Source organism: Neoarius graeffei, chromosome 7 (assembly GCF_027579695.1).
Source record: "Neoarius graeffei isolate fNeoGra1 chromosome 7, fNeoGra1.pri, whole genome shotgun sequence".
Lineage (NCBI taxonomy): Eukaryota > Metazoa > Chordata > Actinopteri > Siluriformes > Ariidae > Neoarius > Neoarius graeffei.
The window spans coordinates 71,918,604-71,990,692 of NC_083575.1; the positions used below are offsets into that span (position 1 = coordinate 71,918,604).

Sequence of the window (72,089 nt, forward strand, 5' to 3'; positions counted from 1 at the left end):
TGGACAATAAGAATGTCGTTGTGGACAATAAGAATGTTGTGGCTATCTGAAATGAAAATTGTGGAGAGTAAGAATGTTTTTGTGGACAGTAAGAATGTTGTTGTGGACTGTAAGAATGTCGTTGTGGACAATAAGAATGTCGTTGTGGATATCTGAAATCAAAATTGTGAACAATAAGAATGTTGTTGTGGACTGTAAGAATGTTGTTGTGGACAATAAGAATGTCGTTGTGGATATCTGAAATGAAAATTGTGAACAATAAGAATGTCGTTGTGGACTGTAAGAATGTCGTTGTGGACACTAAGAATGTCGTTGTGGCTATCTGAAATGAAAACTGTGAACAATAAGAATGTTGTTGTGGACAGTAAGAATATCATTGTGGACTGTAAGAATGCAGTTGTGGACAATAAGAATGTCATTGTGGATATCTGAAATGAAAACTGTGAACAATAAGAATGTTGTTGTGGACTGTAAGAATGTCGTTGTGGATATCTGAAATGAAAATTGTGGACAGTAAGAATGTTGTTGTGGACTGTAAGAATGTCGTTGTGGATATCTGAAATGAAAATTGTGGACAGTAAGAATGTTGTTGTGGACAGTAAGAATATCATTGTGGACTGTAAGAATGTCGTTGTGGACAATAAGAATGTCGTTGTGGATATCTGAAATCAAAATTGTGAACAATAAGAATGTCGTTGTGGACTGTAAGAATGTCATTGTGGACTGTAAGAATGTTTTTGTGGACAATAAGAATGTCGTTGTGGATATCTGAAATGAAAACTGTGAACAATAAGAATGTTGTTGTGGACAGTAAGAATATCATTGTGGACTGTAAGAATGTCGTTGTGGACAATAAGAATGCAGTTGTGGACAATAAGAATGTCGTTGTGGATATCTGAAATGAAAATTGTGAACAATAAGAATGTTGTTGTGGACAGTAAGAATATCATTGTGGACTGTAAGAATGTCGTTGTGGATATCTGAAATGAAAATTGTGGACAGTAAGAATGTTGTTGTGGGCAGTAAGAATATCATTGTGGACAATAAGAATGTCGTTGTGGACAATAAGAATGTCATGGCTATCTGAAATGAAAATTGTGGACAGTAAGAAAGTTTTTGTGGACAGTAAGAATGTCGTTGTGGACAATAAGAATGTCGTTGTGGCTATCTGAAATGAAAACTGTGAACAATAAGAATGTTGTTGTGGACAGTAAGAATATCATTGTGGACTGTAAGAATGTCGTTGTGGACAATAAGAATGCAGTTGTGGACAATAAGAATGTCGTTGTGGATATCTGAAATGAAAACTGTGAACAATAAGAATGTTGTTGTGGACTGTAAGAATGTCGTTGTGGATATCTGAAATGAAAATTGTGGACAGTAAGAATATTGTTGTGGACAGTAAGAATATCATTGTGGACAATAAGAATGTCGTTGTGGACAATAAGAATGTCGTTGTGGACAATAAGAATGTTGTGGCTATCTGAAATGAAAATTGTGGAGAGTAAGAATGTTTTTGTGGACAGTAAGAATGTTGTTGTGGACTGTAAGAATGTCGTTGTGGACAATAAGAATGTCGTTGTGGATATCTGAAATCAAAATTGTGAACAATAAGAATGTTGTTGTGGACTGTAAGAATGTTGTTGTGGACAATAAGAATGTCGTTGTGGATATCTGAAATGAAAATTGTGAACAATAAGAATGTCGTTGTGGACTGTAAGAATGTCGTTGTGGACACTAAGAATGTCGTTGTGGCTATCTGAAATGAAAACTGTGAACAATAAGAATGTTGTTGTGGACAGTAAGAATATCATTGTGGACTGTAAGAATGCAGTTGTGGACAATAAGAATGTCATTGTGGATATCTGAAATGAAAACTGTGAACAATAAGAATGTTGTTGTGGACTGTAAGAATGTCGTTGTGGATATCTGAAATGAAAATTGTGGACAGTAAGAATGTTGTTGTGGACTGTAAGAATGTCGTTGTGGATATCTGAAATGAAAACTGTGAACAATAAGAATGTTGTTGTGGACAGTAAGAATATCATTGTGGACTGTAAGAATGCAGTTGTGGACAATAAGAATGTCGTTGTGGATATCTGAAATGAAAACTGTGAACAATAAGAATGTTGTTGTGGACTGTAAGAATGTCGTTGTGGATATCTGAAATGAAAATTGTGGACAGTAAGAATGTTGTTGTGGACTGTAAGAATGTCGTTGTGGATATCTGAAATGAAAATTGTGGACAGTAAGAATGTTGTTGTGGACAGTAAGAATATCATTGTGGACAATAAGAATGTCGTTGTGGACAATAAGAATGTCGTTGTGGACAATAAGAATGTTGTGGCTATCTGAAATGAAAATTGTGGAGAGTAAGAATGTTTTTGTGGACAGTAAGAATGTTGTTGTGGACTGTAAGAATGTCGTTGTGGACAATAAGAATGTCGTTGTGGATATCTGAAATCAAAATTGTGAACAATAAGAATGTCGTTGTGGACTGTAAGAATGTTGTTGTGGACTGTAAGAATGTCGTTGTGGACAATAAGAATGTCGTTGTGGATATCTGAAATCAAAATTGTGAACAATAAGAATGTTGTTGTGGACTGTAAGAATGTTGTTGTGGACAATAAGAATGCAGTTGTGGACAATTAGAATGCAGTTGTGGACAATAAGAATGTCGTTGTGGATATCTGAAATGAAAACTGTGAACAATAAGAATGCAGTTGTGGACAATAAGAATGTCGTTGTGGATATCTGAAATGAAAATTGTGGACAGTAAGAATGTTGTTGTGGACAGTAAGAATATCATTGTGGACAATAAGAATGTCACTGTGGACAATAAGAATGTCGTTGTGGACAATAAGAATGTTGTGGCTATCTGAAATGAAAATTGTGGACAGTAAGAATGTTTTTGTGGACAGTAAGAATGTTGTTGTGGACTGTAAGAATGTCGTTGTGGACAATAAGAATTTCGTTGTGGATATCTGAAATCAAAATTGTGAACAATAAGAATGTTGTTGTGGACTGTAAGAATGTTGTTGTGGACAATAAGAATGTCGTTGTGGATATCTGAAATGAAAATTGTGGACAGTAAGAATATTGTTGTGGACTGTAAGAATGTCGTTGTGGACAATAAGAATGTCGTTGTGGATATCTGAAATCAAAATTGTGAACAATAAGAATGTCGTTGTGGACAATAAGAATGTTGTTGTGGATATCTGAAATGAAAATTGTGGACAGTAAGAATGTTGTTGTGGACAATAAGAATGTCGTTGTGGACAATAAGAATGTTGTTGTGGACTGTAAGAATGTCGTTGTGGATATCTGAAATGAAAATTGTGGACAGTAAGAATGTTGTTGTGGACAATAAGAATGTCGTTGTGGACAATAAGAATGTCGTTGTGGATATCTGAAATGAAAATTGTGGACAGTAAGAATGTTGTTGTGGACAATAAGAATGTCTTTGTGGACAATAAGAATGTCTTTATGGATATCTGAAATGTCCTTTTTGACTAGGAAGAAGTGAATTACAGATATCTGTAAGACAGTAGCATAGCTCTTAAATGGTAAATGGCTTTCTTTAAATAATATGCAGATATAACACACACAGGCACATTCAAACATTAACAGTGCTTAATCAAGCAAAACACAGACATTAAACCCCGAAATCACGCGCACACCGCGGGGGCTGCTGGGGAGCAAACTCGCGCTCTTCAGGTCTTTTCCATGAGTTATGCAAGGCTGACACTTGCACGACTTTTGGCCACGATTTTGTCGTGGCAAGTCGTGCCATTTTGGGGCACGAACTGGGAGGCTCCCGCACTGTTCACGACTAGTTCACGCATAGTTCACGACGAATTCACGAATGCGTGCCCGTCCACATTCACGAACTGGCACGACGAGTTCACGCATAGTTTGCGCATAGTTTACGCACTTCCCGCATTGGCACGACGAGTTTGCACAATTTGGACGGTATCGTGCCGACTTGGGCACACCATATAAAAAGGGGGCCTCCCCAACCCCTGGTCATTTTTGAATTGGCTGTGGAAGAGCCAACATGCTGAATACCAGAGACACAATCATTGCAGAGAAGAGAAGATGCCTATACCTGGCAGCTGCTCTAGCCATTGTTGAAGAGTAGCAGAAAAGGCTGGAAGAGGCAGAAGAGCAAGAAAAGGCAACCCCACCTCGAAGAAAGACACATGTTGTCTCTGTGATATAAGTTGTCTCCTCGCTGGTGATCTCTGGAATGGCGAGAAGTGTCCGGGAAGCCCTATATATATACACCCCCGCACCGACGCGAGCGCCACTGTCGCGCAGTAGTCGTGAACTGCTCGTGCCATGCGCAAACTGTTCGTGAAGTGCGTAAACTAGTCGTGAACTGCTCGTGCCATCAATGCGTGACCGTGTCAGTGGGAAGGCACGGCCACGCTGCGACGCGCACCAATGTCGTGAACTCGACGTGAGCTGTTTGTGAACTATTCGTGGCAGTTTGTGACAGTCGTGGCATGGCGCGCACTTCCACGCATCCTCCCGACGAGTTCACGACGAGATCACTTACAGTTTGCGCATAGTTCACGACCCGGTCGCGAAATTTTGTCGTGACCAAAATTTTGAACATTTCAAAATTCTCGTCCCGACATGGCACGCAGTCACGACGGGTTTACGCACACTTCACGCCAGTTTACGACTAGTTTGCGCACTGGCACGACTGCCAATGCGTGCCACGGAATCGTGCAAGTGTCAGCCTTGCATTAGTGTTCAGGTTCCAGCGTTTCACCTTTCAGCTTTACTACAGCAGCGAACAGGGCTCTTCCGTGTCTTGTGTATTTTTCAAACGAACATGTTCCTTTCGCTATTAAAGGCCCAAGTTCCTCTTTAAGACCACAAGGAGAAGAACAATGTCGGTAGTGTGTGCGGAACTGCAACAGCAGCGCTGCAGATTAAACGATAAAGCCACTGTTATGAAAGAACACGTCCTTACAGACTAGTCCTCTAACAGGTGATTAAACACAACATATAACATAAACATGTAAAAGCGTTTGACAGAAAGAAACAGCTTCAGGGTTCGGTCTGTACAGGGTTGAGCTTCCGTACGATTTTATTCAAACACTTGTCTCAATGCGGAAGTGATATTTTATCGCAGACCTGCTCAGCTTTGCAGATCTCTACGTCATGACTTCCGGAAGTTGGTTTGCATGTATGAGGTGTAGATCAGTGGATGTGCGTGTCTTGAATGCACCCCCCCCCCGGCTGTCACGCTGATGTGTCAGTTGTAAACCTCGTCCTGTTTGGAAAAGGGAAACCAGTTCGTTAGTGTCAAAAGTTAGTTCTAGATGCACCATGATGGATGAGTGTGTTGGGTTTGAAGCCCAGTTCACGTCTGTTATGCAAAACGTGCTGAGGACAACAGTTGGTGAGGCGACGAAACTTTTCGAGCAGACTTTGCAGCGACTGAAGGCAGAGCTGCTGCACCTGAGGCAGGAGAACGTCGATTTAAAGAGCGGCATTTTCCCTCCTCACTCCAAGCCAAAAGAAGGAGGAGATGGATGTCCAAGAGCTCACCATGCCAAACGAGATGTTGGTGTGCAGTGTGGTGAGTTTTACAGCTATAAACGCGCTTATGAAATACAGCACGCATCAAACACTTCCTGTAACTCTATAAAGTGAGTCGTAAGGGCGCACAAATAGCCAGTCCATTACACACAGCGTGCTGTGGGGATTTCCTGCTTCTGCACAACACAGCTGTCATTTTACAGACCAAATGACCACCACAGGAATCACGTCTAGTGACTTAATTTACCCCCAAGTTACAGTTCTGTAACAACTGTATTCACAAACCAAAGTTCAACCTTATTGTCATACAGCATCCACAGAAGACATACACTCTCATGAAAGTACTTTTAGAGTGCATTTAATTTGGAGCTGTTGTGCTGGCCCTTTCCATGTTAGTGGCATGGTGGTGTAGTGGTTAGCGCTGTCACCTCACAGCAAGAAGGTCCGGGTTCGAGCCCCGTGGCCGGCGAGGGCCTTTCTGTACGGAGTTTGCATGTTCTCTCCGTGTCCGCGTGGGTTTCCTCCGGGTGCTCCGGTTTCCCCCACAGCCCAAAGACATGCAGGTTAGGTTAACTGGTGACTCTAAATTGACCGTAGGTGTGAATGTGAGTGTGAATGGTTGTCTGTGTCTATATGTCAGCCCTGTGATGACCTGGCGACTTGTCCAGGGTGTACCCCGCCTTTCGCCCGTAGTCAGCTGGGATAGGCTGCAGCTTGCCTGCGACCCTGTAGAACAGGATAAAGCGGCTAGAGATGACAATACCAGTCAAAAGTTTGGAAAGACCTTCAAATTCGATGTTTTTATTTTTTTTCTCTACAATGTAGGGGAAAAAAAATAAAAACATCGAATTTGAAGGTCTTTCCAAACTTTCGACTGGAATTAGATGGTAAACAAAAAAAGTGTTTAAAAAAACAACGTTTCATCTTTTAGATTCTTCAAAGTCGTCAGTATTTACCTTGATAACAGCTTTGCATACTTGGCATTACGCTGTTCGACAACTGTAGTAATCCGTATTATGTCAAGAACCACTCAACTAAGTAAAGAGAAATAACAGTCAGTCATCACTTTAAGACACAAAGTGTCTTTTAGTTAATTAAAATAAAGAAAAAAAAAACATCGAATTTCAAGGTGTTTCCAAACTTTTGACTGGTACTGTATATGCTATGGATAAAGTTATGAAAAAAAGGAAAAAGTTTTTTTTTTTTTAAATCATGTGCAATGCGATTGCAAAGTGGCACATTTCAAAGACAGACAGGTTCAGAGGAAAGCGCTGTCTGCCCTCTTCTGCATACATGAGCTCACAGATGCACATGATTGGCTAGTGTCACCAACAGGAGACAGCAAGCGTATCATCAGAGGCTCCAACTTGGGAAATTGCAAAGAGAGAGATTCTCCCTGTTCTACAGGGTCGCAGGCAAGCTGGAGCCTATCCCAGCTGACTACGGGCGAAAGGCGGGGTACACCCTGGACAAGTCGCCAGGTCATCACAGGGCTGACACATAGACACAGACAACCATTCACACTCACATTCACACCTACGGTCAATTTAGAGTCACCAGTTAACCTAACCTGCATGTCTTTGGACTGTGGGGGAAACCGGAGCACCCGGAGGAAACCCACACGGACACGGGGAGAACATGCAAACTCCACACAGAAAGGCCCTCGTCGGCCACGGGAACCCGGACCTTCTTGCTGTGAGGTGACAGCGCTAACCACTACACCACCGTGCCGCCGGCGAGTTATATATTCTATATATATAATGTGTGTGTGTGTGTGTGTGTGTATATATATGAATAATTCACCACATTTCATGTCAATTAAATCTTATTAATAGTAACAGATCTAGATAAATCCAGTGACTATAGACCAAACTTTAATATGCCTAAAGTCAATGTTAATGTCAATAATGACTATTATAAATTGCCAACGGTAGACCCTCTGATGATAATGTTCTTCTAATAATATTCTATTTCTAAGTCTAAGTTAGTGAAAGTCAGACAAAAAAAGTCAGACAAGTTCATTAGAATCTAATATGTGGTCTGGTGATCTAGCCTTATCAGATATAGGGTCGTCTTGCTGCCGTCCAAAATAGTCTGCCATTCGTCCCTGGCGACCATCGCAACGGGCGATCCGAACTTTATCTTGGTGATTTTCTGATATTTTTTCTTCGTAGTTTGGCTTTCGCCATTTCCACCAATGGAACTTCGTTTCATTATCTCATTCAAGAGAACATAAAGTTAAAGACGAGCAGGCGAGAAATGCAGACGCAAAAAAACAAACAAAATGGTTGAGTGTCGTGGGTTTTCTCGTTCTCTCACGCGTATCATTAATAGCGCCATCTGTATGCTTTATCAGTAACTGCTAAGACATTGCGTGGGCTCAAGTGTGTACCCTGCAGCATACCGAATTCCGCTCGATTCATATGCGCGCTTGATCTGCGCGCATGCTTCCCGCATTCACTCCAATCCCCCTGTTACGCCGATCGGTGTACTGACCGGGGAATCGGCATATACCGCGGGGTCCACGCTTGAGTCCACTCATACAATGTCAGACACACGAAAAGCGGAAAGTCAACTATTAATTTTCGTCAACATAAACGTATCAAGTTATATATTTTTTTAACTCATCATGTGTAGTAAGGGTGGGCGGGAGATTTTTATGTTGTCAGCGGGAGGTCGGGAGGATTTTCTAAATGTTCCCTAAAGCGGGAGATCTCCCGCCCACGGCGGGAGAGTTGGAGCCTCTGTATCATTAAGAATTATTCCACGAAATCGACTCGTACAGGAGCAGACATCGCTATAAGCCGTGTACGACGAGATTGAATGGAATAACTGTTTTATTTTATCCACATTCACTGGATTTTAAGAAACAGAACATCTATCCATCCATCCATTATTTGTAGCCACTTATCCTGTTCTACAGGGTCGCAGGCAAGCTGGAGTCTATCCCAGCTGACTATTGGCGAGAGGCAGGGTAACCCCTGGACAAGTCGCCAGGTCATCGCAGGGCCGACACACGGACACAGACAACCATTCACACTCGCATTAGAAACAGAGCATTTTTATTTTTTGCAACTTCGATAAATATAAACTTTATACAAAACGTCCAATAAAATAATTTCCGCTTAGGCAGACTTCTTAAAAACCTATCGATGGCTGCATGAATTGACTTTCATAATGATTTTTTTTAAAAATATTTTTTTGTAAAAAGTGCTGTCTTGCTGTCGTGCCGAGGTATAGAATAGCTTTAGACATTGATTTAATTCTTGCTTGGACATTTCAGTTAAGCCTAGGTCACAACCGGATGTATGATTTTTTGGCCGTGCGATTTTTGGCGTTTCCCAAATCGTTGCGTTTTTTTTTGTTTGTGGAGAAAGACGCACGTTGGCCGTAAGTTTGTCTTGCAACCTGAAAAAAACGTAAGTGCCCGTAGAGTTTGTCTGACATGACAAAGAACCTCTGCGGCCAGTCTACGGCTCGAAAATCAGCACGTCACACGCGCGCCCTCTGTGCTCCGTAGGAGCACGTACGGCCGGTTGTGACCGAGGCTTTATATCATTTTCAAACTTCTTTGAGCTTTTGAACCTAAAAAAAATTGTAATGCTTAAAGATGAACAATGTAAACAAACGGGCGAAATGCGATCATGATAATTCTCAAAAAAAAAAGATATGTTCTTACCATCAAATACTTTCATTCCATATTTTGTTGAGGTTTTTTTTTGTATTTTTGGGGGTTTTGTTTTCGAGTAGTTTTTATTTCGTTCTCGGTTGGTTCAGCAACATGCTCTGCTATTTTGTTTTTCTCTACTCACGGTATACAAGCTGATAGCCTAGTAGTAGAGTAGCCGATCAGAGTGCGTGATTGTTCATTTCCAGTGACTGTGGATAGAATAATATCATATCATTTCCCTCCTGCCCAGAGAGCACAGCCAATTTTGTTTCCTTGATTCGCAAATCAATCACCCTGATGACAGGGTGAACACTTTTCTGCTTTCTTGCTGTGTCACAAAGTTATCTAGAAATGTTAGGGGTTCTTTGATATTTTTTTTTTCTCTGCAAGAGTCATCAAAACTTTTATATAGAGCTTTACAACAGAGGTTTTCCTTTCATACAGAGTTCCAGGTAGAACAGCTTTCAGAAGTGAATCATTAATTGTACAGAGAACACTTGAATAACCAAATTGTTTAGACACTTCTCTCTTTCTCTCTTTGGGCGGCATGGTGGGTGTAGTGGTTAACATTGTTTCCTCACAGCAAGAAGGTTCTGGGTTTGAACCTCATGGCCTATGGCGGCCTTTCTGCGTGGAGTTTGCATGTTCTCCGTGTCTGCACGGGTTTCCTCCTGGTGCTCTGGTTTCTCCCACAATTCAAAGATGTGCAAATTAGGTACAATGGGGCCACTGTAGTGGTTGCCCAGTATTATGTACCATATGTGCATATAGATCTCGCTATGGCAAAGCTAAATAAATGTAATCTCTCTGATTGAATGCTTAATGTTTTACGGTAGCCTTTGCGCTCTACCCAAACAAACCCCTTTCCTGTTTTTTTTGTCACAGTTCCGAGCAGAGCCTTTAACTTTAGTAAGTCAAGGACCCTTAACTTCTGAAAGAAACCTTGAGAAACCCTTTGTTTCTAACCCACTGTTAGAAATGAAAGGTCAAAACAAGAATCAGTTTGTGTTTCTGGTTGAACCCTTAAAGTTTTTATGCAGAACAGCACAACAAAGGATTTCCTTCTCAGCGAGTAGCAAAACCATTTAAAAAGCAGCTCTTCACTATCCACAAACCGTAGAAGAACTGTTTGCTCATGACGTGTAACTGTGCAAAAACACATCACACCTTAGCCTCATGTCACACCCCATTCTTCAGCTGAACGTGTTCACCAAGTGTTCATTTGTTTCTAGAAAAGCCCACCATGGTTGAAAGATGCTGCAGCCCAGCACCAATTGGTGACCGTCTAAATCTGCGACACGTTACGAGTGAACGTCTTGAAGATCTCTGTTCCAGCAGTTCAGAAGATGGAAACAGGCAGCTTGCTTTGCTTCTCATTAAAAAAGAGGTCAGATATTAGATTTTTTTTTTTAAATTGTGGTTTTATTGAATAAATGTACATTGACATGTCAAGCTCTATGCAAGTTGCTATGTCTGATTTGTAACTGTGTAATTAAATGCACTCAGTGGCCATTAGATACACCTACCTTGTAGTGATGCAGACTATTATCACTTTCGCCTTCTACACAGGTTCCCTGCTTTTTTTTCCCTCTTTTTTATTTATTTATTTATTTATTTATTTGACTTTGCCAAGTACATAATACACAGAAAAATATGCAAAAAAATGTAAAAACAAAATAATAAATAACAAAAATATAATAGGCAGGACAGCCACAACAGCAAATGCCAATTACTGTGGCTCCTAACATGAAAAGGACAGTAGACAATTAAAAAAAACGTAAACATTACACAAAATTAGAAACAACAAGTTATTGGTCCAGCTAGACCTTGGGCATTGTTGCATACTGGGCAAATGGATCGCCATGTCCTTTGGTTTTCGGGATCAAAGGAATCTAAGGCCTGTTCATAATAGAGTTTAAGGTTAACTTTAAAATCAGCTAGAGTAATTGTGCTTAGTCTAAGATAATCCGGGAGAGTGTTCCAAATTCTAGTAATTCTACTTATGTACGATCTTTGAAAGGTTACAGTTTTACATTTACTAGGCCTGAAAATAAGTACATTAGGATTACTTGTAGATCTGGTTACACGAGTAGGTACAATAGGCTTAGGGAGAATGTCCGGATTTATATCTACAAGTCCATTAAGTGCTTTTGAAAAAGAAAACTAAGTCCAGATATTCATGCCAGTAACATAGAGGGAGACCCCCTATGTTCTCTCCCCTATGTTTGTCCACTTCAACTCAGGAAGGCTGTTATTTAGCTGATTAGTCGAATCAGATGTGTTAAATCAAGGAAAACACTGCAGAACAGGGAATCCTCCAGGACCAAGGTTGGGAACCTGTGATCATGTGACCCCATAGCAACAGTAACTACGCCGTCACGACAGGGGGCAGGCTTATAGTGCTTTATTCAGCCGAATTAGTTGTTATTGATCATTATGGGAAGGTTTTGCTGTGTTTTCGGATGTGCAAATAATTTTGAACGAAACAAAGGCATCAGATTTTTTTATTTACCAAAAGTAATTCATCATCGGGGAAAAAACGAGAGAGATTTCTAAATGTAGAAGGGAAAAATGGAAAAAAAAAATTCAGCAGGACTCGGGGGTCAAACGGAGAGGTCAAAAACCCTGTGGTGCTCCCTTCATTTCCACAAAGGTAAGAATTCAAAAAAAAAAATTTTAATTTCACAACTGGAGCAAAGTGCTCATTCTTATCCAGTGAAGTGAACATGAGCAACACAGCGGCTTGGCATCGCCTAACCTTCACCGAGACTTAAAGTGCATTTACATTCAGGGATCCTTCGGAGCGTGTTGTGTGCGTGCTTGGGACCCAGTCATTATGGGAAACACCTGATGCTGATTTGAGCGCAATCAGCATGTGCATGTAAGGACACAAAGGCTTTGTGAAGTATTATCAGGATCACGGTAGAGGTCTGCGCGGGTCGGATTTTTCAGTCCCGCTCCCGCCCGCGCCCGCATTGTGCAGTCCCACTCCCGCCCGCGCCCGCAAAGAATTATGATTTTCAGTCCCGCTCCCGCCTGCCATATTTTGTCCCGCTCCCGCCCGCAAATCCCGCATGATGCAGACGTTCGCGTTATTTCTCAGGAAAGTTCTTGTCTTGACACAGCGTGATGGTGCCCCGCCCCCTACTTTGAGTGGATTTCAGCATAAATATCTACAGCTCACGTTGTTATTATTTACCTTGTTTCGGAATTCAGCATGTACTCTCTCTAATAATAATAATTAGTACTGTCAAACCATAAAAATATTTAATCACAAATCACACATTTTTATCATATGAGAAACCATTGTAATTTTCTGATCAGCATAAAAAAGTGAATGGGCTTGTTTTGTACCAATAGTGGTGTTTTTTTTCTTTCTTTTTTTTTAATTGCAAAGCAGAGCTAGTAAGAGAAGTGAATTAATTTACTGCTTGAGTTAGTCTACAACTTTAGTCAGAGAGACATGTTACACAGGGACGGTAGGCTTGACTCAATACTATCCCAGAAATCCTTCCTGTAATATGCAAATTTGGCCGCCTCTGATTGGACAGCCAAATTTGCATATTACAGGAAGGATTTCTGGGATAGCATTGAGTCAAGCCTACCGTCACTGTGTAACATGTCTCTCTGACTAAAGTTGTAGACTAACGCAAGTCGTAAGTCACTTCACTCATGGTTTTCTTGCTAGCTGGGTGTGAACTGCGAGTCATTAGATTGATCAAAGGATTTTCTGTTAGGGTGATCAATGGCAAATTTAAGATGCCATTCTTCTGGCAATCTAACTTTCTCTGCAAATTTAGGCATCTTGAAATGTTTTTATTAATGCCAAATAAAATATCCAGCACAGATTATATATAATAGACATAAATTAATAATTTATACATTTTATTTCAAACACATTTTTAGTTAGCGGGACTGCAGCTTATCACAGCTCCCGCCCGCGCCACATATGTGCACTCCCGCTCCCTCCCGCGCGCGCATATGTGCACTTCCGGTCCCGCCCGCGCCCGCAATGAGCTTTCAAAATTTGTCCCGCGCTGCACTGCTTTGCGGCGGGTCCCGCGGGACTCCCGCGGGAGTGCAGGGCTCTAGATCACGGTCATGTTTGTAGCAGAGGCGAGAATTTTCCATGGATTTGTGGATTTGATGTCCAAACAGGTCGTTCTTGAAATGCAAATCCAGTGAGAGAATTTTCTTTTTTTGGGGAGTTGGCAAGACCTCTCGTACATCAGGCAAGCTCACCAGCTGTGACCAGAGATTCGTGTTTGTTTACGGAAACCACAGCGAACGATTTTGTAAGGAGCATATTGATTGGCTGTCTCTCTCACTTCCGCTTGAATCAGCCAGTCACAGTACGTATATAACGAAGTTGGAATTTCCCCAGCCATATTTGTGAAGACTGGGATGATGCTTATAGGTGAGTAAAATCCACTCTTTCTAAACTTATTTGACAACATGAAAAGCGTACGATCTTATTGTTTCTGTCGCCGAGTTATTTTTCGGATGTGATGTACAGCGTTCAAGATAGATGCTATCGTATCGCAAAATGCGACCCAATTTTGAAGAATTGCTAATCAATTTCCCCAGTGTATCACACAGAAATGCGATGCAAAAAGTTGGCCAACTGCGAGCTTCCCTGGCCGAGTTAAAAGTCCGCCTGGAGCCGTGGCTCACATTAGAATGCCTGGCGAAGAGCGGAGCTCGCATGGTGGCGAATAACATCCCGAGGCGCGGTCCTAGCAGGCCGTGCCTATGCTGGTTCATAGGGGATCGTGTAGAGGGAGGTGCAGGTGGAATTTGGCTTTGCTGGGACCTCCGGTGGCCGAGTTATGAATTTTTAAAGGCTGGCTGGATCAGTGAATCATATGGAAACTTAAGGTGCGGAGGTGAGCTCGCGCCAGGGCGAATAACATTCTGGTTCCTGAGGGCACGGAGAGAGGGAGGTGCATAAAATTATTCATGAAATTTCGACGTACACCAAAACCTTTTTTTAACATTACTCAGAACTTTTTATCACAAAATTAGTTTTAAAATGAGGGCTCAAATAGATGACATTCCTAGCTGGATATAAGTAATGTGTAATGACCAAAAATGGGTCTTAAAGCTTGCTGTAGTAGTTGTACCATTACATTTGCATATTAGCACAATGATATAAAGGCTCACTGCAATAAAACGTTGTAAACTTGTCATAAGACTCATGTCTTTATTTTCTGTCACTCGCACATTTATTACTTAATATATATTGAAACAAACAAAAAAAAATGCTACACAAAATTTTGGACTTGCTACACAGAATCCGTGGTTAACATTTCGGATCATAGATGAAATAAAAAGTTTTCATAGCAGGAGTTGGTTTTCTCGGATTATAGAGATGAGCGATAGTAGGAGTTTTTCCCGAGCTCGTCCCCTGAACGAAGGTGTGCTACGTGCAAGTACTGTCCTTGCAAATTATTTAGTTGTTCATAGTTTGATATGATTTCAAGTTTGAATGCATCCCACTATGATGTCACTGATGGAGAAATATTCTCACATCCTAGGAGATTGCATGTACATCATGCCCTAATCTCATGACTTTATGATTAGGGCATGATATACATGTGATCTCTTAGGATGTGAGAATGTTTATTTGTGATGCTGGTGACCTATGTGAATATCAGTTTATTGACAAATAAACATTGTTGACATGAGAAATTGATATTAGTGGGAGTTTATTAGGGATGTGTATTCTGATGCTAAGTGATGACAGGGCTTAATGATGCTAAAAAGGACTCATTTGCAAGTAGTGGTTTGTATACATTGCACATTTAGACTGTATTACGTAGTTCTTCACTTAGTGTTAGGGTGTCCACGTGAGGCTTTACCTCTCCGTCCAAATTGAGTATTTTATATTTTAGAAATAGGGAACTGAGTGAGTCTGAAAGACAACTTGACCTGTCTGGCCAACACGATGGTTCTTGCAGACATGATCGTAAAGAGAGGGAATGCCTTGCATTAGGGATCTACCGATATGTTTTTTTCAGGGCCGATACCGATTATTATGGAATTGGGATGCCGATAACCGATATGTGCAACCGATAAATGTAAACATTATAATTCACATGAAATTAAACATAGCACACACTGACACAGACCTTCATATCCATGAAATGTATGTTTAATTGTAAAATTGAACATGAAATTTTGTGCAGGGAGATGCCAGCAGCATTTGTACAATAAAGTCAAACATTAGTTAGAATAAAATGAGAAATAAAATAATAAAATAAATATTTACCAATAAAAAAATAAATCACTCCCTACTATATTACAGCTCACCATTTTCAGTGGAAAATAAATGAAAATACACTGGATTCTTTTACACTAAGAACTAAGTAAGACTTACCAACTTCAAGTAGTTTTTAAATAACAAATCAAGTGTAGGGAGCTGCCTGCAGCATTTTTTAAAAAGTAAAATCAAACATAAAGTAGGCTATCACTCCCTATTATGTAACAACTTAAGAAGTAACCATCTACATTCTAATGCTTTTAATGCCCAAGCCTAATATTCCCAATTTAGGAGGATTATATTGTAGTGAAGGAAGCATTACATGTAGTTTCAGCGAGACAAGTTGGTTGTAGGCTAATTCAAGTGCTTCCTTCCGTAAGCTAAGTTTGCCTGGCTACACAGATGCAAATGGACAATTTTAACGAGTAGTAGATGAAGAATGTAAACATATAATGATGTTGTGCTTTTGCAACTTGTGTGTTTGTGACTTATTGCGGCAAAAGCAGCGTGTCCTTACCTTGAAGTGGGATCTGCTTCTGCCCGAGTGCCCATACGGCCGCCTTGAAACAGTTCACAGCGTTTAGCTACGCGTGTTGATTGGCTGTATCCCTTGTGCCGCTTCTGCCCGAGTGCCCGTACGGCCGTCTTGAAACAGTTCACAGCATTTAGGTACACGTGTCGATTGGCTATATCTCTTGTGCCAAACAAATCAGATGTTGTGGTGGGCGGGACCGTGTTCTTGAACTCAGAGGCGAGTGCAGGAAAGGACGTGCAGTGACAGTCGCGTTAGGAACGAAATGGCTGCAAAAAGGCATGTTATCGGCATATCGGTGGAAAGTATGGCCGATACCGATAACCCTAAAATTGCAGAATATCGGCCCGATATATCGGCCAGGCCGATTATCGGTCGACCCCTACCTTGCATACATTTTGGGGACAATACTCTCCCCCTCTTGGTGCTGATGTAGTCTGGTATTGTTTATTCTAAGCAGACAGGATTCCACTTTGATTGAAACATATAACCAGATGGTATGCTCCTGGGTGCTAGGGAACTAAATTCCAGCTCAAATGTTCAGATAGATTGCACAGATTAAAGTTGATGAGGCACAAGAGGAATTTGATGCTGACGTAGTCTTATGTACATACTAAGTAGACAGGATTACTGACAGGATTTGGGGGTATGCAGTGAGATGAAATTCACCATGCTAGATGCCAGGAAAATGCATCTTTCAGCCCTTGAAAATACAACATTTTCTCAGCTTGAAATGGGGGTGTCTCCCCAGTGGCCTCTTTAGGCCCGGTAGTAACCTTTTCCTTTTTTGGTCAGCTGCTCTTCTCAGCTCTGTTGTATAGCCATGTTTATGACTCTGCTTTCCGTTTCGTTTTTGTAAATATCACACCTGCTAATAAACACTTTTCCTGCATTTAGATCTGCCTACCGCCACATACCTGACAGAATACTTCACAAACCCTGTGTTCGAAATCGCTCCCTACTCACTATATAGGACACTATATAGTGAGGACGCCATTTTGTAGTGCTATCCGAAACCTTAGTGAGGATTATTTACACCCTATATAGTGCGCTCAAAGTATCCCACAATGCATCATGAACAGTAGTGTACAACCGATGGTCACTAACCAAATCCATATATCCCATCATGCATTGCGGTCGCGCTGAAAGAAATCAAATTAAAAGTCTCAAATTTGATTTAATAAAAGGCAGCGGCAAAGAAGAAAGTATTCAGCCTTGATTTAGAAGAACTGAAAGATGCAGGTACTTTGTATTGATTAATGTGGGAAATACGCTCAGTATAATATGTATTTATCACAAAAATACATGCATGCATTTATTATTTTGAAAACCCACCAGCTGACTGATCTGGCACGTTTTGATTGTGCGACAGTAATGAATACCAGCACGATGGAGTAGTGTCCGAAAGCGGTTTTTCATTTTACCAATGAGCTCACTATATAGTCCTCACACACACACACATCACATTATCTCTAGCCGCTTTATCCTTCTACAGGGTCGCAGGCAAGCTGGAGCCTATCCCAGCTGACTATGGGCGAAAGGCGGGGTACACCCTGGACAAGTCGCCAGGTCATCACAGGGCTGACACATAGACACAGACAACCATTCACACTCACATTCACACCTACGGTCAATTTAGAGTCACCAGTTAACCTAACCTGCATGTCTTTGGACTGTGGGGGAAACCGGAGCACCCGGAGGAAACCCACGCGGACACGGGGAGAACATGCAAACTCCGCACAGAAGGGCCCTCGCCGGCCCCGGGGCTCGAACCCAGGACCTTCTTGCTGTGAGGCGACAGCGCTAACCACTACACCACCGTGCCGCCCACTATATAGTCCTCTATATAGTAATTCCCTATGTAAGAAGTAGGGAGTAGTGAACGAGTGAGCGATTTCGGACACAGCGAAAGTCTCTGTGAAAACAGTGTACTTACACTACCGTTCAAAAGTTTGGGGTCACCCAGACAATTTTGTGTTTTCCATGAAAAGTCACACTTTTATTTACCACCATAAGTTGTAAAATGAATAGAAAATATAGTCAAGACATTTTTCTGGCCATTTTGAGCATTTAATCGACCCCACAAATGTGATGCTCCAGAAACTCAATCTGCTCAAAGGAAGGTCAGTTTTATAGCTTCTCTAAAGAGCTAAACTGTTTTCAGCTGTGCTAACATGATTGTACAAGGGTTTTCTAATCATCCATTAGCCTTCTGAGGCAACGAGCAAACACATTGTACCATTAGAACACCGGAGTGAGAGTTGCTGGAAATGGGCCTCTATACACCTATGGAGATATTGCACCAAAAACCAGACATTTAGTAGAATTTAGCTAGAATAGTCATTTACCACATTAGCAATGTATAGAGTGGATTTCTGATTAGTTTAAAGTGATCTTCATTGAAAAGAACAGTGCTTTTCTTTCAAAAATAAGGACATTTCAAAGTGACCCCAAACTTTTGAACGGTAGTGTATATGCACATGTTGATTGTGCTCAAATCAGCATCAGGTGTTTCCCATCACGACTGGGTCCCAAGCATGCGCACAACACGCTCCAAAGGATCCCTGAATGCAAATGCACTTTTTAAGTCTCAGTAAAGGTTAGGTGATGCCAAGCCGCTATGTTGCTCACGTTCATGTCACTGGATAAGAATGAGCACCTTCCTGTAGTTGTGAGCTTTTTTTTTTTGAATTCTTACCTTTGTGGAAATGAAGTGAGCATATCATAGGGTTTTTGACCTCTCCGTTTGACATCCAAAAACGCAGCAAAACCTGATCAATAACAACTAACTCGGCTGAATGAAGCACTACAAGCGTGCCCCCTGTCATGGCAGCGTAGTTACTGTTGCTATGGGGTCACGTGATGGTGCAAAGTCTCTATAGGAGCAGTTTTTCAGTTTGTAGTTACTGGCTGCTTTACAGTAACTTTCAGTTCCTCTGCTCCCTCACTCAAGGAACAGGCACCACCATAAGACCGTCACTGGCCAGATGTTATTTTACTCCAGCAGTGAATTTGACGATAGAGTGCATGGTTTTGTGTGCTTGTTCTCTTACTTGCCCCTTCACTAGACTTGCCAAGCTTGTGGTTACAGCATAGAGGTAAAGAGTTAGATGTGACCGCTTAGCTTTTTCCAGTGCACAATATGTGTGAAGAGTTCCCTGGGTCCTTCAGATCACATGAACAATGTTTTTTGGTTGGTGTACCCTTTTCTCAACCCAGCAGTCACATTGAGGTGATTAAAACTGGTCTAATTGTCTAAAAATACAGCAGTAATTAATTGCATATAACTACAAAGTGCTTTTTTGTTCAGTTTTCCTGATGAAATGACCACATCTGCGTGGATGCAGGGTTTGATGTACCTAAAAAACTGGCAGAAAGTAAAAAGAAAAATTACTTTTGCGATTTTTATTTTTTCCTTAGCCTCAGGAAATGGACTGTGATGAATATGCCCCAGGATACTTCTTACTGAAGCAAGAGGGTGCTGAGCCTATATTGGTTCGTAAAGAACCCTTTAAAAACACGATGGAAAAAGGTGGGCTAGTTCCTGTAAAACTGGACAGTGTTGCACAAGACCTTTCCTATGTCATTACCACTTCTGCTTCTGTCTTTCCCATTTCTTCCACCTAACACTGCTTTGCATTTATTTTTCTGCATGTCCACAGTTTTGATCCCCTCAGCAATGCAAACAGTGAGCAGAAGCTCAGGAACCCAAAAAGAAATATCGACCACTAACGCGTCATCACCTGAGACCACTGTTTCCTGTAATTATAGAGTGGCCTCATCAAGTAGCAGTGTTACCCAGACTGAAAGTATGTCTAGAGTTATTGGATGTTCATCTTTGCAGCATGATACAGAAAGACAAAAAAAGTCTTCATCAGCTAAAAAGTCAGACTTGTCAGGCCTGTCTGGTAATCCAACCCAGCCACTTCCTCCAGTTAGTGTATCTACCCCAGCAGTCCTGTCTAACAGACTAGGTCACATGTCAACCCATAGAGCCCAGCAAGCAGCACCATCTGTCCAAATGGACGAGTCCATTCAGGCAACCATTCAACTTAGTGTACCTCCATCCCCGCAGATTGTTCAAAATATCCAACATTCAGCTACAGTGGCACCGTTTGGCCCTAAACTGGTTACGCCCCCTCTCCCTCAAAACCAGAACCCAGTTACAGAATCTTGCCCTTCTGATCAGGTATTACAAACCCTGGTTACACTCACAGACAAAAGATTCTCAGTCAGCAAATCGGTGACATTGTTAACTGAGTCTTCCAGTCAAACCTCAAAGCCTTCAGTCTCTCACCCTCAAACTGTGATAACTCCAGCCCAGAACATGACACAGTTAGGCCATTTTCCAAGTCCTCGGCTCCAGGCTCCTTTTCCTCCAGACCAGCATACTATAGCACAAGGACAGATTCCTACTTCAGTATCTCAGATTCCACCTTCACCAAACCAGGTCCCAATTACACCCACCCAAGTCCCTGTTCAACCCATCCACCTTTCAATTCCAGCAACCCATGTACCATCTCAAGTACTTGTTCAATCAAATGACATACTTCCACCAAACTCGCAAAGTTTAAATCTACAAGGCCATCTTCCTTCTGTGTCCCATCATGATCTGACCCCATCAACCCAGCCATTTTATCCTTTGACTCATGCATCATTTGCACCACCTTTCATCCCACTTCAGTCAATGAAGCCTTCTGTTCCTCCAAGTTCGATTTCCCAGACCAATGTTCCCTCTCCACTCGAGCATTCCACATCCCACTATGACATTCTGTCTGATCCACTTTGTTCATCTTCAGACCAGTTTTTCCAGACACCTGATAACACATCAGATTTGCTTCAGCCCTTGCCTCCCATGTCTTTCCACTCACCTGTTGTATTAAACCAGCAAGAAACCACATCTATGATCCATTCCCAATCATCTGGGCAACCTTTGCAGCTTGCACCTCTTCTTACTTTGAAGGAACAGCAAGCGGCAGCCTCCAATCATGGAAATGTATCCAAGAGAGGACCTACAATGCCTGTGGAGATTCCAATGTCTACAGTTAATAACTTTGAGGAACATATGCAGAGATATCCCCCTCTTGCTACTCATGAATCCACAAATTGTGAAAGTGAATCCATCACGGTGGAAATGCAGAATGAAGGCCACACAGAGAACAGTGAATGTAGTAGGCCTGCAGTTATACCTGGACCAATACAGCATTATACGGTTCTTTCCAAGCCCGGGCCAAACTTTATAGTACCAGATTCTACAAAAGAACAACAGACGTTCAGGATGAACATGGTCAAGGATTTACAAATGGACAATGACATGAATAAGCAGAAAGAGGGATGTGATACAACCTGCCAAATGTGGGAACCATCTGATTTGTCTAATGTATTAACCCAGTCAGCGTTAAGCGCTCCTGCACAAACCATATTACAAAAACCTGCACGAAAAGTGCTGGAAAAGAAGACAGAGTGCTCTGAATGTGGCAGGATTCTCAGCAATGCGTCTTCGCTGGAGAATCACATGAGGCTTCATAGAGGTGAGAGGCCATATAACTGCTCCCAATGTGGTAAGGCCTTCCCTAGTGTGCGAGGCCTCAACCGCCATGTCAAAGTCCATGCAGAGGAGAAAGGCTATAAGTGTGAGGAGTGCGGCAGGAGTTTCGTTTACCAGTTTACCCTGACCAAACACAAACTCATCCACTCTGGAGATAGGCCCTTCCCCTGTAAGGTTTGTGGCAAGAAGTTCTTGGCCAAAGCAGACCGGGCAACTCACATGCGCATGCATACAGGGGAGAAACCATTTTTTTGTAATCAATGCGGAAAGACGTTCAAGCATAGAGTTGCATTGAACATGCACATGCAGGGACACCGGGGGGAGAAACGCTACGTTTGTCCCCATTGTGAGAAAGGCTTTGTGGATTTGGGTAATTTTAAGAGACATAAGCGTATCCACACCGGGGAGAAGCCCTTTGAATGCAAAGAGTGTGGTAAGCGTTTCACACAGTCAGCACACCTCAAGAAACACATCAACACTCAACATGTGGTCGTGAAACCAAAATAGAAAGTTCATAGTATGTACATAATAACTTGTGAGGAGAAACTATCACCAAATAGTTATATGAACACAAAGCTTATCTTGTTTTATTTGTCAAAAATTGTCATTTTTAGCATCAACTGCTGTATAATAATTTTTTTTGTCTGACTTGGTAGCATTTAACTTTTTATTGTAGTACTTTTTAAAAAAAAATCATTTTAGTAAGTTTGTGATGATTTTTGTGAAAATGTATCCGGTATCATTGTCATTTTTAATTCCAGGGGATTATAAGTGTAATGTTTCTGTGCTATTTATTTTTACTTTTTTTTTTTTAAATAATACCCATGGGCTAAACCTTTGAGGAACTCAGGTTAAACAGTTTACTGTGAAAATGAAAATAGTGCTGTTACACTGATTTATGAAGTTGATTTTGATATATGGCAACAAAACCAAATAAAATGTGAAACAGTTGATAAGTGTCATGCTTTATTTTGTAAAAGCAGCTTCTCATAAAGTTTAAACTTGCTTGACTTATTTATGTGTGCATGGGTGGCAAGGTGATGTAGTGGTTAGCACTCTCGCCTCACAGCAAGAAGGTTCTGGGTTCGAGCCCAGTGGCTAATGAAGGCCTTTCTGTGCGGAGTTTGCATGTTCTCCCCGTGTCTGCGTGGGTTTCCTCCGGGTGCTCCGGTTTCCCCCAAAGTCCAAAGACATGCAGGTTAGGCTAATCGGTGGCTCTAAATTGACTGTAGGTGTGAATGCGAATGTCTCATCTCATTATCTCAAGCCGCTTTATCCTTCTACAGGGTCGCAGGCAAGCTGGAGCCTATCCCAGCTGACTACGGGCAAAAGGCGGGGTACACCCTGGACAAGTCGCCAGGTCATCACAGGGCTGACACATAGACACAGACAACCATTCACACCTACGGTCAATTTAGAGTCACCAGTTAACCTAACCTGCATGTCTTTGGACTGTGGGGGAAACCGGAGCACCCGGAGGAAACCCACGCGGACAACATGCAAACTCCACACAGAAAGACCCTCGCCGGCCCCGGGGCTCGAACCCAGGACCTTCTTGCTGTGAGGCGACAGCGCTAACCACTACACCACCGTGCCGCCCTGAATGCGAGTGTGAATGGTTGTTTGTCTCTGTGTCAGCCCTGCAATGATTTGGCGACTTGTCCAGGGTGTACCCCGCCTCTCGCCCATAGTCAGCTGGGATAGGCTCCAGCTTGCCTGCGACCCTGTACAGGATAAGCGGTTATGGATAATGGATGGATTTTTTTTTTTTGAAAAACAACCTGTGACCTAATACTTTCGGCTCTGTGCTTTCTAGATTGAGCACTTAATTTCAGATTTAACTCGGATGCACATCGAGACTGTCAGAGTATTATTTAAATTGCTATGGAGAATGTTCTCAAAATCCACACCTCCTAAGAGCAGAAAAACAGTAAATGAGAAAAAGCCTTTATTTGTCACATGTACACAAGCACAGCAAAATTCCGCCTCTGCATTTAATCCATTTGAAGCACTGAACACAGGCATGCACACATAAGTGAGCAATGAGCACATGCACATACATACATACCCAGAGTAGTCGGTAGCTATGCTACAGCACCCGGGAAGCAGTTGGGAGTTAGGTGCCTTGTTCAAGGACACTTCAGCCATGATACAGAGGGAAGGGAAAGTGCTGTTCATTCACTCAACTCCCCTCACATTTTTCCTGCGGCAACCCTTTGGGCCCAAGGCTGCTTCCTGAACCCTTCAGACCATGGCTGCCCCCATGGGCAAACAAAAATCTCTTATGAATGAAATCTCATAAATATATTTGTAAAAAAAAAATTGTAGCTATTTCATGTCTTTGTATCCTGCTGACAGTTTCAATGTTTACATGAGCCCATTTGGCAGATGTCTTTATTCAAATTGACTTGTAAATGAGATGGTATGCAAACTCAAACTGTCTGTGAACCCAGTATCCACCAACTGGCCAAAAGCAAGTAGCAGGTGATTAGAGGAAATCGCAACTGTGTACTGGTGCACAGGAGAGCCACAAATAATATTTGCAAAGTGATACCAAAATGCGTTGCATCAAATCAGGAAACGATCATTTATTTTATATACGTAGCCTTTGACATACACTATATGGCCAAAAGTTTGTGGACAGCTGGCCATCACATGTATGTGGTTCTTCCCCAAACTTTTACCACAAAATTGGAAGCAAAGTTAAAGGCCTCCTCACTTAACATGAGTACCTGACCTCACTAATGCTCTTGGGGCTGAATGAGCACAAATCCCCACAGCCATGTTCCAAAATCTAGTGGAAAGCCTTCACAGATGAGTGCAGGTTATCACAACAGCAAAGTGAACAAGATGTTCAACACGCAAAGAAAGTCATGATGGTCGGGTGTCATCAAATTTTTTACCCTGTGATGTATGAAGCTGCTGGTGGCCTTTTACCAGGTGACCATAGAGAGCCTACTAACCTACTGCATCATGGTATGGTACGCAGGCTGCTTTGCTGCAGATAAGAAAGCGCTCCAGAGAGTGGTGAAGTCAGCAGAGAAAATAACAGGCTGCTCACGCCCTTCTCTGGAAGACATCGTCACTCCACGCTACCTCAACAACTCCATCCACCCTGGCCGTCACTGCTTTGAACTGTTACCCTCTGGCAGGCATTGTTAGGTCGGCCAAAGGACACACCTTCAGATTCAGAGGCAGTTTTTTTTCCCCCCAAAAGCAATTTGCACTTTAAATAATAACAAGCACAAATAAGTATGTAATTCATTCATGCTGCTATGTACCTGCACTTTATTTTTAAACAGATTATTTAATTCAATTTCTAGTATCACAATTCTCATTTTATGTCTTTTTTTGCCTTCAGTGTCCTGTGTTTCTATGTTTGCACCATAGAGTGGCAATTTTAATTTTGTTGTATACATTTACAATGGGGGCGGCACGGTGGTGTAGTGGTTAGCGCTGTCGCCTCACAGCAAGAAGGTCCTGGGTTCGAGCCCCGGGGCCGGCGAGGGCCTTTCTGTGCGGAGTTTGCATGTTCTCCCCGTGTCCGCGTGGGTTTCCTCCGGGTGCTCCGGTTTCCCCCACAGTCCAAAGACATGCAGGTTAGGTTAACTGGTGACTCTAAATTGACCGTAGGTGTGAATGTGAGTGTGAATGGTTGTCTGTATCTATGTGTCAGCCCTGTGATGACCTGGCGACTTGTCCAGGGTGTACCCCGCCTTTCGCCCGTAGTCAGCTGGGATAGGCTCCAGCTTGCCTGCGACCCTGTAGAAGGATAAAGCGGCTAGAGATAATGAGATGAGATGAGACATTTACAATGGGCGGCACGGTGGTGTAGTGGTTAGCGCTGTCGCCTCACAGCAAGAAGGTCCGGGTTCGAGCCCCGTGGCCAGCGAGGGCCTTTCTGTGCGGAGTTTGCATGTTCTCCCTGTGTCCATGTGGGTTTCCTCCGGGTGCTCCGGTTTCCCCCACAGCCCAAAGACATGCAGGTTAGGTTAACTGGTGACTCTAAATTGACCGTAGGTGTGAATGTGAGTGTGAATGGTTGTCTGTATCTATGTGTCAGCCCTGTGATGACCTGGCGACTTGTCCAGGGTGTACTCCGCCTTTCGCCCGTAGTCAGCTGGGATAGGCTCCAGCTTGCCTGCGACCCTGTAGAACAGGATAAAGCGGCTGGAGATAATGAGATGAGAATGAGATGAGACATTTACAATGACAATAAAGGCAATTAAATTCAATTCTATTTATGCATATTTATACACATGGAAGCAGAAGCAGAGTATAGATAAAACTCGCTAAACAGATCCTCAGTTCAAATTCATTTAATAGTTGAATAAGATATGGGTGGCTATTTACTGCTTGAGATTCTAGAATCTTCTTCTTCTTTTGGCTGCTCCCATTATGGGTCGCCACAGCGGGCCATCATGATCCACATATTTGATTTGGCATAGGTTTTTACACCGGATGCCCTTCCTGACGCAACGCTCGCCAGTCTATCCAGACTTGGGGCCAGCATTAAGTATGCAATGACTTGTGCAACCTCAGTGGCTGGGTATTTTATCGAAATCTGCATGTCTTTGCACCTGAAATTCTAGAATATTTAAAGATTTTAGTATATTGAATATCTTTGCCGGAAAAGAATCAAAAGACATTTTTATATTAATTTGAAGCTACGGTATAACTAACAAGCAAGAAAGAATAAAAACATGATCTCGGATGGATTAGAGTCCCAGGGTCTATTCCTGCCTCACACTACCAGTGCTCCCAGTAAGGGCGCTGGATCTGCCATGACCCTGACAAAGCAAGCGCAGTTATGGAGGATGAATGATAATGACAGAATGAAAAACATTTATGCAAACAGATCTCCTTTGGTATCACCAGGTTCCTCCTGGTGGCTGATGTATGTACTGTTGTGGAATGGAAGAAAGTTAACCTAAAAAGGGCTAAGAGGCAATAGGAAAAGTGATTTAAAAAAAAAACACCACACTTTTAAACACTTTTATTTCACTTTTGCGATTCTCAGGTGATAATGAACACAAGATCATGAACAGTAAGTGCCTTAATTATTTATAACTCTGTAAACAAATTTTAAACATGGTTTAACTACAAATGTATTGCAGGCAAGTTTATGAACTGTAGCTGATTTAAAATAATTTTTTAGAGGAATATGATAGTGAATTACTCACATTTAACACTAAATACTATGCTATTAGTCATTTTTATTACATCGGGGAAAATTTTCATGTGGTTGCACCAGGACTTTAATATTCCTTTATTTTTCATTACAACGGAAGCACATCACGCATTATGCTCAGGGTTGAAACCAGCAGACAGACCCATAGAGGCAGAGACAGACTGAGGGAAACCCCTCCGCTCTTCTGGACAGTGTAGGTGCATTTCCCGACATTTCCCTCCTTATCAACAGCAGTCACAGTTACATCAGGTGAGCAGCAGGAGGCTTTGTAGTAACCCATCATGACGGTTATACCCCCCTCCACCACAGTCTCGTAGGAGAAGTTGCCAGTCCCTTGTTGGGTGGAGACACGTTCAATACCAGAACCACTGCCATCGGTGATGTTGACAGATAGGGCCCAGTTTGACTGGGAGCAGTTAGAAAGACTGTGACAGTGCTGACTTACACCAACAATCTCACACTTTGGAGAAGTAAAGTCAATCACCTGTTCAGAACAAAGAAAAAAAGATGAATGAGACTGTCAATGACGGCGTCGCTCACTCCGGCCCCATGAGAAATCAAATCTTGGTAGAAGTTACAGTGCTCAGCGTAAATGAGTCCACCCCCTTTGAAAAGTAACATTTTAAACAATATCTCAATGAACACAAACAATTTCCAAAATGTTGACAAGACAAAGTTTAATATAACATCTGTTTAACATATAATGTGAAAGTAAGATCAATAATATAACTTAGATTACACATTTTTCAGTTTTACTCAAATGAGGGTGGTGCAAAAATGAGTACACCCCACAAAAAACTACTACATCTAGTACTTTGTATGGCCTCCATGATTTTTAATGACAGCACCAAGTCTTCTAGGCATGGAATGAACAAGTTGGCGACATTTTGCAGCATCAATCTTTTTCCATTCTTCAACAATGACCTCTTTTAGTGACTGGATGCTGGATGGAGAGTGATGCTCAACTTGTCTCTTCAGAATTCCCCATAGGTGTTCGATTGGGTTCAGATCAGGAGACATACTTGGCCACTGAATTACTTTCACCCTGTTCTTCTTCAGAAATCCAACAGTGGCCTTAGATGTGTGTTTAGTCATGTTGGAAAAGTGCACGACGACCAAGGGCACGGAGTGATGGTAGCATCTTCTCTTTCAGTTAGTGTTGCCACCTGTCCCGGTTTTTCCTGATTGTCCCAGATTTTCATGGTCTGTCCCGGAAAAAAAAAAAAAAAATCCGGGACACTGAATGTCCCGGTTTTTTGTACATAATGGGCAAAATGTGTATTTCAACTTGCGAGCCAGCTGAGAACCAGTTTGCTTTTCCGAGCTCGCCGTGCTAAGCGGAGCCACGTCATTACGTCGCTGTATACGTCACTTACGTCGCTGTATACGTCAGTTACGGCGCTACGTTTGCATAAACCTTGGCGCGAATATCAAAGCAAAAACAACACGGAAGAAGCAGCAGCAACAACAACAATAATAATGATGATGGCTGACTTCGCGTTTGTACAGCTGCTGCTTCTCGTCGCTTAAAAATGGCGATCTTTCGCGGCCTTGTTATTGTTGTTGGTCTTAACAACTCCGCCCCCCCCGCTGACGTAAGCGGTTCTTTCCTCTGGCCCAGCAGAGAGTTGGTGCTAGCCTGGAACCGGTTTTTCTGGCCCCAGAGCCAGTTCTTTGTCAGTGGAAACAGAAAACCCGGTTCCAAACTAAGCACTGGCCCCGAACCAGACCTGGAACTGCTTTGGTGGAAAAGGGGCAATGGAGGATGCTTGGACTGATAAAAGAAACAGACTCTCTGTTGCAATGGTGAAGGCTGAGCTTCAAGTCAGGCTAAACTTTCAGTTGTCCTGTACTGAGTTCAAGACATTCATTGAAAATCAGCCAGGACTCATAGCAGCAGCAAAGAAAAACACCAAATATAAATGGAAGATTAGGTAAGGTTTTGGTGAATTAAATGAAGTAGTGTAGTGTAGTACATACTCCTGTATGTGCCCAGTTATATCAGTTACATGTCCTCCTATGTATTTGTTTAGCCAAGAGCAGCAAGCAGCAGAGGCACCGGCAAGCACAAGCAAAGCACACACCACACTCTAAGCAACCAGGTAAGCTGTTTGACACTACACCTTACATTGTTACATTCAGGTATTCTTAGATACAATGAAAAATTAATTATTTTTATTCCACATAAGCAAACAAACAGAACTTAATTATGTATTCCCCTTTTACCTGTGCCCACTACTGCCCCCAGGTGTCCACAACCAAAAACTGTTGGAAATAAACCAAAATAATGAAGACCTGCTTTATTATGTAAAGCAATTAACTAAACAAATAACTAGCAAAAGCGTCATTTTTACTAATTAGAGCAATACAATTTCAGCGTAGAAGGGCGATTTTTTATTTATTTTTTGTCTTGGGTTAGATGTGCGAAGGGCGCCGTTGCTTACAAGCAAAAAGGTCGATTGGATGGTCGAAATGTCCAGGATTTTTGTCAGACACAGGTGGCAACCCTACTTTCAGTATAGAGCAATACATCTGTGAATTCATGATGTCATCAATGAAATGCAGCTCCTCGACACCAGCAGCACTCATGCAGCCCCACATAAGGACACTGCCACCACCATGTTTCACTGTAGGCACCATGCATCTTTCTTTGTATTCCTCACCTTTGCGACGCCATACAGTTTTGAAGCCATCGGTTCCAAAAACATTTATCTTGGTCTCATCACTCCAGAGTATAGAGTCCCAGTAGTCTTCATCTTTGTCAGCATGGGCCCTGGCAAACTCTAGGCAGGCTTTTTTGTGCCTGGGCTTTAGGAGAGGCTTCTTTCGTGGACGGCATCCATGCATGCCATTCCTTTGCAGTGTACGCCGTATTGTGTCACGGGAAATAGTCGCCCAGCTTGGTTTTCTACTTCTTTAGATAACTGCAGTGAACTTGCATGCCGATTTTCTTCAACCCTTCTCATCAGAAGACGCTCCTGTCGAGGTGTTAACTTCCGTGGACGACCTGGACGTCTCTGTGAGATGGTTGCAGTTCCATCTTTCTTACATTTTTGTACCACTTTTGCTACAGTATTCTGACTGATAAGTAAAGCTTTGCTGATCTTCTAGCCTTCACCTTTGTGGTGTGAAGAAATTCTTTTCTTTCTCAGGTCTTGTGTCATTTCTCTTCCATGTGGTGCCGTTGCTGACAGCATGAAATGGGGAGGGGTTTTCTTTAAGTAACACCCTTTTATAGTCAACTGTCTGCTGAATACCTGTGTAATGACTAATTAGACTCAACTGTGATTGTATTCTTGTTAAATTAGACATTTGTAGTCGACAATTTAGCTTCGCTCCAGAGACTTTCAGTGGGGTGTACTCATTTTTGCACCACCCTAATTTGAGTAAAACTGAAAAATGTGTAATCTAAGTTATATTATTAACCTTACTTTCACGTTGTAAGTTAAACAGATGTTATATTAAACTTGTCTTGTGTGCCTTGTCAACATTTTGGAAATTGTTTGTGTTCATTGAGATATTGTTTAAAACGTTACTTTTCAAAGGGGGTGTACTCATTTACGCTGAGCACTGTATATGCACCTTAGGTACCCCTATCTTCATGCCAGAAAGAATCAAAATCGGTGAAGAATTGAGGGAGAAGAAGCGATTTTTGTGGAAACTGCTCGTTAGGGTTTAATTACTCCATATCTTCATTATTAATTGCAATTATGCAAATTTGGGTAGAAGCCATATGTACCCCAGGCAGATCTACCTTCCTGCCAAAAAGAATAAAAATTTTTTTTTTTTTAAATCGGTGAAGAATTAAGAGAGAAGAAGCAATTTTTGTGAAATGTGGACAATGCCTGATGGATGACAGACAACACAGCCATAGCATAATCTCATCGCCTGTCAACTGGATGAGCTAATAACCAACTAAGGAATAGTGAATGCTGAGCTGTATATACCGTACATGCGTTCACTAGAAGAAGATGCAGCAGTGTGAATTTTTTTTGGAATAGAAAAAAAATGAAGATACCTCTATTTTACAGTGTTTCCAGTCCTGTGCAAAAGTCTGAGGCACATGTAAAGAAATACTGTAGACTAAAAATAACTTAAAAATAATGAAATGAAATGTTTCAACATTAAAAATATATATATAAACAGCAGTAAGCCATAATAAATAAAACAAAGTCAATATTTGGTGTGAGACAACCCTTCACTTAAAGAAAAATAGCAGCCTCAGGTACAATGAGTGCAGTTTTATAAGGAAATGAGCTGTAGGTTTTACTGAGCATCTTACAGAACCAGCCACAGTTCTTCTGGACACTTTGACTGTCACACTCGCGTCTTCATTTTGCACCAAAACCCAGCAGCATTCATTATGTTTTCTTTTTTAATCTGAAAAGTGCTCTCTTATTTTAATATGCTGCTCAGATATAAACATTTTTCCCCTGTAACATTTAATTTTGTGATGGAAAATGAATGTTTGGATTCTAAAATATTTTTGTACTGACTTGATAATGTAGAAGTCATAAAATAGAAATCTATAACAAAGTTTGTATGACAAAAATAGGGTGCCTAAGACTTTTGCATAGTACTGTATATAAAAAAATCAAATTGTAGAATTTTGAAAAATGAAGTACAGGTGTATCCTACATCAAGCCAGCAATGAAATGTGTAATTTTTCCATCAGTAATTTGCCTTCAAAATATAGCTCACATCTTGGCTTTTTTATTTTTCGTTGTTAAAGCAGTCAGTTTTTTATTCATCTCATCTCATCATCTCTAGCCGCTTTATCCTGTCCTACAGGGTCGCAGGCAAGCTGGAGCCTATCCCAGCTGACTACGGGCGAAAGGCGGGGTACACCCTGGACAAGTCGCCAGGTCATCACAGGGCTGACACATAGACACAGACAACCATTCACACTCACATTCACACCTACAGTCAATTTAGAGTCACCAGTTAACCTAACCTGCATGTCTTTGGACTGTGGGGGAAACCGTAGCACCCGGAGGAAACCCACGCGGACACGGGGAGAACATGCAAACTCCGCACAGAAAGGCCCTCGCCGGCCACGGGGCTCGAACCCGGACCTTCTTGCTGTGAGGCAACAGCGCTAACCACTACACCACCGTGCCGCCCTTTTTTATTCATAATTCAGAATATTTTTGCTAAGCTGCTATTTCTCTTCTTATTTGTAGCTCAAGTAAATATAAATTAGACATAAATAAAACATTGATAATATTAGCTTATTTAACAACATATTATGCTTCAGTAAGTTTTTTTGTTGTTGTTTTTGTAATTTTGTAGTTTTCTTTCACAAAATAAGCATGGAGTTTGGAAAAAAAAACCCTTTCATTAATGTATATCATTTACTAGAGTAATAACAGATGTCAACGAAAAAATGGGAAAAAGTTTACTGAGCAATTTGTTGTGTGAAGAACAGTTATGACACTGTCACACGTGCACCTGTTAGCACTCTAGACTCCATTTCCCAGCATTCATAGCAACCTTTAAATATGGCCATCATGGACTACAACACCCATCCTGCACTTCACTGCTCACACTCTCCTGATTACTGATTGCACACACTTGGACTCAGTCACCACAGCACACTATCTAAGCACTGTCACTGCACCATGTCTTTGTGAAGTAAAGTTGTGGTCACGCAGCAAAGCAAACACTTGACTGTCACAGCTTTGCGCCTGCTAATAAACACTCTTCCTGCACTTACATCCGTCTACCACCGCATACCTGACAGAATACTTGCAAAGTCTCTGTGAAAACAGCGTCCTTATATGCGTGTGCTGATTGCGCTCAAATCAGCATCAGGTGTTTCCCATAACGTCTGGGTCTCAAGCACACGCACAATGCACTCTGAAGGATCCCTGAATATAAATACACTTTTTAAGTCTTGGTGAAGGTTAGACTATGCCAAGCTGCTGTGTTGATGAGGCTCCTGCGAGCATTGGGGACATGGATTCGAGACAAATACACCTCAAGAGACTCGAAGAAGATTCCCCGAGCTTTGGGAAATGTTCCCAAACCCGTCTGCACGTATTTGCTGCTTAATTTGCTGACGAAAACATCGCCACCAAATTTCAGTGCATTCATTGAAAATTTTTGCAATGTTTTTGGCCACTCATGAGGCGGAGACACAACAACAAAAAAAAAAACAACTTGCGAAGCTTGGAGAACAGTCACCATGTATTGCACAATTGGTGGCAATGCTATCAATTTTTCATCACCAAGTATTCGCAAACCCATCGCGAGCTGTAGTGTGACTAGGGCCTAAACGCTTGGTATATCCTGCCTGACTTTATCAAGGTTTTTGTTTATTGCACAGGTTTGACTTTGTTTGGACTTTGAATTTTTGATATTGCCTTTGATATTCTGTTTGTGCTTTGCCTAACCTTCGCCGGTGTCTGGATTCTGATTTTTGCCTACAATTTGAATTTGTCTGCCACTTTGCCTAATAAACTCTGTTTCTGCTTGACATCTGTCTGTTGCCTACATACCTAACAGACATGACGAATGTCCAGTGCCTTGCAGTATCCTTGCAAGGTATTAGAGGATATTGAAAATTATTGAAGCAACATCATTTGGATTATATCCAATATTCATAATTTCACATCTGCCATTTATTTGCCGCTTTTCTTAATTGTAATGAAGGAACGTCTGCGAAAGCTAGCATGTTAAATGTCTTGTTGCCATAAATGATATTTTTTGTCTTCTGTATTTTATTATAAAGGGATGCAAACACTTGCATTTGTCTGTACCTCACTGGAAGATCATTCTTTATCATTAATGATTACCAATTCTTTAAAGTTCTCAAGATCTGCTTCAGGCCCCTCAAAGGTCTTAGTTACTACTGTAACAAATACAAGCAAGTTACCTCAGTGAGGACAGAAAGGCGGAGCACAGCGTAGTTAGAATCAACACCACTAGGCCCTTCCACCAGAATGGTCAGAGTGACATCAGTTCCTGATTCTGTGCTTGCAGGAGGTTTGACAGTCACTGTGCTGGAAGCATTACCTCCTGTGTTCAGAGTCAGTCTGAGACAATACAGAAATATTATGCATGTTTTTATGCAGATCTGATACCAATATTAGTCTTGCTTCTACATGTGTTAAGAGTAGAACTACAACCCCAGTTCCAAAAAAGTTGGAACACTGTGTAAAACATAAATAAAAACTGAATGTGACAAGTTGCAAATCATGGAAACCCTATATTTCACTGGAAATAGTACAAAGACAACATATCAGATGTTGAAACTAAGAAATGTTATTGTTTTTGAAAAATATATATGCTCATTTTGAATTTGATGTCAGCAACACATTTCAGAAAAGTTGGGACAGGGGCAACAAAAGACTGAATAAGTTGTGTAATGCTAAAAAAAAAAATCTAATTTGGTTAACAGGTCAGTAGCATGATTGGGACCATCCGTCTTGTTATCAGTGCACAGATCAAAAGCCAGCATCTGTGATGGTATGATGGTGCATTAGTGCACATGACATGGGTAGCTTGTACATCTGGGAAGGCAGCATTAATGCTGAATGATATATACATGTTTCAGAGCAATATACTGCCATCCAGACAAAATCTTTTTCAGGGAAGGCCTTCCTTCTTTCAGCAAGACAACGCACCAAACTGCTTTCTGCACATATTAAAACTGCATGGCTCCGTAGTAAGAGTCCGGGTGCTAAACTGGCCTGCCTGCAGTCCTGACCGGTCTCCCATTTAAAACATTTGGCGCATTATGAAGTGAAAAATATGACAAAGGAGACCCCGAACTGTTGAGCAACTGAAACTGTATATCAGGCAAGAATGGGACAACATTTCTCTTTCAAAACTACAGCAACTGGTCTCCTCAGTTCCCAAACGTTTACAGAGTGTTGTTAAAAGTAGAGGTGATGCAACACGGTGGTAAACATACCCCTGTCCCAACTTTTTTGAAACATGTTGCTGACATCAAATTCAAAGTGAGCGTATATTTTTCAAAAAACAATAAAATTTCTCAGTTTCAACATTTGATATGTTGTCTTCGTATTATTTTCAATGAAATATAGGGTTTCCATGATTTGCAAATTATCACATTCTGTTTTTATTTATGTTTTAAGATGCTGGACTGGTGGACACCATTGAATTGAGGACCCTAATGATGGATAGAGAGGAGTGGAGAGTCCGCTATTTTGCCCGACTGAGGTCTACATAGTAGTAGTAGTAGCTTACACAGTGTCCCAACTTTTTTGGAATTGGGGTTGTATGTCTCTATATGTCTATATGCTGCCTAAAATATTCAAGTATTTCAAAATAATTTCAGCTGTGAAGTCAAATGTTCCACTTGAAGTTGGACTGATTCACTGACTGATTTGATTCATCACAAAATGAGGTACTATATTTACTTCTTGTTATATGCCAACGGAAAATTTTTGTCGTTCTTAGCACTGATTGTGAAGTCTCCACCTGTTCCATCAGTCGTTACCATAAAAGGTACACTAAAGTCTTTTCCTGGCACCATCACACTGTTTACTACAGCCTACAGGGAGAGGAAAATGAAATATACAATATTAGATGAGCTCAAGGAGAAATGAAGGAATAGCCAATTCTGTGTGTATTTGAAGTATTGTGACCCATTTCTTAATGCTATGTAAAATAAAAGAAGAGTTGTACATTGACAGTGACTTGAGACTGGGACATCTGTGTTGTGGTCTGCCTTTGGAAGTTGCTTGAAGTTGTCATATCTTCTCCTTTCATCATAACCACAAATTCTCCTTCTGGAACTTGATTCACAGTCACCAGAAAGTCTCCACCACCCATTTCTGCAATGACTCCATTCGCCACTTTGGTGTTTGAAACCTCCACTAGAGTAACTTCCTGTAGCTTCAGAGCTTCAGCACCCTTCTGTCCAGTCATTGTCAGTAACAGTTTAGCAGGTAAGCCTAAAGAAGCAAAGAAATGACATGGTAATTAGAGAGATAAATATAAAATTTAGGCTTTATATATATATATATATATAATTTTATACATTCATTAAATGGATGTGTGTTTGTCCACCAAGCCCGATAATGAATATGTATAAACCAGGGGTATTCAACTAAAATTTGGTAAGGTCCAGTTATTTAAAATTGTTTGCTTACAAAGGTCAGGATGAGCAACTAACATGCCTGATTCATGAATTCAACAGTTACTTTTCAGCATGCCACCATAACTGATTAGTTTATGGCTATAAATAAGGAAATCTGAAGTTTATACGTTTTGTTTCAGTAGCATGGTGGTGTAGACTTCTCTTGTCTGCATGGGTTTCCTCCAGGTTCTCCGATTTCCCACCTCCCAAAACCATGCCAGAGAATGATTGTCTGTGCTAAACAGGTGTGAATGCATGCGTGCCATTATATTATCTCATCTCATTATCTGTAGCCGCTTTATCCTGTTCTACAGGGTCGCAGGCAAGCTGGAGCCTATCCCAGCTGACTACGGGCGAAAGGCGGGGTACACCCTGGACAAGTTGCCAGGTCATCACAGGCCATTATATTATAATACTTTTAATTCATACAATTATTGTGCACTCGCTTCTGGTCAGTTGAGAGTGTTCTGTGGCATTTAATTTTATGCTTGGCTAAGTTGGATGAAAAATAAGTGTCAAATGAAATGTAATGACTGCTCCAACCTTTCTGTGGACGGCCATCAATAATAGCAAATCCTGAGTGTGGTCCACCGAATTCCTCCACAAAGTCGTAAATAAAAGTTATTGGACTTTGACCTGAAACAAACAAACAAACAAACAAACCCCATCCTTTTAGCCAGTGTTGTTATCAGTTATTAGCTCATATGGCCGACAGGTGATGAGCTTATGCCATCATGTGTTGTCTGTTGTCCGTCCGGTGTCGTCCACATTTCACGAAAATCACTTCTTCTCTCTCAGTTCTTCACTGATTTTTATTCTTTTTGGCAGGAAGGTAAGTCTGCCTGGGGTGCATATAGGTTCTAGCCAAATTTGCATAATTGCAATTAATAATCAAGATATGGAGTAATTAAGCCCTAATGAGCAGTTTCCACACAAATCACTTCTTCTCCCTCAATTCTTCACCAATTTTGATTATTTCTGGCATGAAGGTAGGGGTAACTAGGGTGCATATAACTTCTACCCAGATTTGCTAAATTACAATTATTAATAATGAAGTTATGGACTAATGAAACCTTAATGAGCAGTTCAACAAAAATGGCTTCTTCTCGGTCAATTCCTCGCCGTTTTGGATTCTTTCTGGCAAATAGGTAGGTATTCCTAGGGTGTATATAGCCTCTATATATAGCTTGTATATAGTGTATCTTGCTTGCAACATTTATTGCACAAGGTGGCCCACTTTACATTGTTCCTTCTGGACTAGATGGGGCCGGAGTGAGCTACACTGTCATTGATGGTCTCATTTTTGTTTCTGCTCTTTGTTACATCTTAAATGAAAGGCTGGCAATATGATAAAAAAATATCATATCCTGATATTTGAAGACATTTCTGCATTATGTATGTGTGTATGTATGTCTGCTTACAATTAAATTTTTTTAAAGCTGTTATTTAAAAAGCATTAAAATGTTATTCAAAAATATTCCGATGCCATATATCTCAGAAAAGTGTGACATCATGTGACACAATTGATAATGAAATTAGATTGTCATATTGCCCAGCCCTACCTCTGTTTTAACTTGATGAAGAAATTCTCAGATTATTAACTCATTTTGTACTCCATTTCCCATAACAAATGTATGACAAAGCTCACTGGAAGTCTCACAAATCACATCTCCAGCTGGAGTGTCTTTTGCCAGTAAATATAGCCGAGAACTGCCTAATTTGACAAAAGAGGTAATTTGACTCACACTGGAGGCGACCAGCCATATGGCTGACTTTTTTCCATCACCTGCTGGCAAACATGTAGGATTATCTTGTGTGCCTGCCACTAAGTGCTTCACAGAAGACTCTTAAATCGTCTGTTATAAATTATTCTGTTATATATTACCAGAAATAATTACTGTCCCAATGTTGAAAAATGTTTTCCTGCTGGAAACCAGTACACCGAATTTTGGAGAACCAATCAGATTGTAGCCTTCAAGCTCCTGAATGTTGTCACCAGAAAAGTGTAGAAAATGATCAGACTAGCTCACCTGTCACTTTGATAGTGTAGGGCTCTGTGGATTCCATGCTGATGTGCCATTTGCCCGTTTCATTTAAATTGTCGAAGTGAATCCGCCGCAGGTTCCCCACAGTCTGAATCGTAGCGAGAGGCCCTTTATTTTCAGTGTGAGCCTGAGATGTACCTATTAAGCACCGTTTATCAATGATGTTGTTATAGTAAATTTGATTTACACTTCAGTTACTATAACATTTCAAAACTGTGTAGTAAAAAGCCAATGGTACGCTGGATTCACCTGATGGGCTACGCAGAGTGAACTTGAGGTTATTTCCTGTCAAATAGGCAGTAACATTGGACAACGACATGTCTAATAGGAAGGGGAAATTCTCCACACGACCTGGGTTCCTGGCTCGCTGCAAGATCGTGACCTGAGATAAACAAGTAACATATAGAAAATTTCCTCATTATTCTTACTCGGCCTGGCCTTGAGTTAATAATGCACATCTGCTAGCTAAACCAGACACAAAAGGCAAAGAAACTTATTTCAGACCAGACTCACAATATATGCACTATACGTGGTGTTCAGGTCACAATATGGTAAATTATCAAGTGGTAAACTGATGGGAGGTACCAGAACTGCCTCGGATATTACTAAACAAATTGTAAAGCATGTTTATTTAAAGTCCTACTCCTTCCCTACTCCTGTGATCTTACTAGGTTTGTTTCACAACTATGTATCATGTCTGCACCAGTGAGCACTCTAGACTCCACTTCCCAGCATTCACAGCGGCCTCCAAACATGATCGCCATGAATTTCACCGCTCACAGTCTCCTGTTTACTGATTACACACATGCTGACACTACGCCTATGCCTAAAGCACATAATAAAAGATTCCTTGCATACAAGAGGCCTATATATAGAGGATATTACACCGTGGTGCGAAGATATGAAGTTTATCTTCGGGTGGTGAACATATTCACAAGTAAGTGAAGCAAACGAGTGAAATATTTTTCAACATGAGAAGATAAACTTCATGTCTTTGCGCCACCATATAACGTTCTTTATATTATACGAATACATCCACACAAAAAAATTACTCAAGTTAATCAGAAGAATTTTAATTTTGAACCAGTTCACCATTTTGACAATGCGCATCAAGTCAGAGGGAAAACGTTGGGAGTGACATCATCAAAGTGAAATATCATGAATTATTATACATACAGGACACTTTTTCAATGGAATAAAAACATGTATTCTATTCCCTTCTAGTGCGTTTCATTCATTTGGTTCAATAGCATGCAATATTGTTAGCATATCGCTTATCCTACATGTATTATGTCACTCTACCCAATGGAGAATGAGTGTTGAATATGGTTTATGATATTGCATGGTTGTCAAGACAACATGACATCACACATTGGAGACATAAAACTTCAGCGCTAGCAAGTGACTGTGACAATTTGTAAACAAACATGGCCGCCAGGTTTACTTTATTAAATACAGAAGATTTTGAGAGAATTTTGAAAGAGAAAGACGCATTGAATACCCGAAAGGAAAATGTATGTATAATAATAATAATAATAATAATAATAATAATGGCTTTTTTGTAGTATATCAGATATATTCCATTCAGCTAGCATGATATTGAACTCGTATTTGACTCGTTCAATATCATGCTAGCTGAATGGATAATATCTGATATACCACTCAACGCCAGCCAATACTATTTAAATATGTCACTCAGATCCGTGATGTATTTTGTATGGAAAATGCAAGTTTTTCAACACGAGAAGATAAACTTCATATCTTCAAGCCAATGTGTGATTCTTTTTATTATATAGGCACATTCAAAAACAAAAAGTACCCAAATTTATCAAAACAGTTCATTGATTTCCTCATGGGTGACATACAGAGAAATGTGTCATGGTTTTGGTTCTCCATGTCCAGGATGTAGTTCGTATGAAAAATATAAATGGTGTCTTTCCCAGTAAAACACTCATGCCCATATAATATATACGTATACAGTACCAGTTAAAAGTTTAGACACACACTCATTTTTATGAGAGTGTCCAAACTATTTACTGGTACTTTACATATCCAGCCCCAATTCCAAAAAAGCTGGGACTCTGTAAAATGTAAATAAAAACAGAATGGAATGATTTGCAAATCCCTAAATTCTTTGCAACTGTACATTGAGATACATTGTTCTTCCAGTCATGAACCTCATCCCATCCTTGCCTGTGAAGGACTGAACCTTTGGAAAATGTCCCTTTCATACCCAATCATGATAGCATCACCTGTTACCACTGAATTTGTTTACCTGTAGAATGTTCCAAACAGGGTTTTTTAGAGCATTTTTGTTGCCCCGTCCCAATTTTTTGGAACATGTTGCAGGCATCAAATTCAGAATGAGTGTACTTACAGAAAACAAAGTTTCAGTTTAAACATGAAATATCTTGTCTTTATATTGTATTCAGTTGAATATAAGTTGAAAAGGGTTTGCAAATAATTGCATTCTGTTTTTATTTATGCTTTACACAGTGTCCCAACTTTTTTGGAATCAGGGTTGGATATACATACGTACATACATGCATATACAATATTGTAAAGCAATAGTGGGGATATTTATATTCTGAATGTTTATGAATTCCTGGTTCAACATAAATTAGATTTCTTACCAAAGCAGATGTGGAGGTATCTAAGATGATGTCAGTAGCACTGGGCAGGCTGGCTTTACTGACCGCAATAGCTTGACCTCCGGAGGCCAAAGCCAAGTCATAATACACCTGGAAACCTGAGCGTCCTTGTGTGTGCAAAGATCTTGCTGATCTGAGGTTGTTTGTCATGAAGAAAGAGACCTGAGTATAAGAGAAAAAGAGTAGAATGGCACAGGTTATAAGAGCAGTAGTAGTTATAAAGGTGTGACATCATACTGGTGGTTTGAACAATAAACATGCTTCCAATAAATACAATTTAACGCTTTATAATATTTAAACATTTTCTACAAAAATGCTTTTTTTAATTAAAAAATATTTAATCTAATGATCATGTGAACTCTAAAGACAGAGTGTTTACAGTGGACTTGGTGCTGCGGATGAGGGCCATGACGGTTCTTTCTAAGTGACTGTCTTTTGCAGTGGCGTCAGTAAAAACATAAATGTGAGAGGAGGCAGGAGCTCCAGTCAGAGCCAGCTGAGAGAAACAGAAACACAAATGCATCATTTCAAAGCTATGTAAGCTCAGTTGTCTTATAGTCTATGCAGGATTCTCAGTATCTCAGTAACTGCCTGCAGACAGGTTATACCTGCAGTCCTGACAAACACATTTCTGGGATATCGCCACCACCATTGGCACCAAGTTTTGAAATCTCAGTTTTCATCGTGTCTGGGTTTGTTGTCCTTATAAGTGGCCCAAAGCCTGAAAAGAACACAAAGTAAAACAAAGCATGCACACTTTAAAACTGTCGGTCTGTGCTTCAATTTTTGTAATCACTGCTATGCACAGGTTTGAGTGTTCCTTACTCTCCAAACACCTGACCCATCTCATGAACTAACTGAAGAAGTCACTCAGCAGTTAAAATTCTGGGCTACTGTTTGGAAGGTTGTGAATTTAATTCCCATCACTAGTAAGGTGTCACAGTTGTGTCCTTGTGCAACATTCTTAGTTTCATAATTGTAAGCTTAAAAACATCAGCCAAATTGGTTAATGTAATACTCATGAAGACCATAATTCAGGTCAATGGACCCATCCATTACCTGTAACCACTTATCCTGTGCAGGGTCATGGGCAAGCTGGAGCCTATCGCAGCTGACTATGGGTGAGATACACCCTGGACAAGTCACTAGGTTATCACAGGGCTGACACATAGAGACAAACAACCATTCACACTCACGTTCACACCTACAGTCAATTTAGAGCCACCAATTAACCTAACCTGTATGTCTTTAGACTGTGGGGGAAACCAGAGCACCCAGAGGAAACCCACGCAAACACGGGGAGAACACGAAAACTCCACACAGAAAGGCCCCTGTCGGCCACTGGGCCCAAACTCAGAACCTTCTTGCTGTGAGGTGACAGTGCTAACCACTACACCACCATGCCGCCGTCAACGGATCCAACAGAAGCAAATAAAGAACATAGTAAACTATCCACATGAGCAGTGAGGAAGGCAAGGGACAAGGCCTTGAACAAACTGTATGATGAGCTGGAAGAAAACCTAGTGGTAACCCCAATGAAAATTTACACTGCAGCTCAGGACTGACACTCAAAGCAAGAAGACAATATGGCATCTCCATTCATAAATGATGATAATGGGAGCCTCATTGTGGAAGTGGAAACAGTAAAAGCAAGATGGATGCAATACTTTTCAGTTGTATTGAATGAAGACAACCCTTTCACCGCAAAGTTGCCAGATCCACCTACTGTCAATACGCCAACAGACAATATATCACTAGAGGAAGTTAGACAAGCACTGCAGAAGATGAAGAATGGCAAGGCAGCAGGCCCAGATGAAATCACAGTAGAGATGATTGGAGCTTTGGGACCAGAAGGTGAGGAGTGGATACATAGAGTGCTCCTAGCCATTTGGAAAGAAAGGAGAATCCCTGATGAGTGGAGAGAAGCCATCCTGGTACTAATCTATAAACAAAAAGGAAACATCCATGAATGAGACTGAAAAGCAGAGTGTACAAAACAGTAGTGAGACCAACCCTACTCTATGGAGCAGAAGTATGGCCAGTGAAGAAGAACCAACTCGACAGACTGAGGTGGTGGAGATGAGGTGCCTCAGAGCTATAGAGGGGGTTACTAGGAAAGATACCGTATATTAAGAAATGAGACCATCAGAGAAAGAACAAAAGTTCAACAGTTGAGATAGAAGTTACAAGAGAGCAGACTTAGGTAGTATGGACACATAAAGAGGAAAGATCCATCAGAAATAATTAGATGGGTAGTGGAAAGAACGGAAATAGGGAAGACACCCAGAGGACGCCCAAAGAAAAGATGGGGGGATTTCATCAAAGAGGATGCTCAGCAGATTGACCTGACCCAGGTGAGTGATAGACAAAAATGGAGAGTGGCTATATGGACACCCAACCCCCCTTGAGGGGATTAAATGGGATGATGAAGAAGATAATTCAGGTCAGTGTTGGTGCAAATCCTAGTCCATTCTAGAGCTTGATAGGCTATCTGGTACTGTACACAGTTGTACATGTTCTTCCTGTTTCTGTATGGGTTTCCTTCCCCCTCCCAAAAACATGATGGTAAATGGACAGGCTAAATTGCCCCTTGTGTAAATAGAGTATATGTGTATGGATGTGGTCCAGACGCCACAAACCAAACTGATGGTCTACAACGCTGTTGTGGTCTCGACCCTCCTTTACGGGTGTGACATGGACCCTCTACTGCCAAGACCTGAAGAAGCTGGAACAGTTCCATCAGAAGACGCTCCACACCAACCTCAACATCAACTGGGAGGACTACATTACCAACATCACAGTACTCAAAAGAGCCAGGGCAACCAGCATAGAAGTGACCATCATGAAACACAGTTTTCAGTGGTTAGGTCACGTTGCCCGCATGGAGGAAACAAGACTCCCAAGGAGGATCCTCTTCGGCAAGCTGAGCACAGGGAAATGCCCCTGGGGCCGCCCCATGCTACGCTACAAAGACCAGCTGAAGCAGATCCTCAAGGAAACTAACAGATCCCAAGACCTGGGAGGAAGCAGCTAGACAGTGTACCGAGTGGCAAAACACCATCCGTACAGGGACGGAACTCTTTGAAGTGAACAGAAGAATGAAACCAAGTGACAGTGCAGAAAAAAGAAAGAGGAACAACCCCAACCACTACCGACCTTTCAGCGCTATCAATGCTCCCGAGTTTTCAGAGCTAGAATCAGGCACATCAGCCATCAACGAGCCCACCATCAGATGTGACCGGAAGGAACAAAATACTCGGATATGAGGAATTGCCAAAGACGAAGTATGGATGTCTTCCTGCCTCACCCCCAGTGCTCCCAGAATAGGCTCCAGATCCACCATGTCTGTGTTACTAAAGACGAATGAATAAATATGTTGGATCAGGTGTTCTGGGAGTAAAGAAAACTGAACTTTATTACTGCAGCTGAGAAGTGCTGTGCAAAGATCATGATTGTCATAGTGATGTGTATGAATATGGGAGAAAATACATATGTGGAAAAGAGGACTTGGGCATTTACTTACTCGGATCATTAAATGGGACCAATATGTACTCTGAAGGTTCATCCTGTGTCCCTTTCTTACTGTCAATGATTTTGTATGCAACTCTCTTAGCTTCAGCGATGTCATCAGACATGCTGCCTGTTGTGTCAATTACAAAGCATAAGACTGCAGTACGAGCAATGCCCATCATCCTGAGACAGACATGCAGGAGCAATAAAAAGATAAAGAAAGAGAACATGTTAAAAATGACAAGTTGTACAGTATATGTTGCTTACATCTAGCACCATGGTTCCCAACCTGGGATTGGAGATCACAGGGGGTGCGCAGAGCTTTGTGTGCTCTGAGGTTGTGAGGTTATCAAAATTATATTTGTGCATATTAAATTTTTAAAAATCCCAATAACACACCCAGTTAGATAATCAAAACTCTGTATAACCCAAATTAAAACATATTTTTGGTCCACATTTAAATTTATTAGGCTATTTATTACCAACACCTCTGTGACCTCTGAACTTCTCTGAACCATTACTGCATAAGCAACAGTCTTGTCAGGTCAGCTAGTGGCTATACCTGGGTAATTCATCCCTGATTGTTTTCCTGCTGTCAGCATCACTCAATGAATAAAACACCATGTCTGAGAAATGTAAGCGTGCCGGTGACTCATCTCATTATCTCTAGCCGTTTTATCCTGTTCTACAGGGTCGCAGGCAAGCTGGAGCCTATCCCAGCTGACTACGGGCGAAGGGCGGGGTACACCCTGGACAAGTCGCCAGGTCATCACAGGGCTGACACATACAGTAGACACAGACAACCATTCACACCTACGGTCAATTTAGAGTCACCAGTTAACCTAACCTGCATGTCTTTGGACTGTGGGGGAAATCGGAGCACCCAGAGGAAACCCACACGGACACGGGGAGAACATGCAAACTCCACACAGAAAGGCCCTCGCCGGCCACGGGCTCAAACCCGGACCTTCTTGCTGTAAGGCGACAGCGCTAACCACTACACCGCCGTGCTGCCCCTGGTGACTCATTGGTATCAAAAAAAGAAAACAAGGCAATATCTCGAGAGTTACCTTGATTTTGGTTTTATGGAAGGACAGGACAGTTTTCAGTCAGAATGTGTAATTTGTGGTGAGAAGCTAGCTAATGAGAGCATGAAGCCAAGCAAACTGAAAAAACACCAGGAGACTAAACACCATGAGACTATTGGTGAAAGTCGGGACTATTTTGAGAGGAAGAAGCAATTGGCACTGTCAAGAAGATCCACAGACATCAGAAAAGCTTTTGAAAGAGCAGGTAGTGATTTACACAGAGCCACAGAGGCATCATTTGAGTGTTTGCTGTTAATTGCAAAAGCTAAAAAGCCACACAATATTGGAGAACAGCTAATCAAACCCATCTATCTGAAAATTGTGGCGAGGCTGTATGGACCACAGGTGGTTGATAAAGTGAAAACTGTCCCACTCTCTGACAACACTGGCAAAGACAGAATTGATAAATAAAATGGCTGCAGATTGCCAAAACCAGCTGCATGAGAAGCTTAGGAATGTTCCCTTTGCCATTCAGCTGGATGAAACGACAACAGTGTCAGATGAGTCTATGCTCATTTATGTGCAGTATATTGATGGTGATGACTTGAAACAAGACATTCTTATGTCTAGAGTCTAGCACTCAAGCCTGTCTCCTACCGCAGAAAATCTTTATTGCCAGCGGCTCCACGAATATCTTCCAGGAGCTCAGCAGTCGCATCTGTTGCCAGTGCGACTGCAGTGTCGTGTAGGACTGCATTATGGTTACGACGCTCATCTTTGCTGATTCCACCACGAGGATTTTGGGTACTGGTGAGATCATCATTTCCACCATGACTACATTTACCTAAAGCAAATACAAAATTTAAATAAATAAATAAAATAAATACTTGGGGTTGGTTTGTCATTCAAATGATCATATGTATTTATATTTGTAGGCCTTGTCACTTTTTGTACACGAAGGTGCAGTTGTTGCTAGACCTATAACATAATATCAAAGGCATCTTAGAAACACCGATTAGTAGCATTGTCATGTAATAGATCTGAATAGTTTCATTGTTCCAGCCTTTTTCTAGGCCAGAAATGAGGTCTTCTCTGTCTGTCTGTCTGTCTCTCTCTCTCTCTCTCTCTCTCTCTCTCTGTCTGTCTCTCTCTCTCTCTCTCATTTGGAAGCAAAGAGACTTTTTGGTGTTTTAATTGCAATTCGCTTTACAGGCAACAGGGGGCACTAAAAATTCAGACCACTCTGTGAAGTGGAGAATACTTCACATGTGACTTCACACCTTTAGGTTTGTTGGGAGAAACCAGGCCCATGTACCCTGATGTGAGTTTCTTCTTTCTTAAAATGGAGGGCAGGAGGGGCTTTGAACAAGTACCGCTGGCACAATCACGGCAGGTTGGCGTGTCCACATCTACACACACACAGGTACAGTAAATGGAAAAATATTTAAAGGTGAGTGTAATGTTGGTCAGTGATTATAAAAAAGAAGTGGTAAACACAGTCAATAAAGATATATTTACAAAAATTATGAGGAAGGAAAATATAAAAGCAATCATTTCACTTTGCACCTTTAGAGTTTGTTTATTTATTTATCTATCTATCAGTACTGCCACTTTTGCACAGTTTTTATTTTCATTCATCACAATTCTTGTTTTTAGCATTATTAATGCACATTCACTTGTACAAAGCGTGCACACACACACACACACACACATATTCTTCTTCTTCTTTTGGCTGCTCCCAATTAGGGGTCACCACAGTGGATCTTTCATCTCGATTGCTCCCTTTCTTCCGCATCCTTCTCCACCACACCTGCCACTTTCATGTCCTCTCTCACCACATCCATGTACTCTTACATGATACATGTACTCTTTGGCCTTCCTTGTTTTCGTGTGCCTGGCAGCTCCATCCTCAACATTCTCCTTCCAACATGCTCTGCATCTCTTCTCAGGATGTGCCCATACCATTTCAGTCTCATCTCTCTTAGCTTAATTCCCAAGCTCTCCACATGTGCTGTCCCTCTGATGCACTCGTTCCTTATCCTGTCCAACCTTGTCACTCCCATCACAAACCTTAACATCCTCAACACCGCCACCTCCAACTTTGCTTCCTGTCTCTTCGTTAAAGGTACTGTCGCCAATCTATACATCATAGCTGGTCTCACTACTGTCTTATACATCTTACCTTTCACTTTTGTTGGGACTTTCCTGTCACAAATGACTCCTGAAATCCTTCTCCAACTGCTCCACCCTGCCTGCACTCACTTTCTCACCTCATTATCGCAGCCCCCTATTTTCCTGCACATGTATGTGTAGGGTCGCAGGCAAGCTGGAGCCTATCCCAGCTGACTACGGGCGAAAGGTGGGGTACACCCTGGACAAGTCGCCAGGTCATCACAGGGCTATATATATATAAACACGCACACACATGCATACACACACACATCCATCCATCCATCCATTAACTGTAACTGCTTATCCTGTGCAGGGTCGCAGGCAAGCTGGAGCCTATCCCAGCTGACTATGGGCGAGAGGCGGGGTACACCTTGGACAAGTCACCAGATCATCGCAGGGCTGACACATAGAGACAAACCATTCACACTCACATTCACACCTACAGTCAATTTAGAGCCACCAATTAGCCTAACCTGCATGTCTTTGGACTGTGGGGGGAAACCAGAGCACCCAGAGGAAACCCATGCACACACGGGGAGAACATGCAAACTCCACACAGAAAGACCCCCGTCGGCCACTGGGCTCAAACCCAGGACTTTCTTGCTGTGAGGCAAAAGTGCTAACCACTACACCACCATATATGTATGTGTAAAAATAGTTTAAGGTGGGTGGAGCACAGAAGCATGGCAGGTCAGAACTGAGTTCTCACAAACTCTTTTATTGCCCTTTTCAGCTTCTTCTATTTCGCTCGCCCACACACACACAAATGCACACAAGTGTCCAGGTTGGGGAAGAGCTCCCTTCCTCTGCTCTTCCTCTCCTCTTATAGGGCACGGTCACTGGGGAAGACACACAAACGCAGGTTAATTCCCATCAGGTGCAGTGATTCTGCCACTTACCTTCCCTGACTCCACCCTCCATTCACAGACCGACCCTTGACCAGTCAGGGGAGTGTAACAGTGGCCCCCCACACCTTTACCTCAGAGAAAGCCCGCTGACATTGCTCCATCCACTGGACCAGATCTGGTGCCCCCTTTTTAGTGAGATCAGTCAGCAGGCTGGTGACGTCCGAATAATTAGGTATAAACCTATAATAGTAGCCAGCCAGCCCCAGGAACTGTCTCACCCCCTTTTTGGTCTTGGGCCTCGGGCAGGTCGCAATTGCTGCTGTCTTATTGATTTGGAGATGCACCTGCCCATTGCCCAAGTGGAAGCCCAGATACCGTACTTCCACCCACCAATTGCACACTTCTTCAGGTTGGCTGTGAGACCCACTCGCCTCAGCAACCTAAGGACGGCCCTTAGGTGTTCTAAGTGCCGTGGCCAGTCATTACTATAAATAATAATATCATCCAAGTATGCGGCCATGTAGGTGGCGTGGGGGCGGAGGACCCTATCCATAAGCCGCTGAAACGTAGCGGGTGCCCCAAACAGCCCAAATGGAAGCGTGATGAACTGGTGTAAGCCAAATGGTGTGGAAAAGGCCATTTTCTCTAGGGATAGCAGAGTCAAGGGGATCTGCCAATATCCCTTTGTCAAATCCAGTGTTGAATAAAAACGAGCCGTGCCTAGCTTGCCCAATCAGTCCCCAAAATTATCGAGTGGGTAAGGTGAGGATTAACTGCCACCTTTACTCTAAATTTCTCCCCTCGAAATAGAATGTGGACCAACACTAAAGCGTAGTTGTGAACATCCCCGTGCACACACAACACCTTCACCAATTGTGCTCTCCCCAATGCCTCATCTTGCACCAGGCTTTGATGGATTGAAGTCTGATTACAGCCGGAGTCCACCAAAGCCTGACACGTATCCCCTTGGATACTCACCAGTATGCAATATGCTCCGGCCCGATCGAGGGCGGTACCTGGCGCGTCGGGGATCTAGACCACCGCGCCCACCTCCATCACCGAGCACTGATGCTGGAGGTGCCCCGGCTCCCCACAGCGCCAGCATACTGGCCCAGGCTCTCCCTCTGCACCAGTGTTCCGGAGCTCACTCACCTGAGGGGGGGAAGACACAGACATGGAAGTAGGAAACGGTAGGGCACCGCGTGTATGGCGGGCCGGCTGGGGTGGAGCCGGCCTCCAACTCCGCGGTGGGGGAATGGGGCGAGAACGAGGAACAGAAGGGGAGATAGAGAGAAGAGAGGGGAGAAGATGAGACACGCTGTCCTGCCATCGGAACAGTCGCCATATGGTCCTCCGCCAGCTCGATGGCCTGATCCAGCGATGCCGGGCAATGGCACTGGACCCACTCCGCTGTTCCTTCCGGAAGTCGGGCGATGAATTGTTCCAGCGCCACCAGGTCGATGATTCCCTTGGCATCGCGGTTGTCAGCCCTCAGCCACTGCTGGCAGGCGTCCCGGAGTTGCTGGCCAAACGCGAATGGCTGGCTGACCTCCTCCAGGCGCAGCGCGTGGAAGCACTGCTGTTGCTGCTCCGGGGTGCGCCCCACATGGTTCCAGAGAAGGCAGAGCTGGGGCCGTAGGTTCAAAAGGGAAAATTGACATTGCCCATCACTCCAGTCCCCTGTGGAGACCACCTCTCCCCGACCCAACTCACGGAGGTCGCCCAGTTGCAGACAGAATTTTCTGACATGTTCTCACCCCTGCCCGGCTGCACCCACCTCATAGAACACCACATTGAGACGCCCCCGGGGTAGTAGTGCGCAGCCGCCCTTACAGACTGCCTGAACACAAGAAAAAGGTGGTTCAGGAAGAACTCGAGGCTATGCTCGAAATGGGCATCATCAAGGAGTCCCACAGTGACTGGAGCAGCCCGGTGGTCTTGGTTCCCAAGGCCGACGGGTCGGTCCGGTTCTGTGTGGACTATAGAAAAGTCAACGCAGTGTCTAAATTTGATGCGTACCCAATGCCTCGTATTGACGAGTTGCTCGATTGACTAAGCATGGCTCATTTTTATTTGACACTGTATTTGACAAAGGGATATTGGCAGATCCCCTTGACTCCGCTATCCCAAGAGAAAACAGCCTTTTCCACACCGTTTGGCTTACACCAGTTCGTCACACTTCCTTTTGGGCTGTTTGTGGTGCCCGCTACGTTCCAGCGGCTTATGGATAGGGTCCTCTGCCCCCACACCACCTATGTGGACGCATACTTGGACAACATCATTATTTATAGTAATGACTGGCCGCTGCACCTAGAAGACCTAAGGGCCGTCCTTAGGTCGCTGAGGCGAGCGGGTCTCACAGCCAACCTGAAGAAGTGTGCGATTGACGGGTGGAAGTACAGTATCTGGGCTTCCACTTGGGCAATGGGCAGGTGCATCCCCAAATCAATAAGACAGCAGCGATTGCAGCCTGCCCGAGGCCCAAGACCAAAAAGGGGGTGAGACAGTTCCTGGGGCTGGCTGGCTACTATCGTAGGTTTATACCTAATTATTCGGACGTCACCACCCCACTGACTGATCTCACTAAAAAGGGGGGCACCAGATCCGCTCCAGTGGACGGAGCAATGCCAGCGGGCTTTCTCTAAGGTAAAGGCTGCACTGTGTGAGGGGCCACTGTTACACTTCCCTAACTTTTCTCTCCCCTTTGTTTTGCAGATGGACGCATCGGACAGAGGGCTGGGGGCTGTTCTGTCCCAGAAGGTGGAGGGGGAGGACCGTCCAGTGCTGTACATCAGCCGGAAGCTGTCGGTGCGTGAGGGCAGGTACAGCACCATAGAAAAGGAATGCCTCGCCATCAAGTGGGCGGTCCTTGCCCTCCGCTACTACCTGCTGGGGCACCCTTTCACCCTCTGGTCGGACCACGCACCCTTGCAGTGGCTCCACCGCATGAAGGTTGCCAATGCGTGGATCACCCGTTGGTATCTGGCACTCCAGCCGTTTAAGTTCGAGGTGGTCCACAGGCTGGGGGCACAGATGGTCGTGGTGGAGTTCCTCTCCCATCAAGCGAGGGGAGTCGGCTGCAGGCTGGACGGCTCCCCGGCCTGAGTCGGGTGGTGGGGGTATGTGGCAGCGGGGGTGTGGTCAAGCGTCGGTCTGTGAATGGAGGGCGGAGTCAGGGAAGGTAAGTGGCAGAATCACTGCACCTGATGGGAATTAACCTGTGTTTGTGTGTCTTTCCCAGTGACCGCGCCCTATAAGAGGAGAGGGAGAGCAGAGGAAGGGAGCTCTCTCCCCAACCAGAACGCTTGTGTATGTGCACGTGTGACTGGGAGAGTGTAAAGTAGAAGCTGAAAAGCTAAAATAAAATAGTTTATGAGAACTCAGTTCTGGCCTGCCGTGCTTCTGTGCTCCACCCACCTTAAACGATTTCTACAACCTGTCTTTGACAGCCTGAGTGTCTTGCTTGTTTTATACATGGTGAGCAGATCTGAAATGTACTTCTTGTCAAAGTTATTAAAAACCTCCAAGCCAAGTGAAAGTACTTTAAAATAAATTCTGTATTTGATTAGAAGTGGCGTGATCTATGGATCAGAGAAATATGAGAAATTAGTAACATAGAATTAGAAGAGTGAATCAAATGAAAACCTTAAAACTATAACATGAATTAGACTTTTGATGATTTTTTTTCTAGAGGAATCCAGACACCTGTTAAGCACTGAATAAAATGTAGATCATGTAGTAAAATGTTACACTTGTATGAAACCTACTGTATTTGCAATAAACAATACAAATTTAGAAAAAGTTTTTTTTTAAAGTTGACTCTTGAAACTTGTAGCATAGTATAATATTGGCTTGATTTTTTTTGGTTGTTTGTTCCTTTATTAATTTATTAAGCTCATAATGCAAATGGTTTCATGGAAAAATCATTTTAGTCCTAATGATTTCTTATTGAACTCATTTAAAATAACTTATTTTTACTATAAGGCATTGCAAAGGGGAATTTGAAAGTGTTGTCACACAACATTTACCTGCAACGTTGTCAATGGTGAGATCTGGTTTAATGATGTTGATATAAGTGTTCTTGTTACCCAGCTCCACCCAGTTAGTGTGGCTGTAAAAATCCTGAAAGATGTGTCTGGACATTAGTCTACAATTCAGTTGTAATATTACAGCACTCTTTTTTTTTTTTTTACACTGAAAGCAAACTGAAAGAAAGAAAACACAAACGTGAAATTCCTCTCTGCATTTAGCCCATCTGAAGCAGTGAACACACACATGCGCACACACACGTGAGCCTTTTGTTAATGGTGTTTATGAGGTAAAGGTGTAGATCTGCAGGGTCCTCAGACGTAGGGTGTTTTGGTAAACTGGGATGTATGGATGCTGTCAGTCCCCACTTGCTTGCTCACTCGAGTTTGTTGACGGTGTAGTGGCTGGCTGCTTTATGTCCCGGGGCTTCCTCATGCCTGTGTTACCTTCTGGCGCTCCCCTTTTAGTTATGCTGTCATAGTTAGTTGCCGGAGTCCCTGCTTGTACTCAGTGCAATATGTATACTGTTCCTACTTATTCAGGTGACATTGGGCATACCTAACAACCTGTGTTTTCTCCCCCCCCCCCCCCCCCAAATCTGTCCCTCTGAGTTACATGTCGATCCTGGGATCGAGATGCTGACCTCTTCTGCTCCTCGGACCTGCCTGACCCATCCTGGTGCCCGGTGTCTGGTTGGAGTCTCATCACATCGCTCCTGTGGAGGGCGGCCCCATGTGGACAGTTGGGGGTCATGCCTGGAGGACGCTCTGGGCTCTTGCAGTGGTGCTTTTGTGGCTGGGGACTGCAGCTGACTTGCTGACTTTGGGACTACAGTTGTCGTGAATGGTTTTGCGCTTGGGTTTCCGTCGGTGGGGGGGTTTATAGCATCAACGAAGCTGACTTTATGTTAGGACTGTTAATGTTATAGTCATGTTGTCTGTTGTTGCCCGGATGGGGATGGGTTCCCTTTTGAGTCTGGTTCCTCTCGAGGTTTCTTCCTCATGTTGTCTGAGGGAGTTTTTCCTTGCCACCATCACCACAGGCATGCTCATTGGGGATAGATTAGGGATAAAATTAGCTCATATTTTAAGTCGTTCAAATTCTGTAAAGCTGCTTTGCGACAATGTTTATTGTTAAAAGCGCTATACAAATAAACTTGACTTGACTTGACTTGACGTGAGCAATGAGCACACACACATACCCAGAGCAGTGGGCAGCCATGCTAACAGCACCCAGGGAGCAGTTGGGAGTTAGGTGCCTCGCTCAAGGGCACCTCAGCCCAAGGCCGTCCCATATTAACCTAACTGCATGTCTTTGAACTGTGGGGGAAACCAGAGCACCCAGATGAAACCCACGCAGACACGGGGAGAACATGCAAATGCCATACAGAAAGGCCCCCACCGGCTGCTGGGCTTGAACCCAGAACCTTCTTGCTGTGAGGCAATCATGCTAACCACTTACACCACCGTGCCACCCATGAAGTGATAAGCTTACATTTAATTTAGTTAAAACTGTTTATTGGAGGGATTATCTCACCTGTACAGTGTGTAAAACTCTTCCCAGTGTTTCTCGAGCAGCCTGTAAGTTATTTCTACAAATGTTGGCTTTGACTGAGGCAACACCCTTGCTGATCAGAGAATGTCCCTCTTTAAAAGCCTCACTATTGAAGTGATGCGGGTTACTGGACACATAGTCACGATCCACGAGTCCATTCTGCATGTAAATCTGATTCAGGGCTTCATGGAACTTGGCACCTGACACCTGACCAGTGGCTGTACCCAAACATGCAATCAGCAGTTCCTCTGCAGACGAACCCTACGACACAGAGGACAAGAGAAAAGGACATGAAAAAGTTGCTCACTCAGCACTTAACCCATGAATTACAATACCGATTCCAAAAAAGTTGGGACACTGTGTAAACTGTAAATAAAAAAAGAATGCGATAATTTGCACATCATGGAAACCCTACATTTCACTGAAAATAGTACAAAGACAGCATATCAAATGTTGAAACTGAGAAATTTTATTGTTTTTTTGAAAAGTATATGCTCATTTCGAATTTGATTTCAGCAACACGTTTCAAAAAAGTTTACCACTGTGTTGCAGCACCTCTACTTTTAACAACACTCTAAACGTTTGGGAACCGAGGAGACCAATTGTTGTAGTTTTGAAAGAGAAATGTTGTCCCATTCTTGCCTGATATACAATTACAGTTGTTCAACAGTCCGGGGTCTCCTTTGTCATATTTTGCACTTCATAATGCACCAAATGTTTTAAATAGGAGACAGGTCTGGATGGCAGGCAGGCCAGTTTAGCACCCTGACTCTTACTACGGAGTCATGCCATTTTAATATGTGCAGAAAGCGGTTTAGCATTGTCTTGCTGAAAGAAGGAAGGCCTTCCTGAAAAAGATTGTCTGGATGGCAGCATATTGCTCTGAAACCTATATATATCATTCAACATGAATGTTTCTGGATATTGTTTATATCTGGTTTTAACTTGCATTTGTGGATGCAGTGGTGAGCTGTTTTCACAGACGACAGTTTTCTGAAGTGTTCCTGAGCCCATACAGTGATTTCCACTACAGACACGTGTCTGCTTTTAATGCAGTGTCTCCTGAGGGCCTGAAGATCACCGGCATCCAATGTCAGTTTTCAGCCTTGTCTCTTGCATACAGAGATTTCTCCAGATTCTCTGAATCTTTTAATGATATTATTTACCACAGATGATGTGATTCTCAAATTCTTTGCAATTTTACATTGAGGAACATTATTCTTAAATTGTTGCACTGTTTGCCCACACAGTCTTTCACAGAGTGGTGAACCCCTCCCCATCTTTACTTCTGAGAGACTCCGCCTTTTTCTATAGAGACTCCGCTCTTTTTATATCCAGTCATGTTACTGACCTGTTGCTAATTAACCAAATTAGTGTTTTTAAGTATTACACAACTTTTTCAGTCTTTTGTTGTCCCTGTCCCAACTTTTCTGAAATGTGTTGCTGACATCAAATTCAAAATGAGCATATATTTTTCAAAAAACAATCAAATTCCTTAGTTTCAAAATTTGATATGTTGTTTTTGTACTATTTTCAATGAAATATATGGTTTCCATGATTTGCAAATCATCATATTCTGTTTTTATTTATGTTTTTTGCAGTGCCCCAACTTTTTTGGAATTGGGGTTGTACTAATGATAGAATGAAATGTTTATACAGAAGCATACTCACTGTTGGGTTGAATGGTCTTCCTTCTGACTCAGCCACCGCCTCACATACTTCATAGATCTTTTTCATCACAGCATTGCCGGTGATGGTCACATGTGTGTTGCCACTACCTATTGGCACAAATGTCTGCACCCCAGGCAGAACCAGAATCACCAGAGCAACAACACACATTGATGATCTCATCTTCGGTTGACCTACAAGAAAGCATATCACTTTATGTTGATGCTTTTGAATTTCATTAGCAAATCTGTGCTTAGCTCTGGGATAATTTTCCAATATTCTGATTGGAAAACAAAGAAAAATTATAAACTGCATCATGCTATACATTCAGTAACATGGGATTTTATGGGACAACCATTCGGTATACTGTACCTACAGTATTTATTCCACAGCACCAATCAATTCTGTTTAATCCACTCCTTCTAACATATACAGTGATTTTTTATGGTAGATGCTCCACATATTACTGATTTTAAAAATGTATGTAAATATTTTCAGTATGAAGACATTTTTATTAAAAATCAGTGTAAGGGCAAGAGTTAAAGCTGTAACTTTTGAGAGAATTCTTTACCAACAATAGCTGTGCATCCAGTTGGTCTGTCTACATTTGTGTTGTCTATTAGTGCGTGGAAGTTCCAGGTCCCAAGTTTCAGGGAGAATTATTTGGTTTTTTATGGAGTTCTTCTACTGCATTTGTGTGGGATCCTGTCAGCTGTGGCTCGCTAACCAGGTGGTGTCTCAAGCAGCATTGTTTAGGGCACCTTTTCTGGCCCCGTCCTCAATCTAGGGAGGTGAGCAGTGTGTTGCGAAATAGACCTGCTCAGGCACCGACACCCAGGGTTCTGCTGAACCACAACAATGCTCTGTTTATTGTAGAGCGACCACATACCCTAAGCCGCCTGATGTGCAGGTTTGTGACTCACAGCTCCCAGTCTATCCAAAACTTGCTGTGTGCACCACTCCCTCACCGCCACAGGTCTTTTGGAGCTGTTTATGACTTGCGCTTGGGTTTTCAGGTGAGGTAGAGTTGTGTAGAGACTAACCCACTCTCTTGTCTAACACTCTTGAGTAATAGTGACAAGAATTAATCTAGATGACTGTAAAGAATCAACGGATACAAGAGTTGCCAGATTTGGATGTAACTGTCCTACTGCCTGTGGGTCCCCACTCCATACTTTGTCAGTATTTACTCCCTTAGCCTTACATACATTTAGCTGTAGCTGCCTTCTGGACCATTGGCCAAGTTGGTTCCTCTGCCCCATCCATCAGGTCTAGTCTTCATGCACATAAAGAGGGAGGCAACCCTCAACCCACCTCCAGCTGTGCACTACCAACAACTTGGAGCCATATGTTAGAGATTTAGGGCAGTTAAAGGAGTCCAAAGCACTAGATTTCCTTGTCAGGGACAAGTGATTGCAACTAGTGAGAGTTACTTCTCCTCATAACTGTCAACCCCACATTGCTGTAGGCCTAGTATGAGACCCCAACACATATACCCCAACCCCACATTGCTGTAGTACAAGAGTAATAAAACACTTCAGAACATTTTATTATTGAAAAATATTCACTTTGGGCAGGGGTAGTGTTATGAAGTCTGATACAAAGCAGAGATTAAAGTGTCACATATGCACCTGCAAGCATTCAGAACTCCATTTCTCAAGATTCAAAGCAACCTCCAAACATGAGCTGTCTGAAATCACTCACTCGTTCACTACTCCCTACTCACTATCTAGGGAATTCTATATAGAGGACTGTATATTGAGCTCATTGGTAAAATTAAAATGCACTTTCGGACACTACTCCGCCATGCCATTATTTACGTCATTACTGTCTCCATACTGTATTTAGTATGCATTTGTATATCAGGGAAAAATCTTTCCACCCCTCATTCATTCATTACTAAAACCTGGCAATAAGAATTTTTACTAATAATTCAGTCCATCTACATTCAAAAATATTGTAGAGACTTTAAAATAATCCAGAAATAATGACATAAATGCTACACTACACACAGTGAACCGTAGGTGCTAAAGAAGGCAACTGGACTTGCTTGAAATCCTTGAAGATGTTTTACCTCTCATCTGAAAGGCTTCTTCAGTTCTCTCTGATGAGTGGGGAGTTCCAGGTATTTATCCTCTAGTGGACCAAAAGCAACCCAAAGGATTTCAAGCAAGTCCAGTTGTCTTCTTTAGCACCTATGTTTTATGATGACCTGGTTGACTGAGAACCTTCACAGACTACAAACAGTGCTAATAATTTTTTTAGAAATGCAACATAGAATACTCAGCTGTAATTGTTCATACCTTTACAGATCCCACAGTGGCTCTGAACATCCTTCAGGAAAGTGTGACTTTCTGAGATAAAATATGCTATAATACAGCCGATGTTGTAATGCAGGGAGTGGCACTGTTCTGCAAGGTAACAAAGTGCTATGGGATTATAAAAGTGTCCATTTGGTCTTGCAATCACAGTATTCAGATACAAGACATACAAAATGGAAATTCCCATTTGTAATAGGAAACACAGGGATTGTGACATTTCCATTCTCTGTGAACAACTGACTCGTTGTCAAAGCATTTGTGTTCAAAGAATTACTCCACAATGACATTGTGAATTAATCAAAACTGGATTTGTTGGCCTTGACAGAAAATGGATTCATAACTAGCGATTATAGAGAATGGCTATTAGACAGCCAACTTACAGGGAGGAATTTTTTTTCCATCCTCACTACATAAACCACATAATACATATATGCTTGTTTTGTAAGAGTGTTGGTGCCATGATATGATGAAACATTCTCTATTAAATATGTGTTAGTATTTACTGTATCCATGGTAATACATACAGGGTCTTGCAAAATTATTCATCCCCGTTTGTGCTTGTCCTGTTTTGTTGCATTATAAGCGGGAATTAAAATGGATTTTGGGGGGTTAGCACTATTGGATTTACAAAACATGCCTACCATTTTAAGGGTGAAAATTGTTGTTTAATTGTGATACAAACAATAATTAATGTGGAAAAACAGAAATCTGGAGTGTGCATAGGTACCCCCCCCCAAAATAAATAAATAAATAAATAAATAAATAAATGTCAATACTTTGTAGAGCCACATTTTGCTGCAATTACAGCTGCAAGTCTCTTGGGGTATGTCTCTATTAGCTTAGCACATTTAGCCACTGGGATTTTTGCCCATTCCTCAAGGCAAAACTGCTCCAAGTTAGATGGATTGTGTTGGTGTACAGCAGTCATCAAGTTATGCCCCAGATTTTCAGTTGGATTGAGGTCTGGGCTTTGATTAGGCCATTCCAAGACATTTAAATGTTTCCCTTTAAGCCACTCCAGTGTAGCTTTAGAAGTATGTTTAAGGTCATTGTCCTGCTGGAACGTGAAACTTCATCCCAGTCTCAGACTTCTGGCTGATTCAAACAGGTTTTCCTCCAGAATTGCCCTGTATTTAGTGCCATCCAACTTTCCTTCAGTCCTGACCAGCTTTCCTGTCCCTGCAGATGAAAAATATCGCCACAGCACAATGCTGCCACCACCATGCTTCACCATAGGAATGGTGTTCTCAGGGTGTTGGGTTTGCTCCACACATGACATTTCCCACGATGGCCAAAAAGATCAATTTTAGTCTCGTCTGACCAGAGAATCTTCTTCCATGTGTTTGGGGAGTCTGCCACATGCTGTTGGGCAAACTCCAAACGTGTTTTATTTAGGAATTACTTTTTTTCTGGCCACTCTTCCATAAACCCCCACTCTGTGGAGTGTACAGCTTAAAGTGGTACTATGGACAGATCCTCCCATCTCCGCTGTGGATCTCTGCAGCTCCTTCAGTGTTATCTTTGGTGTCTTTGTTGCATCTCTGATTAATGCCCTCCTTGCCTGGTTTGTGAGTTTTGGTGGGCGGCCTTCTCTTTTCAGGTTTGTAGTGGTGACATATTCTTTCCATTTTGCTATAATGGAGTTAATGGTGCTCCCTGGGATATTCAAAGTTTGGGATATTTTTTATAACCCAATCCTGATCTATACTTCTCCACAACTTTGTCTCTGACCTGTTTGGAGGCTCCTTGGTTCTCAAGTTGCTTGCTTAGTAGTGTAGCAGAGTCAGGTTCCTTCCAGAACAGGCTGATTTATACAGACATCATGTGACAGATCATGTGACACTTTGATTGCACACAGGTGGACTAACTGTGTGGCTTATGAAGTGAATTGGTTGGACCAGCTCTTATTTAGGGGTTTCATATGAAAGGGGGTGAATACCTATGCACACTCCAGATTTCTGGTTTTTTTTTTTCATCTTAATTATTGTGTGGCAGTTCTTATGTATGGGCGGAGCACAGAAGACGGCAGGACAGAGCTCAGGTTGATAAACCGTTTTATTGTCACACTTTTCAGTCTAACAATTCTGAATTACTTTTACAGACACACACACACTCGGCATCTGGTTCCGGGAAGAGCCCCTCTGCTCTCGCTCTCCCTCCTTAAAGTGCCATTCCACCATTGGATGTATTTTTTTGGCATAAAATACAATATATTTTATGACAACATGACTAGACAGAGAAATCTTTTAGCTTCAAAATGATATATCAAACATAATTTTTTGACAACGACAAGTATATTAATTTTGCGACCAAAGTCACCTACCCTTTTAATTTCCGCGCGGTAGTGAAACGTGATGTCATCGGCAGGTTCCCCTTCTTGTGTACCACGTCACGTGTGACGTGGCACAGATTATCAGCAATGGCGGATAGAACGCAATTGTCAGCTTCGGAAAAGAAGCGAAGGAAAATAGCAAGTGATGCCCAAAGGGGACGGTCGATGGTGAATATCGGCACAACAATCGACAAGTGGAAATCGCGTTCTATCCGCCATTGCTGATAATCTGTGCCACGTCACACGTGACGTGCTACACAAGAAGGGGAACCTGCTGATGACATCATGTTTCACTACCGCGCGGAAATTAAAAGGGTAGGTGACTTTGGTCGCAAAATTAATATACTTCTCATCTCATCTCATCTCATTATCTCTAGCCGCTTTATCCTTCTACAGGGTCGCAGGCAAGCTGGAGCCTATCCCAGCTGACTACGGGCGAAAGGCGGGGTACACCCTGGACAAGTCGCCAGGTCATCACAGGGCTGACACATAGACACAGACAACCATTCACACTCACATTCACACCTACGGTCAATTTAGAGTCACCAGTTAACCTAACCTGCATGTCTTTGGACTGTGGGGGAAACCGGAGCACCCGGAGGAAACCCACGCAGACACGGGGAGAACATGCAAACTCCACACAGAAAGGCCCTCGCCGGCCCCGGGGCTCGAACCCAGGACCTTCTTGCTGTGAGGCGACAGCGCTAACCACTACACCACCGTGCCGCCCATTAATATACTTGTCGTTGTCAAAAAATTATGTTTGATATATCATTTTGAAGCTAAAAGATTTCTCTGTCTAGTCATGTTGTCATAAAATATATTGTATTTTATGCCAAAGAATGCATCCAATGGTGGAATGGCACTTTAAGTAGGGCGCGGTCACTGGGAAGACACACAAACACAGGTTAATTGCTCTCAGGTGTAGTGATTCTGTCACTTACCTTCCCTGACTCTGCCCTCCTGTCACAGACCAGCGCTTGACCACGCCCCCACTGCCACATGCCCCCACTGCCTGACTCAGGCCGGGCGGCCGTCCGGCCTGCAGCCGACTCCCCCCCCCTTGACGGGAGAGGAAGTCCGCCACGACCATCTGTGCCCCTGGCCTGTGGACCACCTTGAAATTAAAGGGTTGGAGTGCCAGATACCAACGGGTGATCCACGCGTTGGCATCCTTCATGCGGTGGAGCCACTGGAGGGGCGCGTGGTCCAAACAGAGGGTGAAAGGGCGCCCCAGCAGGTAGTACCGGAGGGCGAGGACTGCCCACTTGATGGCCAGACACTCTTTCTCTATGGTGCTGTAGCGCCCCTCACGCACCGACAGCTTCCTGCTGATGTACAGGACAGGGCGGTCCTCCCCCTCCACCTCCTGGGACAAAACCGCCCCCAGCCCTCTGTCCGACGCATCGGTCTGCAACATAAAGGGGAGAGAAAAGTCAGGGGAGTGTAAAAGTGGCGCCCCACACAGTGCAGCCTTTACCTCAGAAAAAGCCCGCTGGCATTGCTCTGTCCACTGGACCGGATCTGGTGCCCCCTTTTTAGTGAGATCAGTCAGCGGGCTGGTGACGTCTGAATAATTAGGTATAAACCTACGATAATAGCCAGCCAGCCCCAGGAACTGTCTCACCCCCTTTTTGGTCTTGGGCCTCGGGCAGGCCGCAATTGCTGCGGTCTTGTTAATTTGGGGACGCACCTGCCCATTGCCCAAGTGGAAGCCCAGATACCGTACTTCCACCCGCCCAATCGCACACTTCTTCGGGTTGGCTGTGAGACCCGCTCGCCTCAGCGACCTAAGGACGGCCCTTAGGTGTTCAAGGTGCTTCGGCCAGTCATTACTATATACGATGATGTCGTCGAGATAGGTGGCCGCATAGGTGGCGTGGAGGCGGAGGACCCTGTCCATAAGCCGCTGAAACATAGCGGGCACCCCAAACAGCCCAAACGGAAGTGTGACGAATTGGTGTCAACCAAACGGTGTGGAAAAGGCCGTTTTTTCTCGGGATAGTGGAGTCAAGGGGATCTGCCAATATCCCTTCGTCAAATCCAGTGTCGAATAAAAGTGAGCCGTGCTGAGTCAATCGAGCAATTCATCAATACGAGGCATTGGGTACGCGTCGAATTTAGACACCGCGTTGTCTTTTCTATAGTCCACACAGAACCGGATCGACCCATCGGCCTTGGGTACCAAGACCGCCGGGCTGCTCCAGTCACTGTGGGACTCCTCGACGATGCCCATTTCGAGCATGGTCTCAAGTTCTTCCCGAATCACCTTTTTTTTGTGTTCGGGTAGCCTGTAAGGGCGGCTACGCATTACCACCCCCGGGGGCATCTTTATGTGGTGCTCTATGATCAGTCAGAATCTCTTTCGGGATTCCAACTCAGGAGATAATGCGGAAGAGCGCCTCTGCAATACTGCGTGCTGAGATATTGCGCAGAGGCACTGCTTCCGGGTATCACGTTGCATAGTCCACCAGAACTAATATAAAGCAGTACCCTCGTGCTGACCAATCTAATGGCCCGACGAGCTCCATCCCAATCCTTTCGAACGGGGTCTCGATTAATGGTAGAGGGCGCAAAGGCGCTTTTGGAATGGCCGCTGGATTTACTAACTGGCATTCGTGGCACGCCGTACACCACCTACGAACATCGCTGCGAATCCCCAGCCAATAGAATCGGGCCATTATTCGGGCTAGTGTCTTATCCTGCCCTAAGTGTCCAGCCATGGGATTAAAGTGAGCCGCCTGGAATACCAATTCCTGGTGGCTCTTTGGAATTAAAAGTTGCATGACTCGCTCTTTAGTTTGAGTGCCCTGCGTCACTCGGTATAATCTATCCTTCATAATCGCGAAGTAGGGGAAGGACGGGGTGGCGTTCGGCTGGAGCATTTGACCATCAATTACTCTCACTTGGTCAAACGCATGTCGCAGAGTCTCGTCTCGCGATTGTTCTAATGGGAAATTCGCGAGGGATCCCCCAATAGAGAGAGGAGGGGCCGGCGGCTCCTCACTCTGATGCGGAGATGACGTAGACGGCTCTGTGACAGCTGCTCCCGCCAAAGCGACACCGGGACCTCCCCCTGTTAAATGGCAGGACCCACTCTTTACTAAGCGTGTCATTAAATCCCGAAATCCCGGCCAATCAGTCCCCAAAATTAAAGAGTGGGTAAGGCGAGGATTAACCGCCGCCTTCACTATAAATTTTTCCCCTCTGAAAAAAATGTGGACCGACACCAAAGGGTAGCTGTGAACATCCCCGTGCACACACAACACCTTCACCCCCTGTGCTTCCCCCCAATGCCTGGTTTTGCACCAGGCTTTGGTGAATTGAGGTCTGATTACAACCGGAATCCACCAATGCCTGATATGTATCCCCTTGAATACTCACCGGTATGCGATACGCTCCAGCCCGATCGAGGGCGGCTTCTGGCGCGTCGGGGATCCGAACCACCGCGCCCACCTCCATTGCCGTGCACTGCTGTTGGAGGTGGCCCGGTTCCCCGCAGCGCCAGCAAACCGGCCCGGGCTTCCTCTCTGCACCGGTGTTCTGGGGCTCACTCACCTGAGGGGGGGAGAGACAGACACAGAAGGGCGAAATGGGAGGGCACCGCGGGTGCGGTGGGCCGGCTGGGGTGGTGCCGGCCCCCGCCTCCACGGTGGGGGAATGGGGCGAGGACGGGACACAGACGGAAGGAGAGACAGAGAGAGAGAGAAGAGGAGAGAAGAGGCTGTCTGCTGTCCTGCTGCCGGAACAGCCGCCAAATGGTCCTCCGCCAGCTCGATGGCCTGATCCGGCGACGCCGGGCGGTGGCACTGGACCCACTCCGCGGTTCCTGTGGGCAAGCATGTGATGAACTGCTCCAGCACCACCTGATCGACGATCTCCTCGGCGTCGCGGTTGTTGGCCCTCAGCCACTGCCAGCAGGCGTCCCGGAGTTGCTGGCCAAACGCGAATGGGCGGCCGACTTCCTCCAAGCGCAGAGCGCGGAAGCGCTGGCGCTGCTGTTCGGCGGTGCACCCCACACGCTGGAGGATGGCCCGGCGAAGGTCTGCGTAGGCCAGCCGGCGGTCGGCAGGGAGCTGTAGCGCGGCCAGCTGCGCCTCCCCCGTTAGCAGGGGGAGGAGGCGTGCCGCGCGCTGATCCATTGGCCACCCCGAGGTCTCCGCGACTTGCTCAAAGAGCATGATGAAAGCCTCGGGGTCGTCCTGCGGGCCCATCTTTGTCAGGGTGAGGGGGGACGGGCCCGCGGTGGAAGCGTCGATTGTCCCTGCCGACGCGAGGAGGTGCCGGAACGCCTGTCAGTCCTCTTGCTGGGCCAACACCAGGGCCTCGAAGCGCTGCTCCTGCTCCTTACGGAGTGTGACGAGCGCCTGGTGCTGGCTTTGCTGGGCCGTGGCGAGGGAGTGGACCAGGTCGGCGAACGGGGAAGACTCCATGGGGCGGTTCGGCATTCTGTGCTCCAGATTCCGGGTTTCAGCACCACTGTGGCAGTTCTTATGTATGGGCGGAGCACAGAAGATGGCAGGACAGAGCTCAGGTTGATAAACCGTTTTATTGTCACACTTTTCAGTCTAACAATTCTGAATGACTTTTACAGACACACACACACTCGGCATCTGGTTCCGGGAAGAGCCCCTCTGCTCTCGCTCTCCCTCCTTAAGTAGGGCGCGGTCACTGGGAAGACACACAAACACAGGTTAATTGCTCTCAGGTGTAGTGATTCTGCCACTTACCTTCCCTGACTCCGCCCTCCTGTCACAGACCGGCGCTTGACCACACCCCCGCTGCCACATATTGTTTGTGCCACAATAAAACAACAGTTTTCATCTTTAAAGTTGTAGGCATGTTGTGCAAATCAAATGGTGTTAACCCTCCAAAAATCCATTTTTATTCCAGCTTATAATGCAACAAAGCAGGACAAACACCAAGGGGGATGAATACTTTTGCAAGACACTGTATGCTATAATATTATTCTATTCAGGCTGATTTTGTGCACTTGCAAATATTTGCTCATACTGTACACTCATTGGGAGCTCCGCTTTTAGGCAGTGCATAAATATATATCATAAAAATACAGTAAATAGCCCTATTCCACAACTGTAGTAATCCATATTATGTGAAAAACTGCTCAAATAAATAAAGAAAAATGACAGTCCATCATTACTTTAAGACATGAAGTGTCTTTTAATTAATAAAAATAAAGAAAAAAACATTGAATTAGAAGGTGTGTCCAAACTTTTGACTGGTATTGTATATATTTTCAAGATGTGCAATTATCTATATTGTGATATAAGATTTTGTCCATATCATCCAGCCCTATATGGAATATATTGTCTACTTTTCATTCAGTCATTGTCCATTATCCATTGCGGGTCTTGAGAAGAGCTGGAGCCAATCCCAGTTGACAGTAGGCGAGAGGTGTAGGGTAGAGACAGGTAGAGACAGATAGAGACAGGTCGCCCATCTATCGCAGGGCTAACACAGAGATGACCAACGATTTACAATTATATTCACATCTTTGGGCAATTTAGAGTAGTCAGTTGACCTAATCCACATGTCTTTAGGCTGTGGGAGGAAACCAGAGCACCCAGAGGAAACCCACACAGGCATGAGGAGAACATGCAAACTCCACACAGAAAGGCCCCAGTCGACCAGCAGGTTCGAACTCAGAACTTGCTTGCTGTGAGGTGACAATGCTAACCATTGCACCACCATGCCAGTCTATTGTCAACTTGTATTACATTTACAGCATTTATCAGATGCTCTTATCCAGAGCAGAGTTCACCAGGTCAGAGAGTAAGAAAACTATTAAGAATTTTTTTGTGAAAGTCATTTATATTATTAAGTAATATAAACAACAAAGAAAGCAAACCAACATAAATGTTAAAAGATTGATAAATGAGGCTCATTTGTTAGAAATTCTTACCTTAAATTCCTGAGTTGTTTTTTTTTTTGCCATGCAGGTGAAGTTAAAGTTGGGAGGAGGAATGGAATGTAGTTCAGATACAGTAAAATAATATAGAAAGGGAAATGTGGCTCTATTTTATAGCTATATTGTTATTTATTCCATCCCACTGCTCATGCAGCCTTGACTTCTGAGGCAGGCTCTAATTACTCCTATACTTAACTGTAGGAATTTCAGCAATCAGAATGCTGTGCACATGGCAGTCCATCATGAAGCAATGATTAAATCCACAAGCAGTTTGAGATTAGCTATTAATTATAAGTATTTTTGCCATAAACACTCAGATGAAGCATAAAGTGACTACCCAAATAGTACAAGAATTAAAAATTAGATGGAGCTGTGCCTGACAGTACAGTTAAAACAAAGTAGCCATGCTACTTGCCACTGGAACAAAAATAAAAGCTTATCAAGGGGGATGAATACTTTTGCAAGAAACTTTATGATATCATCCAATATATGGTAGCTCACAGAGTTATGCATTTCCAGGAATGGCTTTATAACTGCTATTGACCGGTGGAATGCGAAAGATCTTAACTGATTACATTCATGATCATATGTTAGACTTTAATAGGTCTATGACATACAGTAAATGTAGATTAGATTAGATTAGATTAGATTAGATAGAACTTTATTGATCCCTTTGGGCGGGTTCCCTCAGGGAAATTAAAATTCCAGTAGCATCATTACAGGATAAACAGAGAATAGAAATAGAGAAAAACTTCTAGATAAATTAAATTAGGTATACTTCAGGAGTTGCTTAGTCAGTAAATACTCTGTTTGCTATATTACCCAGTACATACACTATCCCCTGTTTGTGTTTTTGTAATATCCTCATTTATGTTTTATGTAATATCCTGCAAAAAGGCACAAGTTTGGCCATACCTACTATACATTTTGGAATTTCTTTCCTGCTGTATTGCTGAAGATAAGGTTACCTACATGTAGAGGTGGGTCAACTAAACAAAAACTGTACTCAAGTAAAATTATTGTTATTTTATAATAATAATAATGACTCAGGGGCGGCACGGTGGTGTAGTGGTTAGCACTGTCGTCTCACAGCAAGAAGGTCCTGGGTTCGAGCCCCGGGGCCGGCGAGGGCCTTTCTGTGTGGAGTTTGCATGTTCTCCCCGTGTCCACGTGGGTTTCCTCCGGGTGCTCCGGTTTCCCCCACAGTCCAAAGACATGCAGGTTAGGTTAACTGGTGACTCTAAATTGACCGTAGGTGTGAATGTGAATGGTTGTCTGTCTGTGTCTATGTGTCAGCCCTGTGATGACCTGGCGACTTGTCCAGGGTGTACCCCGCCTTTCGCCCGTAGTCAGCTGGGATAGGCTCCAGCTTGCCTGCGACCCTGTAGGACAGGATAAAGCGGCTAGAGATAATGAGATGAGATGAGAATAATGACTCAGGGCGGCACGGTGGTGTAGTGGTTAGCGATGTTGCCTCACAGCGAGAAGGTCTGGGTTCGAGCCCCGTGGCCAACGAGGGCCTTTCTGTGTGGAGTTTGCATGTTCTCCCCGTGTCTGTGTTGTTTTCCTCCGGGTGCTCCGGTTTCCCCCACAGTCCAAAGACATGCAGGTTAGGTTAACTGGTGACTCTAAATTGACCGTAGGTGTGAATGTGAGTGTGAATGGTTGTCTGTGTCTATGTGTCAGCCCTGTGATGACCTGGCGACTTGTCCAGGGTGTACCCCGCCTTTCACCCGTAGTCAGCTGGAATAGGCTCCAGCTTGCCTGAGACCCTGTCGAACAGGATAAAGCGGCTAGAGATAATGAGATGAGATAATGAATGAATGAATTTATTTTATGAATGAATGAATTTATTTTATTTCGAACATGTATAAAAAAATGTTTGTAACTATTTGTACATACAAAAGAAAGAAAACGAGAAAGTGACAAAAAAATAATAAATAAAATACATAAAAAGCTAAGACATTACAATACACTGCACATTGTTCGAAAAAGGAGTAGGAAGAAGTACAATACTTTTTTAATTTCCCACCCCTTTTTAACTACCCCGAAATCCAAACTTCATTAATACACCTATAAAAATATATACCATATATACAATTCATGAATATCTATATAAATGTATAATTACAAAAATAAATATATACTACATACCATATATTTATACACACTTCATGAATATCTATATAAATATTTAATTACAAAAATAAATATATACTACATTCCATATATACACTTCACAAATATCTATATAAATATATAATTACTATATATATATATATATATATATATACACTTCATAAATATCTATATAAATATATAATTACAAAAATAAATATCTACTACATACCTATTCCTGTAAATATGAATCTACATATCTACTACAATATCTACTACATACCTATCCCCATAAATAAATATATACCATATATACCGTATACTAAGTTCGTTCTAATATAACAATCAACCCTATTCTATTTATCCCTCATCATCCTCCGTTGACATACTTCCTCTTCTATATACTTGTTTAAAAAATTTTTTTGTACCTTTTTTTAAACAGATTTATATTTGCATGGGAGCAGTTCTTATGTATGGGCAGAGCACAGAAGATGGCAGGACAGAGCTCAGGTTGATAATCCGTTTTATTGTCACACTTTTCAGTCTAACAACTATATGATTATTGTTTACAGACACACACACACTCGGCGTCTGGTTCCAGGGAGAGCTCCCCTGCTCTCTGCTCTCCCTCCTTATATAGGGCGCGGTCACTGGGAAGACGCACAAACAGGTTAATTGCTCTCAGGTTTAGTGATTCTGCCACTTACCTTCCCTGACTCCACCCTCCTGTCACAGACCGGCGCTTGACCACGCCCCCGCTGCAACATAGCCCCACCACCCGACTCAGGCCGCCAACTCCCCCCCCCCGACGGGAGAGGAAGTCTGCCACGACCATCTGCGCCCCCGGCCTGTGGACCACCTTGAAATTAAAGGGTTGGAGTGCCAGATACCAACGGGTATTCCGCGCATTGGCATCCTTCATGCGGTGGAGCCACTGGAGGGGTGCGTGGTCCAAACAGAGGGTGAAAGGGCACCCCAGCAGGTAGTACCGGAGGGCGAGGACCTCCCACTTGATGGCCAGACACTCTTTCTCTATGGTGCTGTAGTGCCCCTCACACACCGACAGCTTCCTGCTGATGTACAGGATGGGGTGGTCCTCCCCCTCCACCTCCTGGGACAAAACCGCCCCCAGCCCTCTGTCCGACGCATCGGTCTGCAACATAAAGGGGAGAGAAAAGTCAGGGGAGTGTAAAAGTGGCCCCCCACACAGTGCAGCCTTTACCTCAGAAAAAGCCTGCTGACATTGCTCCGTCCACTGGACCAGATCTGGTGCCCCCTTTTTAGTGAGATCAGTCAGCGGGCTGGTGACGTCCGAATAATTAGGTATAAACTTACGGTAATAGCCCGCCAGCCCCAGGAACTGTCTCACCCCCTTTTTGGTCTTGGGCCTTGGGCAGGCCGCAATTGCTGCCGTCTTATTAATTTGGGGACGCACCTGCCCATTGCCCAAGTGGAAGCCCAGATACCGTACTTCCACCCACCCAATCGCACACTTCTTTGGGTTGGCTGTGAGCCCCGCTCGCCTCAGCGACCTAAGGATGGCCCTCAGATGTTCGAGGTGCCGCTGCCAGTCATTACTATAGATGATGATGTCATCTAGATAAGCGGCTGCATAAGTGGCGTGAGGGTGGAGGACTCTGTCCATCAGCTGCTGAAACGTAGCGGGCGCCCCAAACAGCCCAAACGGAAGGGTGACGAATTGGTGTAAACCAAACGGTGTGGAAAAGGCCGTTTTTTCTCGGGATAGTGGAGTCAAGGGGATCTGCCAATATCCCTTCATCAAATCCAGCGTCGAATAAAAGCGAGCAGTGCCGAGTCGATCGAGCAACTCATCAATACGAGGCATTGGGTACGCGTCGAATTTAGACACCGCGTTGACTTTTCTGTAGTCCACACAGAACCGGACTGACCCATCGGCCTTGGATACCAAGACCACCGGGCTGCTCCAGTCACTGTGGGACTCCTCGACGATGTCCATTTCAAGCATGGTCTCAAGTTCTTCCCGAACCACCTTTTTTTGTGTTCGGGTAGTCTGTAAGGGCGGCTACGCACTACTACCCCCGGGGGCATCTCTGTGTGGTGCTCTATGAGGTTAGTGTGACTGGGCAGGGATGAGAACACATCCGAAAACTCGGTCTGCAACTGGGCGACCTCCGTGAGCTGGGTCGGGGAGAGGTGGTCTCCACAGGGGACCAGAGGGGTATGTGATGTTAATGCCCCTTTTTTAACCTCCGGCCCCAGCTCCGCCTTCTCCGGAACCACTGACACCAACGCCACGGGGACCTCCTCCTTCCAGAGTTTAAGGAGATTGAGGTGGTAAATTTGTAGCGCCCCACCCATGTCCGTTCACCTCACCTCGTACATCGACGTCCCCGACTCGCCGTGTGACCTCAAAGGGACCTTGCCACTTGGCGATCAATTTGGAGCTCGAAGTGGGCAACAGTACGAGTACTTTATCTCCCTGGGTGAACTCCCTAAGGCACGTACCCTTGTTGTACAGGCAGGCTTGCCATTCCTGTGCCTGCCGCAAATTCTCCTGGGTTAGGTGGGTGAGCGTGTGGAGTTTTGCACGCAGGTCCATAACGTATTGAATTTCGTTCTTGCTTTGTGAAGGTCCCTCCTCCCAATTTTCCCACAGCATGTCTAGAATGCCGCGCGGCTTACGCCCATATAATAATTCGAACGGGGAGAACCCCGTGGAGGCTTGGGGAACCTCTCGCACTGAGAACAACAAGGGCTCGAGCCACTTATCCCAATTATGTGCATCCTCACTTACGAATTTTTTAATGATATTTTTGAGGGTGCGGTTGAACCGTTCCACTAAACCGTCCGTTTGTGGGTGATACACACTGGTGCGGATCGGCTTAATCCCCAGTAACCCATACAGTTCACGCAGTGTCCGTGACATAAATGTAGTGCCTTGATCAGTCAGAATCTCTTTCGGGATTCCGACTCGGGAGATAACGCGGAAGAGTGCCTCCGCAATACTGTGTGCTGAGATATTGTGCAGAGGTACTGCTTCCGGGTATCGCGTTGCATAGTCCACCAGAACTAATATAAAGTGGTACCCTCGTGCTGACCGATCTAATGGCCCGACGAGATCCATCCCAATTCTCTCAAACGGTGTCTCAATCAATGGAAGAGGGCGCAAAGGCGCTTTTGGAATGGCCGCTGGATTGACTAACTGGCATTCGCGGCATGCTGTACACCACCTACGAACATCGCCGCGAATCCCCGGCCAATAGAATCGGGCCATTATTCGGGCTAGTGTCTTGTCCTGCCCTAGGTGTCCAGCCATGGGATTAAAGTCAGCCGCCTGGAATACCAATTCCCGGCGGCTCTTTGGAATTAAAAGCTGCGTGATTTGCTCTTTCGTCTGAGTGTCCTGCGTCACTCGGTATAATCTATCCTTCATAATAGAGAAATAGGGGAAGGACGGGGTGGCGTTCGGCAGGAGCGTTTGACCATCGATTACTCTCACTTGGTCAAATGCATGTCGCAGAGTCTCGCCTCAAGATTGTTCTAACGGGAAATCTGCGAGGGATTCCCCGAGAGAGAGAGGAGGAGCCTGGGGCTCCTCACTCTGACACGGAGATGACGTAGACGGCTCTGTGACAGCTGCTCCCGCCAAAGCGACCCCGGGACCTCCCCCTGCTAAATGGCAGGACCCACTCTCTACTAAGCACAACAACAAACCCCGAAATCCCAGCCAATCAGTCCCCAAAATCAAAGAGTGGGTAAGGCGAGGATTAACCGCCGCCTTCACTATAAATTTTTCCCCTCGGAAAAAAATGTGGACTGACACCAAAGGGTAGCTGTGAACATCCCCGTGCACACACAACACCTTCACCCCCTGTGCTCCCCCTACTGCCTCGTTTTGCACCAGGCTTTGGTGAATTGAGGTCTGATTACAACCAGAATCCACCAACACCTGATATGTATCCCCTTGGATACTCACCGGTATGCGATACGCTCCGGCCTGATCGAGGGCGGCGTCTGGCGCGTCGGGGATCCGA

At 43.5% G+C, this 72,089-nt stretch overlaps 2 protein-coding genes across 3 annotated transcripts; one reads left to right on the forward strand and one right to left on the reverse strand.

Moving 5' to 3' along the window:
- The first annotated feature begins 5,263 nt into the window (after nt 1–5,263).
- On the forward strand, nt 5,264–35,020 carry LOC132889645 (zinc finger protein ZFAT). Of its 2 annotated transcripts, XM_060926355.1 has the most exons (4): nt 5,264–5,596; nt 10,459–10,613; nt 19,441–19,552; nt 19,683–22,518. In XM_060926355.1, the coding sequence occupies exons 1-4, from the start codon at nt 5,344–5,346 to the stop codon at nt 22,073–22,075; spliced, it is 2,913 nt and encodes a 970-aa protein (XP_060782338.1). In that variant the 5' UTR covers nt 5,264–5,343; the 3' UTR covers nt 22,076–22,518. The 2 variants fall into 2 exon arrangements, with proteins under 2 accessions (XP_060782338.1, XP_060782339.1); XM_060926356.1 differs by lacking the exons at nt 19,441–19,552; nt 19,683–22,518 and adding an exon at nt 34,862–35,020.
- On the reverse strand, nt 26,777–57,716 carry vwa11 (von Willebrand factor A domain containing 11). Its single transcript, XM_060926357.1, has 17 exons — nt 57,677–57,716; nt 55,377–55,567; nt 53,688–53,966; nt 52,151–52,244; nt 46,383–46,511; nt 45,760–45,946; nt 44,088–44,257; nt 41,173–41,285; nt 40,944–41,060; nt 40,547–40,726; nt 38,163–38,295; nt 37,899–38,051; nt 36,412–36,504; nt 35,415–35,683; nt 35,147–35,280; nt 33,637–33,796; nt 26,777–27,243 (listed from the first exon to the last, which is right to left on the reverse strand). Exons 2-17 carry the CDS (start codon nt 55,554–55,556, stop codon nt 26,848–26,850), a joined length of 2,787 nt encoding a protein of 928 aa, XP_060782340.1. The 5' UTR covers nt 55,557–55,567; nt 57,677–57,716; the 3' UTR covers nt 26,777–26,847.
- Nucleotides 57,717–72,089: the final 14,373 nt, after the last annotated feature.

What these genes read in the sequence shown, in the direction of transcription:
- LOC132889645 (XM_060926355.1), top strand. Translation starts at nt 5,344, where the DNA reads ATGATGGATGAGTGTGTTGGGTTTGAAGCCCAGTTCACGTCTGTTATG. An exon ending in TGCTTCTCATTAAAAAAGAG is followed by an intron (nt 10,614 to 19,440) that starts GTCAGATATTAG and finishes TTTTTTCCTTAG; the next exon opens with CCTCAGGAAATGGACTGTGA. An exon ending in TAAAAACACGATGGAAAAAG is followed by an intron (nt 19,553 to 19,682) that starts GTGGGCTAGTTC and finishes GCATGTCCACAG; the next exon opens with TTTTGATCCCCTCAGCAATG.
- vwa11 (XM_060926357.1), bottom strand. Translation starts at nt 55,556, where the DNA reads ATGAGATCATCAATGTGTGTTGTTGCTCTGGTGATTCTGGTTCTGCCT. An exon ending in CTACACTATCAAAGTGACAG is followed by an intron (nt 36,505 to 37,898) that starts GTGAGCTAGTCT and finishes TGTTTGTTTCAG; the next exon opens with GTCAAAGTCCAATAACTTTT. An exon ending in AGTCTCAAGTCACTGTCAAT is followed by an intron (nt 35,281 to 35,414) that starts GTACAACTCTTC and finishes CTCTCCCTGTAG; the next exon opens with GCTGTAGTAAACAGTGTGAT.